The 71794-nt window shown below is 42.5% G+C and overlaps 6 protein-coding genes across 9 annotated transcripts in view; 1 reads left to right on the forward strand and 5 right to left on the reverse strand.

Moving 5' to 3' along the window:
• The window catches only part of grm6a (glutamate receptor, metabotropic 6a), a gene marked incomplete at its 5' end in the record, with an annotated part of 46123 nt that extends 46083 nt beyond the window's left edge, over positions 1–40 (reverse strand). Inside the window, one exon of the mRNA XM_083769653.1 lies at positions 1–40. This exon is cut by the window's left edge and continues 551 nt beyond it. Coding sequence (XP_083625779.1) covers positions 1–40 — 40 coding nt within the window.
• Positions 41–10417: 10377 nt separating this feature from the next.
• On the reverse strand, positions 10418–11146 carry LOC310861918 (putative phosphatase phospho2; the record flags this gene model as incomplete). The annotated part of the gene is made up of 1 exon (XM_083769654.1): positions 10418–11146. One exon carries the CDS (start codon positions 11144–11146, stop codon positions 10418–10420), a length of 729 nt encoding a protein of 242 aa, XP_083625780.1.
• A 3614-nt stretch (positions 11147–14760) lies between these two features.
• Positions 14761–21194, reverse strand: comta (catechol-O-methyltransferase a). 3 transcript variants are annotated; one of them, XM_083770115.1, is made up of 6 exons: positions 21063–21088; positions 18216–18378; positions 17279–17396; positions 16882–17075; positions 16011–16142; positions 14761–15223 (listed from the first exon to the last, which is right to left on the reverse strand). In XM_083770115.1, the coding sequence occupies exons 2-6, from the start codon at positions 18366–18368 to the stop codon at positions 15044–15046; spliced, it is 777 nt and encodes a 258-aa protein (XP_083626241.1). In that variant the 5' UTR covers positions 18369–18378; positions 21063–21088; the 3' UTR covers positions 14761–15043. The 3 variants fall into 3 exon arrangements, with proteins under 3 accessions (XP_083626241.1, XP_083626240.1, XP_083626242.1); XM_083770114.1 differs by lacking the exon at positions 21063–21088 and adding an exon at positions 18884–18968; XM_083770116.1 differs by lacking the exon at positions 18216–18378 and having other exon boundaries at positions 21063–21194.
• An 80-nt stretch (positions 21195–21274) lies between these two features.
• On the forward strand, positions 21275–40280 carry LOC310862288 (cyclin-dependent kinase 16-like). Its single transcript, XM_083770111.1, has 17 exons — positions 21275–21393; positions 23881–24021; positions 24501–24635; positions 25781–25884; positions 26238–26351; positions 27370–27426; positions 27549–27663; positions 27834–27928; positions 31076–31138; positions 31868–31991; positions 32498–32618; positions 34466–34563; positions 35787–35892; positions 36458–36500; positions 37170–37260; positions 37479–37538; positions 37682–40280. Exons 2-17 carry the CDS (start codon positions 23898–23900, stop codon positions 37708–37710), a joined length of 1479 nt encoding a protein of 492 aa, XP_083626237.1. The 5' UTR covers positions 21275–21393; positions 23881–23897; the 3' UTR covers positions 37711–40280.
• A 4244-nt stretch (positions 40281–44524) lies between these two features.
• LOC310862289 (ER membrane protein complex subunit 3) lies at positions 44525–52688 on the reverse strand. 2 transcript variants are annotated; one of them, XM_083770112.1, is made up of 9 exons: positions 52622–52688; positions 50828–51057; positions 49519–49576; positions 49263–49356; positions 48845–48949; positions 48337–48418; positions 47621–47700; positions 46939–47021; positions 44525–46065 (listed from the first exon to the last, which is right to left on the reverse strand). In XM_083770112.1, exons 2-9 carry the CDS (start codon positions 50980–50982, stop codon positions 45937–45939), a joined length of 786 nt encoding a protein of 261 aa, XP_083626238.1. In that variant the 5' UTR covers positions 50983–51057; positions 52622–52688; the 3' UTR covers positions 44525–45936. The 2 variants fall into 2 exon arrangements, with proteins under 2 accessions (XP_083626238.1, XP_083626239.1); XM_083770113.1 differs by lacking the exon at positions 52622–52688 and adding an exon at positions 52039–52058.
• A 7274-nt stretch (positions 52689–59962) lies between these two features.
• Positions 59963–71794, reverse strand: part of LOC310861919 (IQ motif and SEC7 domain-containing protein 2-like) — a gene marked incomplete at both ends in the record, with an annotated part of 118298 nt that continues 106466 nt past the window's right edge. Inside the window, 11 exons of the mRNA XM_083769655.1 lie at positions 59963–61363; positions 62105–62154; positions 64398–64613; positions 64729–64890; positions 66424–66523; positions 66782–66907; positions 67416–67555; positions 69979–70145; positions 70351–70473; positions 70613–70771; positions 71742–71794. The exon at positions 71742–71794 is cut by the window's right edge and continues 982 nt beyond it. Coding sequence (XP_083625781.1) covers positions 59963–61363; positions 62105–62154; positions 64398–64613; positions 64729–64890; positions 66424–66523; positions 66782–66907; positions 67416–67555; positions 69979–70145; positions 70351–70473; positions 70613–70771; positions 71742–71794 — 2697 coding nt within the window. The remainder of the gene's footprint in view (positions 61364–62104; positions 62155–64397; positions 64614–64728; positions 64891–66423; positions 66524–66781; positions 66908–67415; positions 67556–69978; positions 70146–70350; positions 70474–70612; positions 70772–71741) is intronic.

The following is a 71794-nucleotide window of genomic DNA, read 5'->3' on the forward strand; positions in this document are numbered from 1 at the left end:
TGTGATGATGATGGTTGATGGTGGGCAGTGATGATGTCATAATGAGAAGACAATTTCTCATTCTACTGCAGCACACCTGAGAGCAGACATCAATGAAACAGTCAATGATACAAATAATTAAAATCACGTACCAGTCATCCTAACCCTAACCCTAGCATAGGAAATGACTAATTTAACACAAAAAATGCTGGAAACGTATCCATACGCTTTATTAATATCGAACGCCGTACGCGCGAAGCGTATGTATACGTTTTATACGTTTTTTTATTGCTTACTGTACATCAACGTCCTATGCTCCAGGACACCGAGGAAAATAACAGCGATCGTCTCCAGGAAGCTCCAATATGTGATCCGGGAGTAAAAAGCCCCTCCCTCCTGAAAAGAGGTCTGTCTGTGGCGAAGACGCTCCCTCCTCCAATGCCTCCATTACACGTATGGGTCTGCACGGCAACGGCATAGACCAACGCAGATGTCAGGGCATCTAAAATGGAGTTACCCATACTCTAGTAGTAGTCTAGTGTCTGTGAATACACTCGATTCCCCCTCCCCTCCTGTTTCTACATGGTTTCTCCCGAGGAATCTTTGTGGGGGGAGTCTGATCTCTTCTGCCCGGATCGCATTGCAGTTTGAGTTCCCTGGCCCCAGGCCACACTGCGCCTTGTAATCGCCTTGCACCGCTCTCTCATTCTCGGAAAAAGATATAACGCAGTCGTGTCGATTTGCCCTCTGCCAGTATATAAACCAAGAATAATCTTCAACGATCGCCATTTCATAACGTTTTCAACACGCACACGGCACACGCCATGATCAACTAACTGCCTGGCTACGTCTTCAGTCTTCACCAGCCATCGCTATCCGTTGTGTGGATCGCCATCGCGTCTTCACTTTGTTTGTTTGGGCAAGAAGCACGATCAGCGATGGAAAAGAGCTTTATATCCACGGCAGATAAGTAATGACGTATTATCGAAGGACCGCCATGATCAACTTACTGCCTACGTCTTCGTCAGCCAATGCAGCCATCATCGCTATCCGTTGTGTGATTGTGGATGTAGGCTATATCCACGGTATCGAGAGAGACGCCCGGCTGTGATATAGGTCTTATCACTGCAATTATAATGAATAAAAAGGCTACAATCACACAACGGATAGCGATGGCTGCATTGGCTGGTGACAACGTAGCCTCGGTCCCAGGCAGTTAGTTGATCATGGCGGTCCCTCGATAATACGTCATTACTTATCTGCCGTGGATAAAACTCTTTTCCATCGCTGATCTCTGCTTCTTTGCCCAAACAAAGTGAAGATAGCGTTGTCCAACAAAGCAGCCAGTTATTTGATCATCTCTCTCTCCTGTGCTTCTTTCCTCAAACATGTCCAGACATGTCAACCTCAACCACTAAACTCACCGATCCAGTAACGCATCTCACCGTTATACTATCGTTCTGAAGGCAGATATAAAAATAAACATAAATAAATTATTGTCATATACATACTACACACTGAATGAAAGCCCTAATTGTCTACTTTTAGGAGGAAAACAAATACATAATATTGATCCCATGTACAGTTTGTCAGTAGGATATTGAATGCAGTTGTTCAGGTCCAACTATTATTCACAAAATAAGGCCTATAGCGACATGTACATATTATATACCGTATGAAACAGAAGACCCTCTGCTTTCATAAGAAAAAAACTAATACTGTAATAATAATAAAAATCACACCCCTGTGAAGTGAGCATTTCCTCATGAAGTTATCATAGCGAGTTATAAAGGTTTAAAGTCACAGAGATTGACAGGCAGATATAAACATAAATAAATTATTATCATATACATACTACACACTGAATGAAAGCCCTGAATGTCTACTTTTAGGAGGAAAACAAATATACAAATATATACAAATATAGTTTGTCAGTAATTGGCTATTGAATGCAGCTTGCGCCCACCAGAGAGGATTTCAGAAAATGCATGGACCAGAAGAACTATTATTCACAAAATAAGGCCTATAGCGAAATGTACATACTATATACCGTATGAAACAGAAGACTCTCTGCTTTCATAAGAAAAATACTTCTACTGTAATAATAATGAAAATCACACCCCTGTGAAGTGAGCAGTGCAATGTTGCGCAACATTGCACTGCTCACTTCACAGGGGTGTGATTTTCATTATTATTACAGTAGAAGTATTTTTCTTATGAAAGCAGAGAGTCTTCTGTTTCATACGGTATATAGTATGTACATTTCGCTATAGGCCTTATTTTGTGAATAATAGTTCTTCTGGTCCATGCATTTTCTGAAATCCTCTCTGGTGGGCGCAAGCTGCATTCAATAGCCAATTACTGACAAACTATACATGGGACCATGTGTATTTGTTTTCCTCCTAAAAGTAGACATTCAGGGCTTTCATTCAGTGTGTAGTATGTATATGATATTATTTGTGTTCATTTTTATATCTGTCTGTCAATGTCTGTCAACTTCAACCTTCCATATCTCTGCTGTTTTTTCAAAAGAGCAGCGTGCTGCGAAAAGCAGGTGTTAGAAAAAGGTCAATATCTCCAGAATGGAAGATGGTAGAATCATAATTTTTTTTTAAATTGAAGTGGACTAGTTTGGCTTCCTTTTGATTTATGCGGTGTGATTCTCGCTATAAGAGGCCCCTCGCTGTGGGCCCCGAAAAAGTTCAGAAGTCCCAATGTTAATCGCTCAGCACCACCAAGCCTGAGCAAATAGAAAACTCTAGCAATCAATGTGTTAAGGCCTGTGGCATTAACATCTGTGGTTATGAAGTCATTTGAGAGACTCGTTAAGGAAGAGCTCTTGTTAAAAACAGAGTGTTACCTGGACCCTATGCAATTTGCATACAGGGCTAATATAATAGAAGGGTGTCCGATGCTACTGAACCTTCTATTCGAACATCTGGAAGTTAGCAAGAAACATGCTAGGCTGCTTTTTGTTGACTTCTCATCAGCCTTCAACACCATTCAGCCACACATACTAGTTGGAAAACTAGCAAACAACGTTGGCTTAGACCCTGGTATTATTGGTTGAGTTCTGGATTTCCTCACAAATAGAATCCAGAGGGTAAGGGTGAATGGGAATCTGTTTGGTGAACTAACATTATCCACCGGTTCACCTCAAGGTTGTGTACTCTCCCCACTCTTATATATATATATATATTGTACACAAATGACTGCAGAAGTCAATATGTTTGTTAGTCTGTTGGGTGATGGTGAGGTCAGCCATGGCCCAGTTGTGGATGATTTTGTTTCTTGGTGTGAAGAGGCATGTTCATTGATTTTCGTCGATGTCCACCTGCTCCTCAGAGCACTGTTATTGATGACCAGTCAGAGTTTGTAACTAATTACAAATATCTCGGAACCATAATAGACAATATCGTCTCAAATTCGACTGCAACACTGAAATGGTGTGTAAGAAAGGCCAGCAGCGCCTCTTCTGTCTAAGGAAGTTGGCCAAATTTCAGGTCGACAAATCACTGATGATTTTATTTTATAGAACCTTTATTGAGGCTGTCCTCACCTTTGCTGCCATTTGCTGGTATGGTAACCTCGGTTATATGATGAGCAGGTATGAGTTGAGAGGGAATTCTCTTAAACTCTTACCACTAAATTGTCATTCAGAAGAGAGAAAGAATTTCTTTACACTTTTAAGATTTTTTGTATAACTATAGGGCTGGCTTGTAAGGTCATAGACTGGTAAATACGGGACTTGAAAGTGTATTATTTATAGATATGAGAAAAAGACCAAAGAGGGCGGGTCCACATGAACTTGGTTTGTTTTGAAGTGTAAAAAAAAAAAGAAAGAATACGAATGTATGTACCCGGTATGTATACTGTATATGTATGTATGTAAGTACTTGTGAATTTTAATGTATTTATGTCTGTTGTGAGTCTGGCGTAGAGGATTTCATTCTTGAAATCTTTTCAATAAATTTCAATAAACTTTCATACATTTCAATAAAAATGAATGAGAAATTCACTTCTGGTCCTAGCATCGTCATGAAACGCTCTATAATCATCATGAAAGTGACATGTGGCCATTACTGATACATAAGAGCAAACAAGAGACAGTTTTCAGGATCCCTTCCTAGACATAGTACTAGTACTATGTTTGTGTTTTAGCATCATTGTAAAAGATTAAACACTATTAATAATCCAATAGCAATAGAATCAGCATGGACAGGGGAACATAATATAAACTAGTTCACCGAGTCGATGTTTACTTTTCATAATAAACTAGAATACAGCTGCTGCCCTGCTCACAATTATTGACAGAAAGACCCAGCAAAATAATTGACCAAAAACAAAACAACATGGCATGGCCAATTAAGCTACAGTACCACCTGAAATGAGGCTTCAGCAAGTGAACTCAAGTCAAACGATTCTCAAAGACAACAAAATACTTATTTACAAAGGGACAGATCAGATGCAGGTGTCAAACGTGGTGATACTTTTTACTTACATTTTTTATCCCACAATTTTTTAACCCATTCTTCACCCCTGTGTCAATTATTAAACCTCCACACACCCTCTATCAACCTGGGGAGAGCAACAGACTTGAACTCATGCTTCCTTCATGCACGAGTGTCCAAGTTGCTCCTTTACACCTGACAGGGGGGAGTTTCCCTGGTTGGACGTAGCGCGTGGAAGGAACACATTATTCCAACCAGTTCCTTTCCCCTCCATTAGGCGCCCCACCTGACCAGGGGGAGGCAGTTTAGAGACCAGGATTACTGCATGTTTTTTGTGAGGGTACCTACTACCTACTACCTACTACCTACCCTAGGGAACACAGGGTTAGGATTCTATATACAAATAGAGAAGAGAATGGTTTGCGAGTTACGTGGATTACAGCAGGGCCTGTTCTAAGCCCACCCAAATGTGCAGAGTAGTTCCCTGATGGACTGATCGAGGGTAGCTACTGGGACGTAAATCGGGATTTGATCAACCCCAGCTAGGTCGCCTGAGTGAGGAGTATGATGTTGGTAGACCCGAAACCCTGTTGACCTCAGGATACATCACTGAGGATCCGTCCCAGGTGCATCCATGCGATGTCTTTTTAGTTATAGTTATTCTATTTATAGTGACTCATAGGAATAGACTATTTATAGTGACTCATAGGAATAGACTATGTGACAACCGGTTATAGTCTGGTGGCCACCGGAGAGACGGGTGACAGCCGGAATGTAGACGGCAACCGGGTGAGCAGTATGGGTTAGCGCCCCAGCCTGTGTCCTCCGTGAGGAGGAAGCCCAACAAACCTCTGTGAGGCCTAGGGCCATTATAATCCACCACTCCTGAATGAAGTGCCTGGTGCTGGGAGTCTGGTGCAACGCACAGGTCCTGGGCCTAGTGAGAGCAGGAGTGGACCTGGTGAGACGTAGGAGGGGCCCTGGCACGGACGATCATCTTTTAGGGAACTGTGTTGCTGTCAGACAGATTAATATATATATACTAGCACGACGATCATCTTTTAGGGAACTGTTGCTGTCGGACAAATTAATATATACTGGCTCGGACGATCATCTTTTAGGGAACTGTGTTGCTGTCGGACAGATTAATATATACTGCATAAACAATATAAAAGCATAATTATCAAAACGGACCTGGATTACAGACATACACACGTAAATACGTATGTACACACAGAGACTTGGTGCATTTATAGATTTGATTTGATCGATTGTCACATGCTTAACCCATTAAGACCGAGAAAGCATCTGTATCATCTTTGATTTTAGCCATACATATAGCACATTGGTTGCCTATACAAACAATAGCAGACATACAAGCTCATAGAGGGTCACTTCGTGCAGCGATGAGCTTGTAGATCTGCTATTCTTGAAAAATCATCACGATTTGTGCAAATCTTTGAATATACAGTATATATTAAAAACAATTTTTTTTTTAACTCAAATCTTTGTTTCTGGAGGTCCCTGGCACACAACATTTTGTGAATTTGTGGAGCCCAAGTGGTTAAACTGATTTTGATGCTATATTAAATAATTTAGCTGGGGACACCAACTACCTTAGAGATCGATTATTTTTTATCCCACAATTTTTTAATCCATTCTTCACCCCTGTGTCAATTATTAAACCTCCACACACCCTCTATCAACCTGGGGAGAGCAACGGACTTGAACTCATGCTTCCTTCATGCACGAGTGTCCAAGTTGCTCCTTTACACCTGACAGGGGGGAGTTTCCCTGGTTGGACGTAGCGTGTGGAAGGAACACAAAAATCTCAAAACTAAAATCTTTGTTTCTGGAGGTCCCTGGCACACAATATTTTGTGAATTTGTGGAGCCCAAGTGGTTAAACTGATTTTGATGCTATATTAAATAATTTAGCTGGGGACACCAACTACCTTAGACCTGAGATCGATTCTACAAATGCCTTTCTAAATCAGTAGTTCTCTCACACTTTCACACTTTCTCAGAAATGTAAAAAAAAAAAAAATTGCCCCACTTTGAGAATGACTGCCGCAGACTTTGTCGACTACAACATATAGAAAACAGAACATGGAATACAGAAAAAGAATCTCAGAGAATGCATGCAACACACTGCACAGAACACAGGACAGCATCAATAAATAACATCCTGCTACTCTCTCCTCATCTTAAACCTCCTCCTCTTCTCACAGGATCATAGTGTGTGGCGGCCGTGACTCTGATCCTTGTGCACTGAGGATCTTTTTGTACGGCCATGATCCAGGGTCTGATCCGTATATAAAAGTTGATTGAGTATTCATCTTTTAACTAAAACCATGGGTACCAATTATATTGGTATTATGTTCTCTTCTCCTGGTTTTAGGAGCCTGATCTGTTTTGGGAATTATTTGCATATTTTATTGATTACATTTAAGGCACTTCATGCATGGCTTGGTCCCTATAATACATGGTGCACTTTCCTCAGGCAGGAACCTTCTGGCTTATTCCTGACCAGTCCAGGCTAAAGACAACGGGTGACCATACATGCTTTTGCTGTCAGGGCCCTTAGACAGCTAGGATACATCACTGTTTCCTTTCAAAACCCTCCTTAAAACTGACTGATTTATAATTACTATCTCTCTCACTCTCTCTCACACGCACGCGCGCGCGCACGCACACACACACACACACACACACACACACACACACACACACACACACACACACACACACACACACACACACACACACACACACCAGAAACATTGTATTATAGAACCCTGCAAGCTTATATTTAATTTGATGATCAATTTGATCACACAAACCTTTAAAATATTTTCTAAATGCAATTTTCAGAAATCCCAATACTTCTATCGTATGTAATTGTTGACATGGTTTAGGTTAAATAAAAATATTAAGGCCATTGAATGTGTTCAGTTCATAGAAGCTCTTTGAAATAAATGCAATTTATAATACACTCATTTTGACAACATATATAGTGCAGAAGGCTAACCTACAATTAGTTACATATTCCCCTAAAGGAAACAAGCCATGCATCAATCATTCTACCAAATATTAAACCAATAATAATTAAGTATTAAAATTCAACAACATAAGTGTAGGTATAAGTGTTTAGTCTTTAGGCCTACCTATTAAAATAAATTATTTAGGCTATGCCTTACCGGGACAGACAGGACGTGACTTCTGTTCCAAACCGGTCCGGTAGGCTACATACAACTCCAAGTCTTCAACAGCACCGAATCCCAGTCCAGACGCGCGTGTGCTCAGGTTTCACTCTCGCACAGCGCGCGTGTGTGCGTGAGTGCACGTGTTTCGCACCAAACCAACCCTATAAACATTATGTTCCGAGTTGGCGACTAGACGAATCGTAGAAGCCAGGCTACTGGTATGGGTTCTTCTTGTGTTTGAGACGTTCTCCCCGACTGAAATAACCGTACCTACAGCCCCTAGGTTGAATAACAGACTCGCTCTGACTCTGATTCTACCCAGCAGAGGCTGGTTGCAAAAAGGTGAATATGAATTAAGTATTTTCTTCTTACTTCCTTTCCCCCCCTTTTCTTTTCTTTTCATAGGGAAACTTTCTGGCTTTATGTTGCTAGCAGCAGCACAGTTGATAAAGTCACAAGTGTGCATTAGCCTACAGCCCTGGCCCCTACACTACTACAACTTCAGTCAGTTGTGGTCAATCTACCCTACCTACAGTCTACCCTGTGAGAGTGTGAAGCCACAACATTCGACCGGTCACCAATTTCGTTGTAACCGCGGTAACAGTTTACCCACATTCACCTCGTTAAATCTAGCCTACTATTAACACCGCCCACGATTCTATCTCTCGCCCTCTTATGCTAATTGCAATCGTAGATTAAAATACACGCGCGCGCGTGTGCGCGCCCACACACACACACACACACACACACACACACACACACACACACACACACACACACACACACACAGAGAGGATATTAATTGTGTTGGCTTTGAGCAAGGCACTTTACGCACGGCACCACCCACCCCTGTGGTCAATGCATTCGCTGGCAGGCAGCTGGTCCAGGAATTCAACCATCTGGTCAGCAGCCTCTGTTAGCTTTAGCCTGTTCTACACCGCCACCTATCTGTGGTCAGACATACAGCAGGGACCTTTTCTGAAACCTTAGATGATGATTACTGTATATATTAGACTAGGCTTCTACATTTTTATGCTGTTTTTGATTTAAATGTTTAATTGCTCTGACTTTGCCTATTTTCAACTCTATGCAATATAGGCCTACTTATGACTAAAAATAACTGTATTCGGCCATTTACCTGCAGTATTTGGTCAGATTTCATAAAACGTCTGCATGCTCTCAGTTGTACATTGTTGTTTTATTGTCAGAAAAATAATTAATCTGTGACTTCTGTGTCTTTCAAGTGTCTCCTTCTCGCACCATCTTCTTCTCAAGCTGTCCTATCCTGTCTCTCCTACACCATCTCCCACAGCTGCATGTCCTACCATCATGTCTAAATTAATACTTTTTAAATCTGTCCAGACATAAATAACAGAGTTGGGAAGTTCAGCTCCATCAGGCTGTTAAACCTCCGGCTGATAATCCACTAATGAAGCTGACCTCATTCTGCCACAGACATAGGGAGGGACACACAATCACTTTCACCTGCATTCATCCATCTGACTGAACACAGTCCTACAGCAGTGTTTCAACCCTTTCCATGTAAAGGCCCATTATTTATTCAGCACTTGAGCCACGGACCACCATTTGATGACATTTAGCCTCTTAAGACCCAAAACTAAAGAACATTTTGTTGTCGCAGCCTCGCAGGACACGATTTTGTGCAATTCCATGCTGTATTGATGTGGCACCATTAGGAGAGATAACAGGAAAACGTTGATTATTTATTATTTATTCAGCATTTGAGCCACGGACCACCATTTGATGACATTTAGCCTCTTAGACCCAAAATTAAAGAACATTTTGTTGTCGCAGGACACGATTTTGTGTATTGTATTGACTGTATTGATGTGGCACCATTAGGAGAGATAACAGGCAAACGTTGATCAAAACAACAATTCTTCAAATTGACCCATAAGGGTCCACAAATGCGGGTCCATTTGTTTTCATGTTACACTCTCAAGAGTTAAATATCTATAAGGATCAATTTGGTTACCAACTCTCCATAATTTAGCTGGGGACCACCTGGAACCCTCTCAAGGACCACTGGTGGTCCCAGGGCCACTGGTTGAGAAGCAATATCCTCCTACACTTAATCCAGTACAACTACAGTTGCTCGCATCACTGGGGTACAGAGCCATAGAGTAAGAGTAGAGTTACGAAAACTCCGTTCATTTCATGGGGCCAGTCCAATGGCGGCCCTTCTACTCTACATAGACTTCTATTGAGAATGGGGACAACAAATAGGGACCGGAAGTAGGCAGAAATGCATTTGACTCAGCTTTAATGATCTTAAATCCCTTTATTTTAGATTGTTTTGTAGTAATCGTACAACATAAACATTACAGAGACGTTAGTTGTTACTGTATAATACTTTAAAACAGTTGGCATGTATTTCAAACTCCAGCTTGTCCCTCTCCAGGCTGCATGAACAGCGCTCGGTTTCTGCCCCCTCAATATTGTAACTCTATTAGATGGCTCTGCTGGGGTAGACCTCCCTTGGTCAGAAATGTGGTTGTGGAAACTTGTTTCTCCAACCTCATGAGCTGATACACAAGTAGGTAGACAATCACATAAGACAGTGCAAAAAACTAATTGGCACGCAGGAAAGAGAGTATCCCCACAAACAAAACAAAAACCTGTTGCAATGCAGTTACTGTACACTTTGTAAGAGTTTTTAAAATGTAAATGTGTTTGAGCGGTGCTAACCGCTCCAACACGTGGCTTTGTGTGTATGTCGTCTCGTGGGGCACAAAACGTTCGAAAGCCACTGGTCCAAGAACTACGCGCCGACACTCGCCTTCAGTTCGTGTAGAACCTCCGAGCCCCTGCTCCAGGTGACCACTTTGGCCTTTAGAGACATAACATCGTCGTCTTCGAGTTTGACCAGCAGCTTTTCCAGGGTGAAGCCCTTCCTGGGCATCACCACGTCACTTCCCCTGAGACAGAACGTCGGGCAGAGGTCATTCCCGCCGTCGCCCACGTAGAACACCTGGCGGTACTCGATGCCTCGCTCTGCCTGCTCCGACAGGTACGCCTCCAGGACCTTCCTCTTGCAGAGGTTGACGGGGCACCGGGTGCAGTCGTGCAGGTGGTGGTGCTGCATCTCCATGTAGCCACGCTCGTCAAACCTCGCTGGGTTAGTGAACACCTGGTCGATGGCCACCTGGACGCCCGCGGCCTGAAGGATCCAGTCGATGAAGATGGTGTTGGCGTCTGAGATGACGATGCAGTCGATGGTGCTTTTGTGCTCCGATATGAACATCAACAGTTCGGTCATTCCGTCGGTGAAAGGGATGGTCTCCATCACACTGCGGACGCTGGCTGGACTGATGGCCTGGTCTCCTATGTAGGTCATTACTCTGCCCATGTATGCTATCCACTGGCCTTTTTGACAAGAGTTCGTTAGTGAATCGGGGAGGGATTGATCCGGGAGACACCTAATCACCCAGGTGTCACTGTTGTCATCAACTATAGTGTAGTCAAAATCTAACACGACTAGGGTCTTCATGGTTCTTGAACACAACCCAGTGAGGCACCCGTTAACACAGTATTAATAATGTTAACTATTACAATCAATAAGTTATTTATAAATGTGCACCGGCCTACTCTGGAGTGATGCAAATTGAGTGCTCCACCCGTTCATGCAATACCTGTTGTAGACCTACTTGTCGGTACCCATTCTACACGCTGTCGGAGTAGCTGTACTAGTCACTACCATAAGACCAATCGACTAAATATGGACATCCCTTATGTCGTCAAAAATGCTGACATCATGTTGATGACGTACTGTACATGGTCATAAATGGGAGACAGACAGACCCACACAACCAGATATATTTTACATAGAATGGTGATCTATCTTACGATGGTGTATCGGCAGAAACATGACACAAAGCTCAGCCAATCTGAGAAGCTGATAGGTCATGTTGGCCAATCAGAGATGCCGATGCACCCAGACAGAAGAGTCAAATGCAGTTCAAGAGATGCACGCACATCCAAACATATTTAGACAGGTGTTGTATCACATTGGCAGCACTGGAGAGGGGAAACACCGTCAGCCAGAGCATGGGAGTCTAACCCTGGTCCGAAATGAGCTAGAACTCTGGGAGATGGATTGCTGAGGTGGAGCACAACACCTGCCATCAGTTTCAACTTTCCAGTACTTACTACTTACCACACGAGTTGAGCTGTGCTACTCATACACAGAGTTGGCGGTGCCCGGGATGAAACTAGGGATGCACCGATCCGATACTCGTATCGGAGATCGGCGCCGATCCAGGCTAAAATTCTAGATCGGGTATCGGATCGGTGGCCGATCCATTATCCGATCCGATCCGATAATTATGTGTAATTACAGTATGAAAACAACTCTACCTCCTCTGTGACACAGCAGTGTAGTATTGACAGTATAACATGTGGAATGCAGCCAGGCTAGCCTGCGCACACATTAACCTGGTCTAATTGTTGCACAGTTATTTAATAAATAATTCAGTGCATTTATATCTGTTTGTTACATTTTGTTTTACAAAGTTGGGAAAGTAATGTTTAAGTCAAGCCTTGATGTTGCCTTACACAAAATAATGATTCCAGACTCCACACAGTGAGGCATACAGCTTAATAGGTTATTACGTTTCTTTGTGGGGGGTATCGGATCGGTACTCTGTATCGGCAGATACTGGACCCCCATGTATCGAAATCGGTATCGAATGCCAAAAAGCCGGATCGGTGCATCCCTAGATGAAACCCATATCCTCGTGGTTGAAAGACAAGTGCTCTACTGACTTGTGGACACCCAGTATTTTTGAGTGGTGCAACCACTCCAAGGAACAGCAATTTCCGTGTTCACCTATGTGTTGTTCACCTATGTGTTCATGTGTTCGTTAATGAGCACCAGTATATGACTGAGTACCAGTAGGGGCGCTGTTGTGCCAGAAACAGAGAGAGGGATAGTGCTGCACTGTTGCCTGCTAATGAGAGAGAGAGAGAGAGAGAGGGGGGTGGGGGGGGAGTTGCACCACTCAGTTCACATGGGTGTGATTTTTAGTACTAGTATTATTATTTAGGTAAGCCCAGTACTCTTGAATCCAGTGCTGTACAGCTGCAATGTTAATCAGAGTAGCATGTTGCCACCTTGTGGCAGAAAAGAGAAGTTATAAAAGACCAAGAGGAACAAATAGTGATCTATTACTACATTAATATGTACAGTTCTGTATATTCATAGAAATATATAATACACCATAACAAATGAATACAAAATGTATATACATTGTTCAAGACTTCTTATTGAACAAAATGAAACTCATGAAACTGAAAAATATTTCAACCTTGAGAATAAAATAGACAAACATGAATTTGTATTTCTACCATTTGATCTTTACTCTTTTTTTGTAAGCTGTAGTAATACAAATACAATATGTAACTAATGCATTAACACTTGTAGCACAACCATATAACTAATATTGATAAGTACTGTTTGTAAAACATATAGTACTATCTGTAGCACAATGCAATAAAATTACTAAATTACCAAATGGTGGTTTAAATATATAGCCTGTATGTACAGTATACCGTAGCATACGTGAAGCAGTCTGTGGTCTATGTACTAGTGACTAGTCTGTGTAGTGTGCTGGTGCTCTAGTGACAGATGAACCACTCTGACAGCAGGATCAAACCACGTCAAAGACTAAACCACATTCAAGCTGATTGCTGTCTGAACAGATTTGACCATGTACGCATTTTAGACAGATCAGAGAAATCTCAGAGATTTAGAGTTGAAGAATGCCACGCGGCCGAAACGTCCATCTGTCTGTTTTTGCCTGCTGGGGGGAAACGAAAAATAAAACAAGAATCCTAAAAGGACACAACGTGAGTGCTGGTATTTATTCTCACAGTGTATGTCTTTCTGAACCGTGCACCCATTACACCATTACGTGGAATCAATCATTCAACTGAGTGCTTGCTCTTGCTTTCTTCTTTAATGTATATGATCAAGAAAACATTTGTTTTGCATTTAGACAATGAAAATAACACACATACATTACCCACACATGCATGCATGCATGTGTGCGCACACAGTTTGTGTTTGGTATGAATACTGACTTACTGTCTTTCATTAGAGTCCAAGGCGAAGCACGCACATCCAGCAAACTTTACACCATTTGCACAGGTGCTGGACCAGGGCCGGCTGTAGCCTGGACCACTAGGGTGGGCAGGACGAATATATGGGGGTGCATCCCGCACGCACCGCATAGCGTAATAATCCCCCGAAATGCATAGAAAACGATGCTATCATCTCAGATTATCTATCTATCTTCTCCTTTGACCAATAGTAACCCAATTTCCATCCGCACCCTGTTGGCAGTGGCGTGCACATGCAAACATTTGGAGGGGCAGGTGCTCAAGTGAAGAAAAAAAAGGGCACCTTGTGGAGCGCGTGGAACCACCGGTTGCCTTAATAGTGTGTGAGATTTATAGATTTTGGGGCATAAATAATATATTGGAAGCTTTTAATCCAGAATTGATCAATGTCACCATGGTCCACATACTGTACACTGTACAAAACAAAAATCAAATGATCAAAAAACGAACATTCAAAAGGGCACATTGCTGTCCAGGGGGCAAAAGGGCAGGTGCTCTACACACCACCCAGTGTCTTATGTGCACGCCACTTCCTGTCGGTTAACAGCACTTATGGTAAACAGTGTTCAGATGGTTTCTCTCCATAACCTTTGATTGGGTGGGCACCGCACATTTCGGTGGGGTCTGCACACCCCTGTCCCCTCCAGAACCAGCCCTGGTGGAGGTTTTATTGACTGTCTTACGTCAAACGGTGAATATCAGCGGTCAAAGGGCTTTTATTGCAGATGCAGATTGCAGATTAAAGTACAGTGTCCTTTGTCCTTTTGATAATCATGCTTTTATATCGTTTATGCAGTATATAATCTGTCCAACAGCAACACAGTTCCCTAAAAGATGATCGTCCGTGCCAACTTCATTCCATTCACTGCAATAAAAGTCTTGCTTCACTGCCGTCCTTTGACCATGCACTGATATTAACAGTTTGACGTAGGACAGTTAATAAAATGAACAATTACTTCATTACAGTAGTTTGTACACACACACAACAACACACACTCCATAATCTTTGATTGGGTGGGCAGGACGCACGTTTGGGTGGGCTATGCCCACCCTTGCCCCCCCTTAGAACCGGCCTTGTGCTGGACAACAACATTTACAATGTAAAGAAGGGAAGTCCATAATACGCACACTGCAATGACCGAAGCTCCCAGGATTCAGGAAAGTAACCACAACGTTGACAACGTTTCAACCCAACATAGGTCTTCATCAGGTCTCGTTTGTTCTCCCATCCCTCTCTCCTCTATCACTTCTCTCAATCCTTCTCCGTCTATCCCTGATAGATAGATTTCTCCAGTCCGTCGTGCACAGCTGTATATTCCAGGTGAGCTGTGTAGAAACGGCTGCTGTACTTACTGCTGTTTCTGACATACTGAAGGTAATCTGGAGTCCCTGGACAGATGACATTGTCAGCTAACAACACAGAGCCAGCAGACAGAAGACCACATGTCTGGAATGAGAGGAGATAGAAAAATATATTACTAAATACATTTTGTTGAAGCCAGATCGATGGCACTGACTAGAATTATGAACCACAAAAATCTAATTCCTATATTTATGTTTGTTGGTTGTAGTGGGTGAAACAGCTCAGAGATGCAAGAACAGTGTTTGCAAAACAGCTTGACAAAATGCTTTAGTATTTGTGGATAATACATGAGCAAATGTGTGTACGACGGTAACCAACACTAAACACATGGTATGATTATCAGCTAAGTCTGTTTAAAAACACATAAATTACTCACTGTAGTATGACAATATTGAAATTCAATTGTACACAATTCCCTGATCCAATACATGCTTTTTTTGCACCACTGCTCTAGAGTCCCTCACACTGCAGAGCTGCTTCAGTTGGTTGTCTACTGTAGCTGGTTCAAAATAATGCTGATGGATCACAGTGTGAAAACCTTTAAAAACCTTTTTTTGCCCCTTCCTTTTTGGTGTGTGGCTGTGTGCACATACATCTTATTGTGCTACATCTAAAAGCCGTCTCAACGGAGACTCCTCACCGGTCATCAAATTATTGGCTCAGGAATGTAACAAAAAAACAAAAACAAAAAAATTCAAGGCTTCATGGGGTGTGTAATTGATATAAATCTATGTGGGTGGGTGGAGTACTCGTTTAAGCTGCAAGATGGACTATAAATGTTAAAGGTTGGGTCATGGTCATTGTTAAGGTCAACCTGTGGCTCTGGGTCTGGTTTAGGGATCAGGGGTAGGAGTTATGCACAGTATAGTACCTCCAGTAGTTCCAGGTCAGGGAGGTAGCGGTCTTTCCAGTGATCCAGGAAGACAAAGTCAAATGTTTGAATACCAAACATGGCAGTCATCCTGGGGATCAGGTCACCTGATGCTCCCTCCACTAAACACACCTGACAGCAACACACAAAAAATATTTTTTAATTAGATTAGATATATATATAGAAATATAAAATATGTGATATTGTAATGGCTTCTGAAGTGCAGGTTGTTCAATTTTGCATAGGGAAATGATTCATACAGGTGTGGTGTAAAATTGTAAATTGTTTGGAAAAAATAACAGTACAGTATCCTCTGTACCTTAAATTGCCAATGTATGAGAATTTAAGTGGGTCCGGCTGGATGTGGTATGTGAATTGTGAATTACAGGTGTAGTGGGTCAACGTGCCTGCCCGGTACTGTAGTTACAGTATTTGGATTTTGGGCTTAGATAACTGATCGTAGATGTTTTTCAAGCAGGTGATGTTGATCTACTGATTTCTAAAAGAGTGTTTAAATGTAGAGGAGTTGGAGTCCCTCAGAACGTTTTGTCATCTTCACATTGACAACTTTCCTCCCCTAGCCCGTATCCCTGGATACGGCAGCTTGCCCTCCCATCCCATCCCAAGATGCAGCAGCTTGTCTGAAATATGGCATTGACATAATGCAGTGTCTACTGTATGTACAGTATATGTATGTCTATGACACACCTGGAGAGGTTTGTATTGGGCAGCTCAACTGGCCAATACAAACAATCTCAGCATCTGAAGATCGAATCTTCAAATCCCCCGGTATGAGGCTGGCCAAGCCAGGCTAGGACCTTCCAGCCATATAATAACCATAATCTTCTAAGCAACACTCCAGCCCCCTGACCTTGTCCTGCAGCCCGGCATGCTGGATGACCTGGCGTGCCACCGAGGCACACTCAGGGTCCATCTCCATGGTGATGAGCCTGGTTCCTGGCGGTAACAGCTTGGCGATGCGGACTGTAGAATATCCGCAGTATGTCCCCAGTTCTAAAGCCGTCGATGGACTGGTCTCCAGGACAACTGAATCCAAGATAGCACCTGTGGGTGTGCATGCGTGTGTGTGTGCACGCGAGAGTGAGCATCATGTTCATGTACAGCTGGCACAGAGGAACACATATAGGGTCTCCTTTATCCACAATACTGCTGCTAAACACTATCTTGCCAGTTGCCCCACAACTGTATCCCGTCAAATTCACCTGACTAAGAGGTGTACTGTGTGTGCGTGCGTGCGTTAGAGAGACCTTTTTCATCTCCTACGTTCATGGCCCATTCACGGTTTCTACAGTAGTGATCCACAGCAGAGATGACGCTGTCAGGATTTCCTTTGGTTGCATTTCTCTGCACAGCCTGAAGGATGCGCTGGAAATATAAAAAACATAATGCGACTGTCCATTATTGTCTCACTTTAACCTGAACCGACGCAGTTATTGGTGTCAACAATTACAATCATACTCGCTTACACCAGGTATAAAGTATAATAACCGATTTTCTGTGAGACATACCAATTTGAAAAATGTCCATAAATCAGAAAATAAATCTTTAAGAAGTAGTGAACATCACAGTAGTGAATAGTACAAGCTCACAATGTGGCACGAAGCGACACGTTGTGAGTGTAGCTATTTCCACTAGTATGCGTCCCGGGCAAACATCTAATCTCTCTTTTGGGTCACAGACTAAAAGGTTTTGGAACCACTGCTGTACATAATGCAAACTTGCATGAATGCATGCACAGTACACATACACGTACTGTACATAATATATGCACTCATACGGTACATAAAGCAGAGACGTGCACAGAGTGTTACAGAGGCAGGGGCTGAAATTCCATAAGAGGGCACTTTTGGAAAAAAATAGCCAATCTACAAGCTCTCAACGCGTCGCACTACGACTCGTTGAGAGCTTGTAGATCTATTTTCCAGGCGCGACCCCGCACTCATTGGCTACTTGAGATGTGGCGATGACATGGCTTTCTAAACAAATTATTTCAATGCAAAATGCTGCATTCAAGATCAGGAGAGTTCCGAAAAAAGAAAGGAGGGCATTTGCATTTCTTTCACCATAGTACATGCTGCATTCATGGTCTGGAGAGGGCAGTTTTTTTACAGACAGGTGAAAGGGCAGGGGCTGAAGCCCCCTTTGATGAATATGTGTGCACTGTGCCTGACATACAGTACATACCTGGGGTCGAGTCTTTCGGGTCAGTACATCCAGAACCCGTTCGGTGATGCCACAATGCCACAACAGAGCACATTGTGCATTGGTGTGAACCAACCATCTGAACAGCCCGTAGAACCCAACACATACAACCACCAGTATCAGTGCCACCAACATTCTGGTCCCACTGGGAGAAAGAAAACTACATTAAATAGTCTTCATAACACGCTCCTCTTTTATTTGGGAATGCTATTTTGACATTTGGTATGTGTGTGTGTTGCTAGAGCCACAGTTGAGTACAATACTGAATTATTCGGATTAAGTCTTTTTTTTCCCCTGCTGTTATTGTTGCCTCAAATGTAACAGCTGGAATAAGCCCAGATGCAATGATAGGGTGCAGCAAAAGGTGTTTATTCACCAACACCAAAGAATATTAAAGATGGCAAAAATGACAAAATCTCCTAAAACAAGAGACACGTGTGTGATATCCAGCTCTGTTCCCCAGAGGGGTTTACAACACTACACAAGATTATTTTGTGCGCACAGTACGTTCATATTATTTACTACACATCAAATTATTTGTGAGAGCAACAGTTTTCATTACTACATATAGGATTAAGTTTAGCTATACAGACACCATGTACATTTATTGCACATTACTCCATAAGATTTAGTTAGTTAGCTAGTCTTACCTTATAGCGATAAGAGAAAGGAGAGAGCTGCTTCACTGCTTTTCCTTCTCATGAAGAGCTCAACACAGCAAACATCTCTTTCTTTCTCTCCCTAGTCCCTCCCTCTAATGCTCTGTCTCACATTCTTTTGTCTCTCTCTCTCTCTCTCAATGTCCCCATTCAGGGCTCCCTCTGAGAGCCGGCAGTGCTCTGAAATGTGCTATATAAATAATAAACATGCCTTTCCTTCCACATTTATTATTATTTATTCTATTTCAGTAAATGAGAATGTTTTTGGGTGATGACATTAACGTTGGCTCATACTTGTATTTCGGAGGACTAATGTGCATCACTACACACACACACGTTTGTTTTGTTAGAAATAGAAACACTAGGTTAGTTTACATTGCTATACGTTATTTAATTAGCAGCCTAGGTGCCCGGACCACTAGGCCAGCCCGGGGGGCCAATGGTTTGTTAGGCAAGCTTGTCTTACTACACATACTGTAGGTCGGTTTACATTACTACACAGCACAGGATGTGTTACAGATAGGAAAGTTAGATAAGAAATATGTAAAGCAATTTAATAGTGTTTTACACTAGGTATGTTTACAACTTCACATGATTATGTGTTTAAGACACTAGGTGCTTGTACAACACTACACAGGATTCTTTCTCCCCACTTCTCTCTACCTCTCCCTCCCGTGCTTTTGTTTGGCCTGGCTTGGTCTGCTTTAGATACATCCCTGTTGTTGACATAGGGTTTGGAACTTTGGAATACGGTACATTTGAAGCAGTAAGGCCAGTTTAGTCTGGGTAGTTTGGTTGAGATAGGCTGTGAAAGAATGTTTATTTATGTGTGTGTGCATGTGTGCATGCATGCGTGTGTGTGTGTGTGTGTGTGTGTGTGTGTGTGTGTGTGTGTGTGTGTGTGTGTGTGTGTGTGTGTGTGTGTGTGTGTGTACATGCGTGCAATGCACAAGCCTGACATTCAGAACAGCTGTAGGCTACTGAGGCAGACCTGCCATCAAAAATATCCATCACTCACAGAGTCTCTCACACACACACACACACACACACACACACACACACACACACACACACACACACACACACACACACACACACACACACACACACACACACACACACACCCCAGCAGGGGAAGGCTTTCTCTGTCGCTGCACTTAGTGCACTATATAGCAACATTGGATGGTCTGTTCAGCAGGGAGTGGAACTAACTGGAAGGAATGGGTTCAAGGGATAGCATGTTTCTCCACACATGTTCTTCCCTCTCGGTGAAACTCCACACTGTCAGCTGAAAAGAAGCTGACAGCGTATCCTAGGAGACGCCCTCTGAAAACCATGATCCATTGATTGATTGAATACTTCAAAGATGATATTTACAGGCAGTACAATGAGTTAAAAACATGCCAATTGGATGACACAAAACGCCAGAGGCTTGTTTCCATTGTGGTCCATTAAACATTCAACACTCAAGGAACTGGACAACACAACAGAGCTACAAAAACAACTATACAACAATACTAAGGAAGGGTGTAATAGGAGCTATCCACATGGGGGGAATTGAGATAAATTTGGGAGAAATAAATAAGAATAAACTGATTTATCATGACTTTTACTTCTCCATAGGAATGAATGGAGTAATGATGGAAGGCTATTAAAGTAAACTAGATGAACCTTTTCTTCACCAGTTGTGTTATGTACACTGCACCTCGCTCATTTGCTATTACAATAATCATAAACTGTGGCTTACTATGGCAAGTTCTGGAGCTGGCAGGAAAAACGAATTACACGTTTTAAAATGTTTTCCTTTTCAGGAATAACAATAACCCAACAGCGTCATCTGGTGGCCAGAGAAGTAAAGTATCCTGTTTAGTAGTCTCCACTCTCAGAGTCCAATCCATCGGTCAACAATGACTGATGTTCCAATTATCAATTGTAACAATGACTATGGTTTCTAATTCTAACGTGTGCTGGTTCTTTATCCCCCCCGACCCTATTTTTTTAGACAAACATGCACATGCTGACAGGATTAATTTCGCGTAGGTCGTCGACGTCGTAGCCATCTTTCCCTACCCTTCCTCCCTTCGGCTTCGATAATGGTACGGTCCGTGTCCTCCCATCTGACAGCTTACAGCAGAGAGAGAGAGAGAGAGGCGAGCACTGTATTATTTACCTTCATCCACAAACGCACAACCTGCACGTCTTCTTCAACAGACTGGAGAGAGCGTATCGCAGCAGTAGAGATCTAGGCTAGGCTACAACAAGACAAGTATACAAAGCTATACCAACGAGACAACGAATCGGTTCATGCAGTAGCTGCTGCAATCCGTTCTGATCTGTTTGCACCGATGATGAGCTCCATGGGGACCGACAGACAGAGATAGACAGACAGACAGACAGACAGACAGACAGACTGACTGACTGACAGCGCGCGGTCATGGCTGAAGACTTCTGGGACTAAAAGATTACATACAACACCACGCTATAAAGACAATCCCCATCCGGTGAGTGAACTACAACAGCCTGTACAGTGCGATGGTATACGTGCGTGCCATTAATTTAATATTCCACTTCATACGCCGTAACGCCGTTATAACTGGCCATGGCATAATATCTTCTTACTGATCGATCGGCATTATATGTTGAAGCTCTGTAACGTACGTCTTGCAATGTCCAAATTAAACTGCAGATACGTGTTGTGTGTGTCCGTTGCCGACAATTAAGCCAGCAGCTGCTGGTTTAGCAGCATTTGGACTTGTATTATTTATGCCCCTTTACCTGTATGCTAGCTTATTGCTACCGGTTAACGCGTATTGTGGACACTGATTGGCTGGCAAACTATAGCTAATCCTTATTGTAGATGTATTGATTGGTTAGCTTGCCAGCTAATTGTTACAATACACTCACTATTGGCTAACTAACGAGTTAAAGTTACTGTGGACTCATGGTTGCTTGGACCCATGGTGATTCTACATAATTATACATGGATGGCATGCATTATGTATATATAATAATATATATATATAATAATATATTTTTTCATTTTGTTTGCCAGATGGTACTGAAAAGGTCAATTTATGTGATAATACCAATGATAATACATTCCTATTTCCTATTTGACGTTTCCATGAATTAGACCTACTGGTATTGGATATGAGGCGGTTTATTCTGTTGATTCGGACACACTGGACACAAGGGACAATATGCAACAACAATGGAATCTTCAGGGGTATTAATTAAGGTGAATGCTATGCAGAGTAACAATTGGAGTCAATAGAGCCAAAGAATCTCATAGGCCGAGTGTGTGGGTCAGAAAGGCTACACACAACGACACAAGTTCATTAAATTACAGACAGAATTCCAGTTAAGTTAATGCAGTAAAGTAGTGTGCTTTCCAACTTGCTTCCTGTGTCTATTTTCTCTCAACCAACAGACAGGGACGAGGGAGACAGAGAGCAACAGCTATTCCTTATAATAGCTAATTCATTTTGATGCAGCTTTTGGCTGTATCATTTCAGCAAATGATAGGCATGCTGCATGATAAAAGTTGATTTGTATACAGTTCATATACAGTAGGACTGTCACTGCTGTACAGGTTAGACTACTTATTTAATGTATATAGGCCATATTTTCAAGGAACTGTCCATGGTGCTGAATACGTCACACACTACAGCCGATGTACCACAGGGGTACACAGGGGTGAAAAACTTGTGTGCGCTCAATGATCTGTAAAGTGTTTAGAGTTCATATGGGCAATTGTGCTAACTAGTTGGGTGATTACTTGTTAAAAAAATGATCTGCCCATGCTACTGAGCAACAACAAAAAAAGCAACATATTAAGTGGGTGATGTGTACTCATTCTGCACAAATCATCCAATATCTACTGTAGATCTTGTTCTGCTCATGTACATGACCTTCACAATAGAAGTTACTTAAAACCAATCAGGGAACCCTTTGGAGTGGAAAAATATATTTTCCCCTGCTGGCTGCTGAATCTGTCTTGAGAGATTACTGAAAACTGGCATGAGACATTTAGTACAGCTGCCCCCATGTCTCAACCAACCCACTACAGTTAGATCCTTTTTTAAATTGTTGTAAATGTTCAACTTCATACTTTAGTGGGGAGCCTTATGTCACAGCCAGTTGGTGCATCAACTCTGCATCCGCATCAAATCAGACTCCTGTCATGACTCCCCTCTCTCTGCTCTTGGTTTCCCATCTCTAAATAAAGCATAAAATTCCAAAAATGTACATGTAGACAAGCACCTACTGTATGGTTGACAGAAATAGCATCACCATGACAACACCAGAGGCAGAAACTAATATAAGCACAGTAGCACAGATTTACATTTGCTTTCATTTAAAACGGCAAAGTGATATACGCCAGTGCTTCTCAAATGTGCATTTCCTTCTTCCATGATCTTTTATAGGAATAGTGTGTACTACTGTGTTGATTTCGTAGACGAAGACGAAAAATGTTCGTTGACTACCTTTTTTCACTGACAAAAACTAAATGGAAACTAAATGAAAACTAAGCTACGATGACTAAGAACAAATATACTGACAATTTCGTCAACAAATAAAAACTAGACTAAAATGTTAGGAAGGGAATAGTGGACAAGAGATCCAGTATAAGTCATTTTACACTTGTTTGCATGCTGAAAATAGCAGATCTACAAGCTTTGTGAGCTTGTAGATCGGCTATTTTCAGCAAGTGTAAAATCAGTCATTACGACGGCATCAAGGCCCACCAAAACACATTTTAGTCGACTAAATCACCTGTATATTTAGTCGACTAAAACTAAACTAACACGAACACATTCCAGGTGACAAAATTGTGACTAAAACTAATTGAAAACTATTCAAGAGACTATGACTAAAACTAAAATAGAAATTTGCTGCCAAAAACAACACTGGTGTACTCTCCATTGTACTATTATGTCTGACACAGAAATGACCAGAATGTAATCAAAGAATGATTACCTGTACAGGTGCGCTGACGCCCCCAATGGAGAGTATGAGGAAGATCAAACGCCAGCTGTCAGGCACTGCAGAGAGGGGTGGGGCAGGGGGTTGGGAGAGGACCATCAGCGAAACAGCCAAACAAGACGTAACATCACACAGCGACACCGGTAACTACATAATACACACACGCATACACATTTTTAACTCATTCACCATTGATTCATTGTTTTATTTCTTTGATTGGGTTTGCTTTTTTCTTTAAGCCAAATTCCAATACTCGAATTTCTCGCTTCCTCCGTCATCTGTCCTCCAGCATGGCGGTGTTACGGTGAAATTGGTGACCTGCCGAGATATGTGACCATCTTGTGGACTTCACAGAACTTACATGGTCTTTAAATGCTTGGCCTAACTTGGTTGAACTCTGCTAATAAACAAACTGCAATGATTTACATTCGGACACTGACGTTATGTGATGTTCACACAATTGTCAATTTTGGCAGGTCACCAATTGCACCGTAACACCGCCATGCTAGAGTGACGGAGTGTGCGTGAGCAAGACGAGTGAGCAGGAATTGGATTACTAGAATTCAGCTTTAGGATTCTTCATCCTCTCACCTTTGTCTCTCTTTTTTTCTCCTCTCTCAAGAGGTGGAGTCAGGTCAAGTCAGTGTTTTAGGTCGAGGAAGTTCTCTCCACTCGGTCCTCCAGTCATACAGTTCCTCCCTGAGGAGACCAAGACGCTTGGGAAGAAGTCTGAGCTCCTTCCTCCACCACAGACTAGGTACTACTACTATTGTATACTGTACTACTTCTATAGAGTGTCTGAGTGGGTACAGAGGCCTCCTGGGAATTGGAAGGTCAGTGGTTCAGCCCCTGTTCCACCTGGTATATGTGTTGAAGTATCCCATAGCAGTCACTTAAGTCCTAGCCTCGGGACCGCAAGGGAAAAAAAGCCTGGGTGAGCGAAGCAGGAAAAGAGGCATAGGAGTGGGAGTGAACCTTGTATTTCGCTGAGTGCAGAGGGGCGTCACTCCAAATTTGGTGACGTCAATATTCTCCGCTGCGTTCTACTGGGGAGGGGAGTTGAAGCCGGCTCATACTGTAGGTTGGTGAACCGCGCTCGTTCGTTCCACCCCTCTATGCCCAGAAAAGCTCTCTTTCAGGTTACTTAACCCCTAACAACAGCTCCATACAGACGCTGTATTGATGCTGCCCACTGCTATAGGACTTTCAAATGGATAAATTAACACTGAGGATTTTACTGTGTACTAACTAGAGCCCTATGGGGAAAAAAGCCCTCTTTTTCTTTTTTTTCAAATTACCATTTATTTTTGTATTCTTTTACCCATTTCTGCAATTACCCTGTGTGGGTTGACCAATAGTTTGCCAATGCCAGTAACTGACTGCCTGCCTGCCTGCCTTCACATGAAATGCACATGAGCGACAATCCCACTGCAAACAGCCAGTGATGTGCTGGTGTCCCATTTCCTCATTTTACGTTCTCAGCAAACACAGAAACATATTGTATGATCTCGTTATCCCACAGCCGGCGGTGCGCAGTCATTTCAGATTTTACTGGACGAAGACGTAGGCCTCTCTGATGCTGGTCTTTGTTTTTGCTGGTAGAGCTGTGATACAGTATATTGCTATAATATATTGATACTGTATCGTAGCATTATGAAGTAGCTAAAATGTGGCCTTTTCCTGTTCTTAAATCCTGGATTATAGTAAATTGACTATTTTCTGGGTTAGGGCTATGTGTTAAACACTATTTTCTCATATCTACATTATGAAAGTATAGTAATAATGAAGTATTGTTACTTGTAAACCAGTAGTCATCCCCAAAATAGCGTCACATTGTCAATATTGAGATTTTATTGAGATGTTTGATTATGTCCACTAAGTGTATTCTTTGTGTGTGTGTAGAGATTGTCCATGAAGATGTTAAAATGCGTTCTGATGGGGAGAGTGATCAGAACTCAGATGACCACAGTCCTGTTAGGCTCCGCCTCCGCAACAAGAATACTGAGGTCCGCGCACACACACACACACACACACACACACACAGAAACTGTACTAGTAAAAGTACAGTTTCTTAGGTACAATTAGGTCTTTATACTTAACTTTACTTGAGTATTTCCAATACTTTTACTTCTTCTCCACTACATCTCGGTTGCAAATACTATACTTTTACTTCACTACATTTAGTTGAAAACTTTAGTTACTAGGTCAGTTAAAATGTATGATTATATAGTGTGTGTGTGTGTGTGTGTGTGTGTGTGTGTGTGTGTGTGTGTGTGTGTGTGTGTGTGTGTGTGTGTGTGTGTGTGTGTGTTTGTGTGTGTGTGTGTGTGTGTGTGTGTGTGTGTGTTTTTCTTTTCAGGACATTAACAAGCGTCTATCATTACCAGCTGATATCAGACTCCCCGATGGCTACCTGGAGAAGTTTAACCTGAAGGAACAACCTCTTAGTAGAAGACTACGACGCGTTTCACTGGTATCTACAGTACTTTACTCTGCTGTATATCCGTTCAAATAAAATTAATCTATTCTTAAACATAAACCACGTCACCCGAAGTAAAACACTGGAACTTACATTAAACCAAGTTCAACAGACGCATGGCAAACATCAGCAACACACAGCAAACACATAGGCCTGCTGTGCATGTGTTTTAAGACAAAGGTACAATGTCCCCCTTTTTTAAACTAGCTCCTCGCCACTCGCCCTACACACTTCCACTTGGTTTGAGAATAGATATATGAATAATAGAGACGGCACTGGAGGCGAGGGGAATCCCGATGCCGTCTCTATTATTTATATATCTATGCTCAAACCAAGTGGAAGTGTGTAGGGCGAGGGCTTAGTTCCAAAAAGGGCCTGGGAATCCAGGCCTGTTTGTAGTGGGAGGAAGTGAGAGGTACCACAGGTACCCCTGAACCATTGTGGAGTGTCGTTTTGGAGCGGAGGAGAAGTGAACCTTGTAGTATGCTGTATTCTACATACGCTACTACACTATACTTATATGTATAGTGTCATTACTTTAGCAGTACTTGTCCCACACTTCAATGAGCCAATCTTGTGATGATCTGGAGAATCATCTGATACAATCTGTATTTGACCATCTCTAGCATTTAACTGTCAAAACAAAAGTCGAAACTGCCCAAGGCTGTTTTTCTAGTTCCTGTTGGCTTGTTGCATGAACTTTAATATACCCGCCTACAGCAGCCACTACCGGAGATCGAAAATCCTCCTGCCTCCCTCAAGTCAGTGGTGTGGCAACACTTTGGTTTCCCTTTCATTTAAATAAACAAAGTGTGTATTTGCATTAATAATACTGCAAAGATGACAGGACAGGAACAACATTAACAGGCATCACAAGGAAAACGATCTGAGTGCGGAAAAACATTTCTCAGCCAACTGAGAAACAAGCATTTTTTTTCTTTGTCAATGCTATAAGATAATCATACCCTTTTGTCTTTCTGCCTGTCTGTGTCTCATTGTCTGTCTTCCGCAGTCAGAGATTGGTTTTGGGAAACTGGAGACTTATGTTAAGCTGGACAAACTGGGAGAGGTATATACGACTGCTACTTCTGACTCCTTACACTGACACCTGACCTTTAAACCTTAAGAGTTTTACTTGCATAATCTTGTAGTTTTATCATTAACTCTCACTCTGTCTGTCTATCTCTCTAGGGGACTTATGCTACGGTTTATAAGGGAAAGAGTAAACTGACAGACAACCTTGTTGCTCTGAAGGAAATCAGATTGGAACATGAGGAGGGAGCACCCTGCACTGCCATCAGAGAAGGTTCTTTACTTAAGTAAAAGTATCAATACCTCAGTGTTAATAGCACTGTTGAAAGTAAAAGTCAAAATGTACCTAGGTGAAAGGGTATAAAAATATACTTAATAGGTACTAAAAGTAAAAGTACTCATTATGCAGAATGTCACATTTCACCTGTTTGTCTTTCCTTTTAGTGTCACTGCTGAAGGATTTAAAACATGCCAACATTGTCACGCTACATGACATCATCCACACAGAGAAGACTCTTACACTGGTGTTTGAATATCTGGTGAGACACACACACACACACACACACACAATGAATGTCCACAGATAAAGGCCTTAACTCCTGTCACCCAAAGAAGTATGTTGGAGATAGATATAAAATGGGGGATATAAATCCCCATATAATGGATCCCTGTCTCCCTGATGATTCATAGTCCTCCTCACTCATAGGCCCTTTTTTAAACTAAGCCCTCGTCACTCGCCCTACACACTTCCACTTGGTTTGAGCATAGATATCATCATACTATAATTGAGCGAATGTCTGAATGTCTGTCTGAATGTCTGTCTGAATGTCAGAAACACCACCTTATCTCCTCATTGCCTGCACCAATCGCTCCCACTTTTCACACAGGCATTGACCATAATAATATGGAGGTCTTAACGAAGCCATTTTTCCAATAAGATTCATAATGAATTTATTAGTGAATAAAAACCCGTTTATTTGTCCGTGGTCTATCTCCGACCGAGCCACACTATTAGCACACATCTCTCCATGCCAAAAAAAATCTGCACGCTCCCAGAATCCAGCTAGGCTACATTTTACCGACGCTACTGTCATATTTACTGTACAGATATTGTTTTTACATCACCACACGATCCCACGGGCAAAGTTGCGCTGATCTGCTCCACAGTACACCACCTCAGGCCCCTCCCCCTTTGCACAGACAGGCGATTGACGATTCAAACCACACACAGCGCAAGCACCATTGTGGCAGACAGGCAGCTGTTACACACGGCGCATAGCCTACTAAGGTTATTTAACCACTTTGCAATGCAATGTTTGAACGTCACTTCATATTATAACTTCAAACCAAACGCGGGTGACACGCCTGGTCACTGACGACGCGCGTCGCGCAGTTACAGATCTCATCTTTCCTGCACCTAATGTGAAACATTGAACAACACGGCCACGATCACAACGGAATGATTAACTATCGGGGTGGCTCTGTTGGATCACTTGATATAACTTTTAACCAAACGTGGGTGAAACAGCGTGCAGCCGCGCACGTAAAGAGTGCACGTGCGCACGCACATGGAGTGGACGGATTGATTGAGATACCAAAACAACCCTTGCTTAGCACCTCGCTAAAAGCGTGTGCGCAGGCTACTCTGAGGTAGGGCACCCACTGTCGTTATAATAGGAACCTTCTGCCCTTGCCTGGCTGGATTAGTGTGTGTGTGTGCGTGCGTGTGTGTGCAGACTACTTTCGCTGTGAGCGTGTGTGTAAACTACTTAAGCTGTGTGTGCGTATGTGTGCGCGACCACTTCTTGCAATGCAATGTTTGAACGTCACTTCATATTATAACTTCAAACCAAACGCGGGTGACACGCCTGGTCACTGACGACGCGCGTCGCGCAGTTACAGATCTCATCTTTCCTGCACCTAATGTGAAACATTGAACAGCACGGCCACGATCACAACGGAATGATTATCTATCGGGGTGGCTCTGTTGGATCAGAACATATCAATAAATTAAGCCACCACTCGACGGAAGGGAAACACACATCCCGTAAAATACAATGATAAAATACATACAGACAAATGCAATGACTAACGTTTGGCTGCCCTGTCGACACCACTTGAGTACTCAGGAACGAAACATTCCTAAATCACAAAAAACGTCTCATTCTTATCCTGATTAGATAAAGCACAAAAAACTGCAACTTGATTTGAAGCCCAAAAAGCCAACCTCCGACTTTAACACAGTAGATTATAATGCATCTATATGGGCAGCAGACGGTCAGCTGAGCGGTTATAGGGACCGTCTAAAAAGTGCAACACCGAAAGTGAAAATATTCAATAGCTTTATTTCTATGCAGAATATTACCAACTAGAAAAAGTGCCCTTCCGGGCACAGGTCTCCACCAGGTTATCCACAGATCCGTGCAGTTAGAGGTAAAAACACTTTTCGGCCAGTTATAGCGCCACCTTGAGGCTGAGTTGAAATTGTTCATGTGGCATTTCGTCCTCGGCCTAGTGGGAATGTGGGTGCACAATTTCACGGAAATCACGCGATGTGTTCATGATTTGCAGCATTTTGTTTGAAACTGAGCACTCCTGTGAACTTTGGAAGCCAATCTTAACCAATCAGGATGGAGTGTGATAAATCTGAAAGACCCGTTTCGTTGAATGGCTCTAGAGAGACTGTGTACCAATTTGCGTGATGTTTGGACAAAATCTGTAGGTGTACTGTGCAAAAACTTGTTTTGCACAAAGCGGCCTCTTGGTGGCGCTATAACAGGCCGTTCTGGAAAGTTTGGGGCAGAGGTTCATCGTTGGCATCCAGGGAGTGTGTGTGCAAAATTTGGCATCGACCGGGTTAACGGTGAAGTTTTTGCACAAAGCGGCCTCTTGGTGGCGCTATAACAGGCCGTTCTGGAAAGTTTGGGGCAGAGGTTCATCGTTGGCATCCAGGGAGTGTGTGTGCAAAATTTGGCATCGACCGGGTTAACGGTGGCCGAGATTAGCCTGTCACGGACACACGGACGGACGGACGGACGGACACACAAACGGACGGACGGAGTGCAAAACATACTCTCCCCACATGCCTTCGGCCTGGTGGAGACAACAAATATACATCACACATCAATGGTGTACTTATTATTGCACTACAGCATCTATTAGTGAATATTTTTTCCCATTGACTTGCATAGGAAAATCTACAACTATAACATTATGTCCTACAGTCCCCAACTTCCCAAGATCATCTGTAAATGATTCCCTGCCTATCAGTAATTTGATCTATTACATCGCATTACCCACACTAAATATCATTTGCTGTTCATATATTCAGAACGGGTAAGGACTAGTATAAATAGAGACGGCACCGGGATTCCCCTCGCCTCCAGTATTATTCATATATCTATGCTCAAACCAAGTGGAAGTGTGTAAGGTGAGTGTCTATCTCCCTCTTTGAGCTAGTTTCAAAGAGGGGGATAGACTATGCTCCAAGTATATGCTACTGCTAGTATATGATAATGGAAAGTGCAGGTACAAGTATCCTAACAATGGCCACAATGAATGAACAATGGGTACGAGAATTGCCTAACTAAATTGGGCAATAATAATAACCTAGACATTCATTTATTTACTTTTCTCTCTCTCTGTGTGTGTGTGTGTGTGCGTGTGCGTGTGCGTGCGTGCTTCAGGACAAGGATTTGAAGCAGTACTTGGATGACTGTGGAAACTGCATCCATGTCAACAATGTAAAGGTAAAATAACGTTTATTATTCTTCAATACAGGAACATCCTTTGTCTCTTAGTTAAAGGACCACTTCAACACCTTTCAACCTTCATATAATCTTCATATAATTGGTCCTCACTATTTTCATGATAAAATACAAAAAAGGGCTGTGGGCATGTGTATTATTGTGAGAATAATGGCTTCCATTATCACGTTGCAACTTTTCAGGAATAGAGGGTATGCGTGTGACATCATCATCAAACCAGGAAGTTATGCGGGAACGCCCACTGAGTGCCAAAAAATAACTTTCCGTCCTTGACAGCCCATACATCCAAACAGAAAAGTCCAATATGATTGCATTAAACGACGTTAAACAACATTAAACTCACTTTGCCACTCGATTTGCCCCTCACTTTATGCATGTGCATACCCTCTATACTAACTGGAGGCTTTCTACGATAGAAAGCCTCCAGTTTCTATTAGCTTGGATTCCCCATCGATGATGTTGGGTTTCTGAACTGCCCACAGCCCTCCCATGAGACACAGAAAAGATATTGTGGCATTTTATCATGAACATTAGTGAGGACCAATTATATGAAGATAGGTTGAGAAGTGGTCCTTTAAGTTTAAGTTATAGAAAAGAGAACCATAGGGTAAAGTTGTGTGAAGATATACATTATAAACCTTTTATTTTTTAAAGACTTCACTTGGAACTGAATTGGTCAATTAACATTTACTTTATTTTTCCTCTCTGCAGCTGTTTCTGTTCCAGTTACTGCGAGGTTTAAAATTTTGCCACAATCGAAAGATTCTTCACAGAGACTTAAAGCCACAAAACCTCTTGATCAATGACAAGGGAGAACTGAAACTAGCTGACTTCGGTAAACAGAGTGCATGTGAGATGGGAGATAAGAGATAATAAAGCTCACAGAACTGGAATTGATACATTTTACTGCCATACTTTTATATGAAACGCCATAACAACTAGTTTGTGCTGTAGTGAAAATTATTATGACATCTGTTTTATAATGTTTCCTAATTAACTAGAAGTAGAATTGACACATTTACTGCCATATCGTTGCCATATCAACTCCCTACTTGAATTCTAGAATGCCTATTTAGGGGCTAACATTCAGTGAAAATAGTAGATGTACAAGATCACAACTCACCAGGTTGCGAGCTTGTGCATTGGTTGTTTTCGGCTGTGTTTAATGTAGACCGAAAACGAAAACAGGAGGAGGCTAGCATAGAGCCCTGGGAATCCTGGAGTTTAAGTGGATAAGAATGATTTTATGCTGTACTATTACAACAGACAGACAGACAGTGGAAATCGATTTATATGCACATTTAGTAGGTTTCACGGTTGACTGAACGTCGTTTGTGTCAGGTTTGGCGAGAGCAAAATCCATTCCAACTAAAACGTTCTCTAACGAAGTAGTGACGTTATGGTACCGTCCCCCTGATGTGTTGCTGGGGACTACAGACTACTCTACACACATAGATATGTGGTGAGTACTATGAATTGCTGCTGCTGGCTATAGAGCGCCGAAGTCCTGACGTCACTGTCAGTAGAGGGCGTCAGTCCCCAGGTTCATGTACTTTTTATTTGCATTGTAATCTCCATAGGGGGATTTTAGATCACCTCATATAAGAACTGTGTTTGAAAAATAAACCGATCACCCCGGCCTTTTCACTCATTATGGATATGAAGCATCGACTGAAGGTGGAAATGTACAAATACCCAAAGAGTAACAAAATAAGCGTTAATTTGATTGATATTTAATGTTTCGTGGTTAGTACGAGTTGAGTCACCACCAGCTGAGCTTACGTCAACAAGGAATCTCAGGAACGCAATGTGTTGACAGCTGGGCATGACGTATATTAGCAGCGACATTGCCTTCATATGTAGTTTCAAGGCTTTTGCGGCCAATTTAATTCAATTTTCTCCAGAAACTGGCTGTATCAAATATGAATGGACATCATTAACGACGCACAGCCACTCCCCTGACAGAAAGGCCAGGGTGGTCGGTTTATTTTTAAAACACAGTTCTTATGAAGCGACCTAAAATCGCCCTATGGGGATTACAATGCAAATAAAAAATCACACACGTGTGAACTGAGTGGTGCAATTCCCCCCCCCCCCCCCCCCCTCTCTCTCTCTCTATCTCTCTCTCTCATTAGAGTCACTACCTCTCTCACTCTCTCTCATTAGAGTCACTACCCCTCTCACTGTTTCTGGCGCCCCCTACTGCTATTTTTAAGTCACATACTCATGCTCACACACACAGACACACACACAGACACACAAACACGTACGAGGACATTGCAAGCTGGTTGTAGGAGTGGTTGCACCACTCAAAAATACATGAACCTGTGTATTTACTGAAAGTGACGTCAGACTTCGGTGCTCTATACTGACATGTGTTAGCGCTACTACCATTAGTAGTAAAGACTTATTGTCTCCACCAGGCCGAAGGCATGGGGAGAGAGTATGTTTTGCACTCCGTCCGTCCGTCCGTGTGTGTGTGTGTGTGTGTGTGTGTGTGTGTGTGTGTGTGTGTGTGTGTGTGTGTCCGTCCGTTAGCAGCTAATCTCGGCCAACGTTAACCCGGTCAATGCCAAATTTTGCACACGCACTCCCTGGATGCCAACGATGAACCTCTGCCCCAAACCTTCCAGAACGGCCTGTTATAGCGCCACCAGGAGGCCGCTTTGTGCAAAACAAGTTTTTGCACAGCACACCTACAGATTTTGTCCAAACATCACGCAAATTGGTACACAGTCTCTCTAGAGCCATTCAACCAAACCGGTCTTTCAGATTTCTCACACTCCATCCTGATTGGTTAAGATTGGCTTCCAAAGTTCACAGGAGTGCTCAGTTTCAAACAAAATGCTGCAAATCATGAACACATCGCGTGATTTCCGTGAAATTGTGCACCCACATTCCCACTAGGCCGAGGACAAAATGCCACATGAACAATTTCAACTCAACCTCAAGGTGGCGCTATAACTGGCCGAAAAGTGTTTTTACCTCTAACTGCACGGATCTGTGGATAACCTGGTGGAGACCTGTGCCCAGAAGGGCACTTTTTCTAGTTTATTCATTGCACTGCCCACAACAACAACTGGCAGTAGGCTGCGGCTGGCTGCCCCAAAGATATGATTAACGAGTCGAATAGGTCGAGGACATTACTACGGTCAAAGTCAAAATCAAGAACAGATGGGTGTGTTTTCATGACATTTGGTGGGAATGATCTGTAGGGTACGATACTGTACATAAGCAAGTGAAAATGCAGAAATGCTAGGAAACATTCTGTGGTACTGTGGAAAAGCTTGTCTTGCAATGCGTCTACAGGGGCGTGGGATGTATTTTCTATGAGATGTCGACAGGCAGACCACTGTTTCCAGGATCTACAGTGGAAGAAGAACTGCACTTTATCTTCAAACTACTGGGTACAATGCGCACACACACACACACACACACACACACACACACACACACTAGGACCAATGTTTCTGACTACTTCGTTCAATGGCCGTTTCAGACAGGGAGTGACAGACGCACCTTGGTAATACATTTTCAATGAGAGGCGTGTTAGTCCGACAGCCGACAGGCTTCTTTTGTTTAAAGTGGGGAATTTGGTATAAAGTCTTTTTTTTTATTGGCCTAAAATATTGTCCGAATCCACTTGCTGACCGGCTGTCACTATTGGGCAATTATTTTATAGGGGTTTCTTGTGACCCTCCCATTAACGTCCTATGGCAGGCAAAAATGTCATACTTTCCTTATGCTTTAAGTAGCATGTGACATGTCAAACTAGGGGTTATTCGTGATTCTGAATCCATTCCAAGCATTAGTTTTGCACAAAATACACTCCTTGGGCTAAAAGCAGCCATAGCCACTTGCCCAAATGTGCCCAAAATGTGCTGACCTCATCACATTTGTCATGATGTCTATGGCAGTTCTTAGCCCAAGGAGTGTATTTTGTGCAAAACTAATGCTTGGATTCAGAATCATGAAAATCCCCTAGTTTGACATAAAGAAAAGGAAAGGATACTTAAAGAAAAGGAAAGTTTTACATTTTTGCCTGCCATAGGATGTTAAATTAATGGTAGGGTCAAAAGAAACCCCTATAAAGAAATTGCCCAATAGTGACAGACTCGGCAGTCAGCAAGTGGATTCATGAATGTATGTATATAGTTTATCATAACACAGGATAAGATGTAAGTTCCTTTGTGCAAGCACATACCTAAGAGTGTCGTCGTGATGAATGGTAGAATGTCTTGGTGATTATTTTAGGCCAATACATTTTAGGCTAATAAATACGAAAATACCAAATTTCCCACCAGTCCAGTGAGTCCACCTCGGCTGCCGGACTATGTTTATTTTGAACGTGTGTGGAGAAGTTGTGGAGCGTTGACGCAAGCGGCGATCGCGGTACCATGCAATTGCTTGTTTGTGCATGCATCCAGGGGCGACTAGTCCTGGATGGTGGTGATCACACCACGTGTCCCGCGCCCCCTCGCGAACCTGATGCAGGCGAGAACGCCTGTGCGTCACTCACTCTCCGTCTGAAACGGCCTTAAGTTGAATGAAATGTTGCTGATCTAGGATCTTATCCTTGAATTTACTGGTGTGTGTGTGTGTGTGTGTGTGTGTGCACTGGCATATGTAGGAACTCCCACAGAGGACAGCTGGTCTGGTATCCGTCGTAATGAAGAGTTTAGGTCGTTCAACTTTCCTCGCTACTGCGCAGAGAGAATGATGGACCACACACCTCGGTAAGTACACATACACACACACTTACTTAATCCTCTTCGTGTGGGACCTGTCTTGTGCTGCATGTTGTACCTCGTCCCATGTAAGGTTCATCTCCTTTAGCTCAGCTGTCACGGTTCGTCGACAGGTGGTTTTGGGTCCCTACTCACGTACGTCACACACACACGGATGGGGATGGGGAGGAGGAAGCAGAAGAAAAAAGATAATATTGTCATATTGTGTCATACTGTAACGCCAGGGCTCCACTGGGCGCGTCTGCGTCGCGTCTGCGTCGCGTCTCCCTCAGCGTCGGGAATGTTCCCTTTTAATCAATGGAGGGTGGCTCCACTGCCCGCGTTGCGTTGCGTTGTGCTGCGTTCGGTGACAAAAAAATTGCCCCGGTTCGTTTTTTGACGCACGTACGCGTCCAGTCATGTATAAAAGAATGTTGCTGACGCGCAGTTTTCAAAAGCCTGCGGTGGAGCACCTCTAGCGTGACGTTGACGCGAGCAGGACGCGACGGAGACGCAACGCGCCCAGTGGAGCCCTGGCGTAAGTGTGTTTTTGTGTGTGTGTGTGTGTGTCCAGGCTAGACAGTGAAGGTGTGGACCTCCTCTCCAAGTTACTGAAGGTATGTACCACCATCACTTCCTCACTCTACTTTCTCTTTGATTCACTCATTAAATAATCACAACCATAACGCTTAAGAAAAGGGAAGTGGAAAAAACATTTGGTTTGATTTACAAATTATCTGCATGCAATATGAATCAAGGTACTGTAAAATAAATGCAGATTCTCTCACCTGAGAGATGCATTAAGCCGTACTTTGTTATTTTTTTCTGTTCCTTTTTAAATTTAGAGTAGCCAATTATTATATGTTTTACCCATTTTTCTCAGCAATTTAGTCGTTATGCCAATTAATTCCTCCCCACACTCGTTTCTGTGTTGTCACTGCTGTTGCATCACACTGACTCACCTGCTAGTGAGGAGCCCCCGCCGGGAGGACGTAGGACCACTCCTCCCAATCCTCCCGCCCAACACTCCCTGCTGGCAGGACATGCAATGACCAATATCACCCTCCCCGCCGGCTTCAAACCTTTTCATGTCAAGGACCAACAAATTGACACTTATTAGCCCGCGGACCCCCATTTGAAAAGATATGCCAGGGACCCCCATAAGAGAAGATGTTTGGATCCCCAGCGCATGCCGCATACTATTTGGTCTTTACTTTACTAATGATTTACTAATGATTACTATGATTTTTAACTAGGCAATTGTACTTTGGTGTTTGTGTGTTCAGTTTGAAGGGAAAAAGAGATTGTCAGCAGAGGAGTCAATGAGTCATCAATACTTCAGCAACCTCGGAGATCAAATTGTAAAACTGCCTGACAGTAAGTGCGCGAGCACACACACACACACACACACACACACACACACACTTCAGAAAGTCAACTCTTCAGAAAGTTGATTCTAAAAACGCCTCCTTAATCCTGACCTAAGTTTTCTGAAATACTATTTATATAGCAGAATAATTTTCTTGTATTTGGTTGTATATTATATGCATGCATTATATTAATATAAGTATTTATTTGTGATTGTTGTGTTTTAGCGTCATCCATCTTCTGTTTGCCTAACATTCAACTGGAGAAAGAAACGCTGACAGAACCTGGTAAATATCACACACATAAAATCAATCATTACGTATGGCCCCACTAGACCCTGCCTTCTGCCTGTATTTAGTACTTTTGAAGATTCTGTGCAATTTCTGTAAACATTTGTCTAAGCTTCCCCCCTCTTCCTCTCTCTCTGTAGTCAAGAGTGTATCCAGTCTGCTCTGCTGAAAGGTTTAAGAAGATGATAAAGAAGAAAGGATGACAATGGGGAATGAAGGGATTATTCCTAATCCTTCAATAACTAAAAAGGATAAAATGTAGACATAGAAACCCTTTCATAGGGTGTGGGAAAATGCAGTTGAACTTTTACTGCAATGTATGATGCGACTTGACACATATAAATCAATCCAGATTCATCGATCAATATTTTACCTATAGATAGTTACTGTAGTCAATTCCATTGAGCGTTACTCCCCTCTCCTCAGTTCCCGGTTGGCAACAACACTTTACTTTACTTTGACAGAAATATATATTTTTCTTTGTTTTGTCTGTTGGTTCAGAGAGCTACAGTGTGTATGGGGCATGCTGGGAATCATGTTCTTCCTGGGTCCTGTGGAGCCATGTCTATTTGATGTGATCTGTGTTGATTCAGAGGTACTGTACGGCAATGGCTGGTTTAGAGTTGGGGTATGAGTGGTTTAGAATTAGGGTATGTGTGGTTTAGAGTTAGGGTATGTGTGGTTTAGAATTAGGGTATGTCTGGTTTAGAGTTAGGGTATGTCTGGTTTAGATTTAGGGTATGTTTGGTTTAGGGATACACTGTTTGGTTTCAAAATTGAGGCGTGTTTTTAGGGTATGTTGGATTTAGGGTTAGGCTGTTTGATTTATTGTTTATGTTTGGTTTACTTTAGATATGAGGTTCCTGGGACTCTTTTTAACGATGCAATAACAGCTCCTGTCTAATATAAGGCAATAAGACCTTCCAAACAAACCTGTAGGTTTTGAGATGCATTGCTCAGAGGAAAATGGGCATGATGTCACCTACCAAACACTCCACACAGGTTGTTGTTTCCACGGTTATTTTTATATTGAGCTTTGATATTACAGTTTTTGTGACGGGCCAAACACAACCATGTTCAATTCCTCTTCTAGGTGCAATTGCTCTTTAATAAAAAGCCCTGCCCACCAACCTCACCTTTTTTCAAACCATCTATTGATTTATTAGATGGATAGATAGATAATCTGTGAGGGTTCTGATGGCTTCATTCTGAAATAATAATAATAATAATAATGCATTTTGTGTTGTTTGAAAACACATATTTCTTCAGGTGGTTTTAAGTTGATTACATATTACAGAATAATTCTACGTGTTGTTGGAGAGCGTTACCTTTAGAGACATGACTCTAATTGATCAAGCTGCTGTGAATAATTATATATTTATGTACTGTAGGCCTACGTGTGCATGTGGAAATCACATTGAATTATTTAAAGAAACAAAATGTACAAGCGTTAGCTAGTATAGTTCACACAAATGACTCATCAGCTACAGTATAATTTAGCAGAAGGCCTCACTGCTAATACACGTACAAATGAATAGGCACGAGTGGATTTCATTCACTTCACAAGTCAAGTGAAAACCCAAAGATGGAAACTACTTAGTCACGGCCGACCTCTAAATCCTTGACTCCGGTCCAAACTTTCCACTTCCTGACAGTGATCTACTCTTCTCTACATTTGATGGATTCTCTTATGGGTTTAACTCTTTGAATGTAATTTTACTATAAAAACTTTATCTATTTAGTATTGTCCTGCCAGTTTTTAAATAGGTTCAGGGGTTATGTAAAAGTTGTGCATGGGTTAGGATCATGGGTCAATTTTAGGGGCCAGGGTTCAATGTCGAGGGTAATTTCAGGTCTTGTCGATGTTGTCGGAGGTAACATATTGTCCTCTTTCTCTCCATTTGCTTGAGAGGGGGAATGTCTTTGTAAACAATAACTGAATTACATTTTGACCAGATCTTGGATCATGTAATAATTTATGCATGCATGTTTATTGCTAGTCATAATACGGTTCTAAAAGTGTCTATTATTTGACAGCACTGCACAACTGCTATTACACTGGCACAGAAAATCTGTTTTCTGACTCTTTGATCTGGACGAATGCAAATCTGAACTGTCAAGTACAAAACTGTTTTGTTCTGCAACAAAGTATCAACAATAACACGCAGTACTATTCCCACCATATGTCATTATGTTGAAACTGTGCCTTTCTTAATGAGGCTATCTACTGTATGTACTGTATGAGCAGGTCCATTGTGGACATTAGTATTACCTTCAGTGTCTACAGTCTCACGATCATTCTCACATTCACATCAGTACACTTTACCATTGAATGTCTACATGACAGCAGAATGCCAACAAACACCCCAAATCAAACCCAACCCTACATTTTAATGTCAGCTCCAACCCTAACCCTTAATTGTGCCACAAAGGGTCAAAAAACTAATTTTCTCCTTTTTGAATTAAACTGAAATGTGTTCTGTTGCCATCATCCTTTTGCCACTGTTGAAATATACCAAAGTTATCTGCATTGTATTGCATGGTAGAAAGGATTCTTCTGTATCTTACTTTTAAGTGGGGTATTTTCTATGCTGTTCTTTGAATATCCTACCATCTTCCAGAAAGCACTACTGTCCATGCTTGGAATAAGAATCCAAGTACGAAAGTCGTCTTGAAAGACCATATATTATAAATGTTATAAAACAAAGTTATTTCAATGTATTGAAAACAAATACACAATAAAAGCTGTACATTTTTGATAACTTAGTTGGTTGTTTTGTCTCACTCCACTAACGAGCACATATGTTGCAGACTTGGTGTTGCCATGCCCTTCATACCATATGGCAGTTGGTCCATGACGGAATTTCTATGAAACATTCTATGTGCATGGCGGCTTCCTGGCTGGTGCCATCGGAACAACTGAATTTATACTCAATGATATTGAGATTTGAGGCCCAGCTGCCCTTAATGAGATTTTCCATGAGATATACTGTATACATGTTTTCACCACATTCCATTTGTTTGTAGTAACACTAGAGAATGGATAGGTGGCTTTACCGGTACATCAAACCTGTCGGGAATGATCAGTATGCCCATTAACTTGATTAGATTAGATTCAATTTATTGTCACTGCACATAGTATACAAATACTTTGACAATGAAATGAATAGTGGCGTCCAACCAGAGTGCAATACAGTAATGCAATAATGGAAATAAATACACTTGTTGAATGTACAGAATGTACAGTATGTACAGTAATATATAATAAAGGAAATAAATAGAAAAATAGACAATGAAGTATAAATATAAATGAGGAGTATGCATATATACACACCCACCCACACAAGCCAGCATACATAAGCCATGACATGCTAGTGTATGTATGGTGTGAGCATGAGAGTTCAGATGGGAAGGAGGAAGGGGGGACGGAAGGGGGTATCATTGTTCAGTGTCATTGAAGAGGGGCAGAGTTCAGCAGGGAGACAGCAACAGGAAAGAAGCTGTTCCTGAGCCTACTAGTGCGGGAACCAATAGACCTATAGCGCCTCCCGGATGGAAGAAGGGTAAAGAGTCTGTGGTTTGGATGAGAGGGGTCTTTCAGGATGCCTCTCGCCCTACGCAGACATCTTTGGCGCTGTAGATCCTCAATGGACGGGAGTTGGGTGGCCAATGATGTACTGGGCCGTTTTTACTACCCGTTGCAAGGCCTTCCGATCAGACACTGTGCAGCTGTTGTACCACACTGAGATGCAGTTTGTCAAGATGCTCTCAATGGTGCAGCGGTAAAAGTTCACCAGAATTCGGGGATCAAGGTGAGCCTTCCTCAGTCTCCTTAGGAAATATAGACGCTGCTGCGCCTTCTTGAACAGGGTGGAGCAGTTGAGAGCCCATGAGAGGTCCTCAGAGAGGTGAACACCCAGGAACTTGAAGCTGGACACCCGCTCCACCACCGCCCGTTGATGTGGATCGGGGTGTGGTCACAGCGGTTAGTTCTCCTATAGTCCACAATTAGCTCCTTGGTCTTCGTGGTGTTGAGAGCCAAATTATTGTCAGCGCACCACGCGGCCAGGTGCTGGACCTCCTCCCTGTAGGCCGACTCGTTATTGTTCTTAATCAGGCCTACCACCATGGTGTCATCCGCAAACTTGATGATGGTGTTGGAGCCATGCACTGGAACGCAGTCAAAGGTGAAGAGGGAGTAGAGGAGAGGACTAAGCACACAGCCCTGTGGTACGCCGGTGTTCAGTGTCAGGGTGGAGGAGGTGTGATTATCCAACCTAACAGACTGGGGTCTGTTGGTCAGAAAGTCCAAAATCCAGTTGCAGAGTGTGGTACTGATGCCAAGGTGGTGAAGTTTGATGACCAGTTTAGAGGGGATGATGGTATTGAATGTGGAGCTGAAATCAATGAACAGCATCCTTACATAGGTGTTGGTGAGTTCCAGGTGAGTGAGGGCAGTGTGAATTGCAGTGGAGATGGCATCCTCAGTTGACCTGTTGTGACGGTAGGCATACTGATGAGGGTCCAGGGTCGGGGGTAGGCAGGTTTTCAGGTGAGCCAGTACCAGCCTCTCTAGGCACGTTACGTTTCGGCTCAAACATTATCAGAGGTCAGGGTCACATCACAGTCAAAATCACAGTCACATATGTCACAGGTGGAAATTGCATATGTAAAGGGAGGTATGCACTCTACTTTCTAATTCCTACAATTCAATTATCTAATCTAGTCCTGGAGTCTCAAACTGAACCCCTGTTTGTAACTTTACCTTTTAAGACGGGAACCTATTTTAGTACAGTGTGTATATGTACAGTATGTGCGTAGCAACATAATTTGTTTGTAATCTTTGGTCATTTTTGTAATTTGGACCTGGTGAGATGTTGTTTTTGCCTATTCCTTCCACGCGCCAGATTGATCTACCTCCCAGTCCTGGTAGAGTAGTTCCAGAGCAATGGATTGTGTGACCCTGGTCTTTCCCTAATGGGACTGATCGAGGGTAGCTACTGGGACGTAAGTCGGGACTTGATCACCCCGGCTGGGTCACCTGAGTGAGGGGTATGATGTTGCGAGACCCGAAACCCTGATGACCTTGGGAAGTTGGGATACATCACTGAGGAATCGGATATGTCCCAGGTGCATCCATGCAATGTTTTCTCGTTATTGAATAAATATTTGAAGCTTTTCAGATCTTAGATCAGGATTTAGAAAGCATTTTTAGAATCGTAGTCCTAAATGGGTTAACACGCTAAAAGGGCTTGGGGCTTATTCATATAAATGTCTTTAATATTTTATCTAAGGATAAACTAGATTATAGTTAAGACTGGGCCCTAAAAACAAATGCAGATTTCTTTGTTTTGTTTATTCTGAAACCCGGTTATCCAAAGTGAATGACACATTATATATTGCTTTAGATGGACATAAAGTGTTTAGGACCTTTAGAGTTGGCTCTACTAATGGAGGAGGAAGAACATTGGATTAACTTAATTTCACTTGCTTTAAACAAAAAAGCCAGATAGCAGTCTTAACATTTTCCACAGGCCCCGAACTAATATGATTATTGGATTTGAAGAAGGGGGGATTTGAAGAAGGGGAAGAAAAGCAAATCTGGACTATTCGATATTTGTGAACTTGCCTAAATTACCAAGTTATTGATTATGTTTAATATTTAGATTAATATTCTTTCTGAGTTTTATTTCCTAAGAACAAAATCCACGACAACCAAACCTTGGACTGCTACTTTTCAACATGATCATAGAATCTGTATAGGCTACGATAATAGGACTTCAGTGGGAGAGAAGGAGATTCAGATATGTAGTAGTAGGCCTACTGTACGTGTACATGTGGGACTTACCCGTTTTACCCAGGGTAGTAGCTGAGCACAAGTGCTCATTTTCAGCAACACCCTGCACATAGAAACAGACATATGTACACATTAAAACCTGGGAGCTGACAACCAGTCTTATACTGTTGACCACTAAGCAGCTCCACTGGAGCAATTTGGGGTTCAGTACCTTGCTCAAGGTGTTGGGGGAGTGATGACCATTCACTTCCTCACACAGATTTTCTGCCGGTCCAGGGGTCTCTAACATTTAAGGCCAGTGCTGCCCCAGGCATACCTATGAATCGGGATGCATAATTTGTTGAATATTGTGCCATCCCTGATCTCAGGGTCTATTTGGAGATAAAAATCAAGAATTCCCACTCACCTACAAAGAGAGCAGTCTCATTGTGAATGTATCCTCAGAGACTGGGTAGGAGGGCAGGCACGTTGATGTAGCTGTGCAACAAAATAAGCTTCCAAAGGGACACCAACTACAAGCAGTAAAAAGTAAAATGCCAGCAGACCAAAGACCGCAATTAAAGTTAAAAGAATGTTTTTCTTTTTAAGACCGACGCAGAAACTTCCTCAAGGTGTCACAGTAACACACGGAGACCATGTCTCTCAGCAACACAACAAAAACAAAAAATAAAAAAATAAGAAAATAGAGGGGAGAGCTGTTGTCATAGAAATGTATTTATTTAAAAACTTTGGGGTGAGGAATCCAAGTAGAGTAAGAGACAGGAAGATGCAACATAAGAAACATAGTAAACCGATAAATCTCACATAGATCCTAAAACAGTAGAAAGATTTACAGTCATTGGTTTTAGAATTAATTAGTTTTAAATAATATAATTTGATGTAAATATTAAATATTGTGATACATCTTGAAACTCTTCCCATTCACACCGATGCCCGACTCCTTCTCTTATGTAGACAGTAACAGTAATAATAAGTTATAAAACAGAAAAGTTTTAGTCTCAGCCAGGTACTTACACGTATATGAAACTCAGATCATTTGCAGTGGTAGTATGGCAAGATGACCCAGCTAAAATGGTTCTGATGCGGAATCTGTGTAATACCGTCTATGGAGTTTTGGACTGGCTACCACCATCCATGGGTGAATAACTGACTCTCACATAGAACAGACAAATAAATTGGGAATCAATAACTTTGTATCATTAATCTTTAATTAAAACACATATCTGTGCTCAAAAAAGGAAAACATTTAAACCAACTGGAGTTGAAAATCCCTTTCTATTGTTCTAAGCAGTCGTTGCTTAAGAGTGCAGAAAATGGAGCTGAGGCTAGAGATAAGTAACGACATGTAATATACAGGTCTCTGGTTAGAAGAAAACCAGGGAAATTGCAATTGTGCACTTATGCAGCTAACCCCTTTCTCATGACTGTCCCTTGTATCTCAGATTAGGTTCATTTTCAAATCTTACTGACACTTGAAATAACACCAATGACCAAAGACTATAAGTCAGAGTATATACTGTTCACTGCAACTGATGAACAGATTCAACAGTGAACATAATCATTTTAACGATTTAAATTAAGGGTTGGGTGGCATCTTCAGATTAGAATTAAATAACAAATGGCATTAGTTTCACTGCATCTGGGACCTTGGCTGATCAGATCAGTTACGTAGCACAGGTGATTATAATTGTTTTGGTTAAAACAAGTTAAATAGCTCTATATATATTGTTTGTTCACTAACAGGGGTTTCCTGACTGCGGTGTGCTGTGATGTCCGTGGAACCAGCCTCAGTAAAACACATTGGCCCATATAGGGCCACCCAAGAGACACAGATCTGTCTCTCTCTTTGTACCCCACTTATGAACACTTAATTCTGTCTCTCTCTTTGTACCCCACTTATGAACACTTAATTCAAATCAACATTTTGTTGTTACAAAGGCCTCCTATAGTGACTGCATCATGAGTTAGATAAGGCCTGAAAACAATACAATTATGAAAATGGACAAATAAAGGCAATCAATATTCTCACTATATATATATATAAACTCTCATACTCTTCAAGAACACAAATAGATAGGCAGTAGTCTCATTGGCTCAATACGATTGTATTTAACAGACAGATTATGGTGAGTGTGTTTGACATTCAGTCAGGTTTATTGCCTTGAAAGGCATGATGAACTGGAGGTGGTTAGAAGAATAAATTAAGGAGGAGGCAGAAGAGTTGTTCGGTAGAACCATGAAAAATAATGTTGAAATTGTGTGCTTCAAATGGAGCCAGGCTTTGGAACACGTTGCTTTTCCCCTATGGGGGGAAATGCCATGTTTGACAACCGTCTTGAACGCTACAGTAGGTTGCTGTAACCTGTCACCCAGAAGAGGGAATACTGGCTCTTGAACAGGTTTTTAGAATCTGGTAGGCTTGAGAAAATTCTAGAATCTTTGTAACTACTAGCTGTTTTCACATTCTAGAAGTGGCTTAAAAACATAACAAAACAAAGAAAATACAAAACCAGCATTCTGGAATACATTTCGGGACTGAAAAAAAAGAAAACCCCAACTCAGAAACGCACCATTCAAGATTCCGCCTTTCCGTGTGTTCTAGAACATCTTGGACTTCACTTCTTGACTGAAGAAGCTTCCAAAGTTGAGGTCTCTGGACATGAGTTCTTCTTCCACATTCTCCAGAGCCCATTTGTGTTCCACGATCTCCAACGCCTCCCACTCACTCTGAAACACGCAGCACACGTTCTACTTCAACAAATGGAACTCCTTTACAGGTCATTAATATCTGAAATTTCTGACACCCAAGTAAAATACATGTAACTAGAAAAAGTGCCCTTCCGGGCACAGGTCTCCACCAGGTTATCCACAGATCCGTGCAGTTAGAGGTAAAAACACTTTTTGGCCAGTTATAGCGCCACCTTGAGGCTGAGTTGAAATTGTTCATGTGGCATTTCGTCCTCGGCCTAGTGGGAATGTGGGTGCACAATTTCACGGAAATCACACGATGTGTTCATGATTTGCAGCATTTTGTTTGAAACTGAGCACTCCTGTGAACTTTGGAAGCCAATCTTAACCAATCAGGATGGAGTCTGATAAATCTGAAAGACCCGTTTCGTTGAATGGCTCTAGAGAGACTGTGTACCAATTTGCGTGATGTTTGGACTGGTGGCGCTATAACAGGCCGTTCTGGAAAGTTTGGGGCAGAGGTTCATGGTTGGCATCCAGGGAGTGTGTGTGCAAAATATGGCATCGACCGGGTTAACGGTGGCTGTTTTGCACAAAGCGGCCTCCTGGTGGCGCTATAACAGGCCGTTCTGGAAAGTTTGGGGCAGAGGTTCATGGTTGGCATCCAGGGAGTGTGTGTGCAAAATATGGCATCGACCGGGTTAACGGTGGCCGAGATTAGCTGTTCACGGACACACGGACGGACGGACACACAAACGGACGGACGGAGTGCAAAACATACTCTCCCCACATGCCTTCGGCCTGGTGGAGACAATAACAGTTATTGTATTCTACTGCCTTGCTGAACACAAGTTACCTTGTTTAAGACTAATTTGTGTAAAACCTTTGTGCGTGCGAGGTGTGAGCTCTGACCTTGAAAGCCTTGTTGGGGTCAGGGGGCATGGCCATGGCAGCACCTGTCATCTGGGCCTGCATGATTTGTGACTGGTCGGCAGCTGGAACATAATAAACCCATTAAGACCTTCTACAAAATGCCTTCTAAATCAGTAGTTCTCACACTTTCAAGATAGTTAAATGGTAAAAAAAAGAGCAATACATATTTTGAAAACAATTGTTGGCTTCATATTTTCAAAATCCCATTAGTTTTGTTTTATCAAATAGCCACCTGTACACCTGTTGATGAAGGGTGTGTCATTTACTTTTGCAACCACAATTTCATTAACAGGTTGAGGTCCCATTGCTGAATCTGTACATTATGTCCAGACCAACAGTTGATACAAGTCTACACTCTGGCATTAGAAGATGATGCTTAGCCTTGCCTGCATTGAATCAGCATCTTACAGCTACCTAGTTAGTCTCAGCAGAGCACCTTGTGTGGGTTCGATTTTAGTCACAGCAAGGAAGGGTGGGATAAAATATAATTCCATTTGAGTCCATCAATGATAGAAGGCATGAAGGCTCATTTTCAATAATCACTGAAATAAATAAATCAGAAAATCACTCAAACGCAAAACTGCCCCGTCTCAGAACCCCAGTGTCAAACTAAACATTTCTTACTCTAAATCCATTCATTCTTTACATGATGTAACCATACCGTTATCCTGTCCCAGTATGAGGCTGTACATGCTCCTCAGCCCAAAGACGTTGAGGAAGTACCAGGAGGCTGAACTCACCCTGAGAACATCCACAAACATATTCATTGTGAGCTGATTGGCTGCCTAATTTTTAAGATTCAGCTACTTCAGTCTTCTGGTCTTTATCTTACAGTGAGACAATTAAACACCCTGTCGCTCAGTGTTCTCCGAGACCATTTAGGCTAAATACGTTTGTCAATAATATTGTTGCATTTTCCAAACTTTGTTTTTCTTTACAGCATGGATAATATGGGGTGATCCCTCTAGAAGAGCATGCTAGTGTGTCTGGGACTAATCTCGCAAAACACACTGGGCCAATTTGTGCCAAATGTCCAGTAGGCCAAAAAAAGTCATCCCTGAATATGTATCACATAAGAATTATACTTTATATGTTATATGTTTAATACTTTATTGGGCTTTATGCATGACTGTAGTCCTGTAATTCCCAAATGTGTTTGTCTTATTTTGATATGCCTATTTTTGGACAAGCCTGCAATGTAAACATTGTTGCACTTATTGACAGGCTGGAGCTTGGAGATTTTTGCCAACAAATTGCATTCTTGTACAGTCGTAAAATGTGTGGAGCCTTGAGCCATCTGCCAACTTTCAGAACTACATTAGGAACTCATTACATTTCATGTCGTTTAATATTTACTAATTCACTGAATGCCAATACCAGGAGGCGTCCAATGAGTACAGCTCTATCCCTCGTTGTAACATGGGTTTGAACCTCAGGGTCAAAGGAAACGGCACCTTGGCTGTAAGAGGAAGAATAACAATAATTATTCACAGCCATACACAACAGTAGTCACTAACCAATTGGGGGGGCAGAATTGCTATCGAATATGTGTTGAGTGACTGACTGACATCACTTAGCAGCTACATACTAATTCCTACATGGGTTGTGCTTATAACCACGCCCCCGGGCAAGTTAAGTTTACTGAGGTTAGGGTTAGGTTTAGGTATAGTTTTACTGAGGTTAAGGTTAGGGTTAGGTATAGTTTTACTGAGGTTAAGGTTAGGTTTAGGCTGTCAATCACAGCGAATGGCCAATCACAGCGCGTCGACTGCACAACCTGTGTAGGCTTTGGTACGTCGCCACTTAGCAGTGTTATGCTATGCCCCGCTCACCATGTCACAATGACAATTGGCTACAGCTCTGATTGACAGCAGGGGGTACTTACTGATAACAAATCCTGAGAAGGCCCAGTTGATCCATCCACCAATCACAATCATGGGAAGAACGTTGGTTAAGTTCCCTTTCATCATGTCTGTCAGCATGCTGGTGTCTGCAAGACACACATTTCAATGATTTCATCACTTTATGTTATAAACTTTTAGTTCAGTGTTCTGCAAGCAGAATACATTAGGAAACTTTGAAATATTTAACAAACTATCCCATATCTATCTAACTCCATGCAACATTGTTCTCCCTCCCAATTCTTTATACATTTTAAGATTTGTGTTGTGCAAGTATTTAACCCTTAATCCAGAGTGATTTACAGTAAGGAAGGACAACACATGGTAAATGGTAATACACCAAATGCATAGAAATAGTAATCTAGGATCATAGGTAAACCAACACACAAACACACACGTTACCTGTCATGGGATTCTTGGGTATCACCTTCCTCTTGACTGTCTTAAAGAATCCTGTCTCAGTGTCGTTGAAGTAAAACTTCCTCATGGTAAACGACTGAAACAGACCAACACAGTATTTCATGTTAATATCACTAAGAATGTCCATTGACTATCAGCGAAGACACTGATAATATACTAATATAATATTACCAGGTTCTTCTTCAGGTTCGTCTGCCTGAAACTAACATTAACACAATGAGTTCTTCCATCAGTTTACCTGTTTGGGGATGTATTTCCCATTCTCTCTGAGGATTCTGCTGCGCAGGAGAACCTGGCTAAAAGAAGGATAAGAAAACAGCACCTATCAGTAAATTAACACAAACTTTAAATATAGTCCTTTTTAAACAAACTGAACAGAGCCCTGGTTACGTGGTGTCCAAGAAGCAGACAAACAATAAAGGGACCGAGTTCACTTGAAGGGACTCCCTCTTTCATTGGTGTGTCACCCAGGTGGTTGCACCTAAACCCTAACATTTAACTCAGGTAACGCAGGTAAACAAAACTTCCGGGCAGGTGGAGTTCGCTTTCAGGTTGCCCGAACACCAGGCAAGTGCTTGTTTGAGAGGACACAACCATCTATAAACACAACGCGAGATATCCTTCTAAACACCTGAACATAAACACAACACGAGATATCGTTCTAAAACACCTGAACGTGGCCAGCGAGCCACATCTTAAAATAAGGGCACTGTTTACTTAGAATGTGCCGTTTTCACTGTTGCTGTTACACTTAAAAATATAAAATAACAAGTGTGATGTGAACCCATAGTCGATATTCATATATGTATGCATTTGGCATAGAACAAAAATGGAGGTACAGTATGACCTTTTAATTTTATCGCCCAGCCCCATAAAGTAAAAATAAATACAATTGTTAACCCATTCTGACCGGGCACCCATTTTGGTGTTGGCATCATGTTATGCTTTAGCTATTGAAAAATAGCAGATCTACAAGCTCGTATCGCGCCACTCGGTGGCGCGATACGAGCTTGTAGATCTGCTATTTTTTGAAAAATCGAAGAACTGACATTTTTAGAATCTGATCTCAGGTCAGAATGGGTTAATCAGACCAGTGTGTGTCCAGTGGAAAACCCGTATGAATCTGATCTCAGGTCAGAATGGGTTAAATTGAAGGGTAATTCAAATTTGACCTATGATTAATGATGATCGATTTACTTTTTAGGCAAGTGGGCATGACCTTTGGGCAAGTAGAACATGATCTGTACTTTCCCGATGGGCAAGTGCCTCTAAGACCCGAGTGTCCCTGTAGGCTGTAACCCCTGTAATTTCACAAACACTAACAAACCTAACCCTAACAGAAACTATGCCTAAACATTTAACTTCACAAATACTATAACAGTAACCTTAACCCTAACCTGGAACCCATCTGCAAAAAAACCTCAATCCTCATATATGTCAACACTAACTCTTTTTTTAGGTTAGCTGTCTACAGTATGTGGCAAGCACAGAGGGCTAAAATAAATACAATGTCAAAGGTCGAAGTGAACCTGAAAGGTCTCTCTCACCTGTCGGACACTTGCTCCATGTCTACCTTCTTGTCGCTGTGGAGCAGTTGGGTGACATAGTGACGGAGGACACCAACTATGAAGGTGATGAAGACAATGGGGAGCACCACCCAGAGACGAATACTGGAGTCCAACAGCAGTTCTGGACCAGACATGGTTTCACTAGTTTAAATACAGTACACACACACACACACATATACACACACAAACAACACACACACCCTGGCTTTCTATGATGAGGGGGAGAGAGGAGAGACAAGGAGGAGAAGGAGAGATGAGAGATTAACAATAACTTTGACCTTTATTTCTATAGGTCTCATACTGTGCATAAATGTATTTATTTACATAAATCTTGCATTTTGAGAACCCACACATTTTCACGCTTTGTGCACACGCTGTGCGACGTGTGCCGCACAGCGTGTAGAATGACTGTGTGTGCCCCACACACACACAATCATTCTACAGTTGTGGCCCCCGGCCTAATGTAGTTGAATACCCCTGGTCTAGACTAGTGCATGGGTCTTCAACAGGGGATGTCTAGACTTCAGACTAGTGCATTGGTCTTCAACAGGGGATGTCTAGACTCTAGACTAGTGCATTGGTCTTCAACAGGGGATGTCTAGACTTTAGACTAGTGCATTGGTCTTCAACAGGGGATGCTCACAATTATTTAAAGGTGGCTGCCAAATCTGCATGTGATAGGAACTTTTTTTTTTAACCCTAGCATCCACATTCTAACATTCACGAAAAACTAGGTCTGGACCATAGCTCTAATGCCTGGAAATACCAGAAATACACTTTTACAACAGTGAAAAAGTATTATACAGATAACTTACATAGGTTCACATTCTTTGACAGTACATAATAGCCTACATGTAAAAATGCAAACATACAGTGATGATGTGACACTGACACAATATCAAAATCAAGCACAACATATCTGACATACTGTATCAGTTGTACTGTATACTTGTTTATTTGTACATCTAATTGTTATGATGAATTGAACATGGTGGGCCCACAAAGAATCTAAGACACAGGAATGAAAAACGTAGGCCTACATAACAGGCGAAATACACCTGCCAGCTGCCACTATAGCAGCCTCTGAGATCTCATTCTCAAGTGTTGGTGCACGTCTTCTCAGTAAACTAAATTTACTTGAACTAAATATGACTCAACCACAGTGTGCTAAGAAAGACCCACCAACTTACCCACAGACGAAACTCGAAAGCTTTTGATTAAAATGACTAAGAGTTTAGAATCGACCCAAATGTCACAATAATGTAACGACCTTCTATAGTTTTAACACAACATATACACGTTGAGTTGACTCGAGGACAAGTTAAGACAACTTGGCTAGCCGGTTGAATCACCAATATCGGTGACCCTGTTGAATTATGTGACTCCAGAGGTCACCGTTTTTTACGATTTCGTAAAGTTTGCTGCCGGACCGGGGACAACTCTCAGGATATTAAATTATAGCATAATAACCACAATAACCAAATACTTGACCAATTAAGTGACCAGGCGAGTCAACATGCACAAGTCCAGAAAATAAAGTCTATAATGAGACAGCAGCGACTCTAGAGTCACAGGATCTAATGGGTAACACTTTTCAGTTTAACACCTGCTAGCCTAACTTCTCAACATTTTGAAAGCATGCACCTTATTGGCATCTGATCATGATGCCATACCAGTGATGTTCTACTGCAGTTCAATTACTGGCAAAACGTAATGTTCTATCGATTATATCGTTTTCTGGGAACAGACGGTAAAATTAAAATGATCACCTACCGGCTAGTGGCTACCACATTTATGGAGTTGGGCTTTAATAACGGAAGACACGTTCAGCTGAAAGTGCCATCGAATAATAACTTCCGGTTTCTGGAACAACACGTGACCTACTTGCGTAGATGCAGACTCGCCTGCGTAGCGCGTAGATGTATGCAAATGATGCTAAATAAGGCAAAGGAATCTCTATGAATACTAGAATAGAATACCGGTAAAAAGAGATTAATTCATGCTCATCCAAAGAAACAGACCACTGTCAGAACAACTTTCTCAATTGCAAAAATATATACTTAGCCTATTTAATATTTGGCAGATCTGCCATTTTTGGCATCCAAATGCATTATATGGTTAAGGGGCCCTAAGATAATTCAGAATAATTATTCACTAGAAAAAGTGCCCTTCTGTTCTGGGCACAGGTCTCCACCAGGAGGTTAGGAGAGTGTGTGATGTTTGGCAAAATGTTTAGGAGTAATTTAAACATGTTTGTTTGGGTTTGTGTGTGTGTGTGTGTGTGTGTGTGTGTGTGTGTGTGTGTGTGTGTGTGTGTGTGTGTGTGTGCACACCATGGTCATGGATGAATTTCTGGACATTACAGACACAAAGTTAAACTTAATAGATCACCTTTCTAAGCTAAATTAAAGTCGTTTCCTGTTATAGGCCAATTTAGCAAATAAAGATGTCTCCAGTCTTTGTGTTTATGAGGTGACAGTACTATAGGCCTACTTCATTAGACCCTAATTGGTGTGCTTGTTACGGTATGTGCAGTGGCGGAACAACATTGGGCCGGGCCGGGGGGTGAGACAGCACGACCGGGCCTCGCCGAACCTGACTCCCAACAGAAAAGGAACTCCTCCTGATTAGCCTACTAATGAGTGACAGGCATGCTGCCACTTTTGGAGCGTGGCTGAGGATGTCTGTTGGAGAGACGGTGCTTGTACAGTCCAGGCAGCGCAGTACATTCTCATCAGACATGATATTTTGCTAAAGTGTAGGCTATTATAGGCTATTATAGGCTATATAAGCCCTGTATCTGGTTAATTGAGGATGCGGGATTCGCGGGGGCCCGCTGATTTTATCAGTCGTGAGTGACTGTGTAAAAAATCGTTCATCGATCATCTGACAGCCCGGCCCCCAGGAGGTCCGGGCCGGGGTTTGACCCCCCCCCCCCCCCCCCTACCCCCCCGGTATAGCTCTGCCCCTGGGTATGTGCAATCATGTCTTCCCTCTGTATTTAGGGTTTCTTCCTAAGTTCCTGGAGGCTGAAACAAAGGCTCAAACGTGCCAATGGAAAAAAAACAGTTATACAGTATGGTGACATCACAATATCATCCCCTCCCCTAACCCTAACCCCTCCTCCTTTATCATACAACAGCTGTGGGTGCGGCTTCAGTTCAGGTCGATCACTATACCCATCACCACCCACCAGGCAAACCAGTCCACATAAAAATGACATTTTAACGAATAATGTACACTTTTTTGAGAAAAAAAACCTTCCTCTATGTAATAATAATACCTGATGATCATGTTTTAGGGTGTAAAAAAATCACGGGCCAATCAGCATGCTGCAGGGATCAATAGGTCTGGTCATACTCGGACATAGCCTATACACACCTGTTCATTGGAGTCGGTGTGCACCATTCAAAATCAGACCCGTCTGAACTGAGTGGTGTCTTGCACTGTGTGTGTGTGTGTGTGTGTGTGTGTGTGTGTGTGTGTGTGTGTGTGTGTGTGTGTATGTGTTTTGTGTTAGGCTGCGCAACAGTGAAGTGACACTTGGTGGTGAAACCCAAACATACGTTCTCTGGGGTGGAAGTGGAACACCACACATTTACGACAGGTCTGCCTGCAGCAATCACCTTGACTCAGCAAAATTCTCCATCACGAGATGATTTGTATTCATAATCTGTCAAGATTCAAGATTCTTTATTGTTACACCCCACAAGTAACATTCTTGGGCTTTCTACTTTTAGAAACAAGAAAAACCACACCTGTGTGAAGTGAGGGTCGCTCTTATCATCATACGGTAAATTGACACTATGCCTATTTGCTCAGATACTATGACGTAAAACTGTTCATTCACATTCGTCAATGTGAATTGAATGTTTGTGTAGGCGCTAATATATTAAAGTCTAACTCATGTTGATTAGGTGATGTAATGGTGATGTAAAACAAACAGTGCCAACACAAACATTACTCCATTAACAATAAAGAGACAATATGACGGAAATGACACATTATAATTTTTCCCTTAATGCGTTTACGAAACAAACATTGATTGAACTAAAGACAAACATTAAACGTGTGTGTAGGAGGGGTAGACACTAAGCCGATTAGCTCAGACACTATGACGTAAAATTCTTTTTTTGTGACAACCTAACACAATAATATTCAATGTGTTCCTTTGTCTCCATTCAGCATCACTCAGTCTGCATTGACAGAAATATTGTATTGACAATGATTCATTCACAGTAGTCACAACTTGATGACTTGTGCATCACCAAATTGTCAGACATTCCGAGAAAATGTATGTTATGTAAAATCACGTATACACCCGGCACCAAATGGGCACAGAATACTGAACTATTTATATCTGTGTGATGTGTGAGTCAAGCGCGGGTCATGACCGAAACAATAAGGTACGAATACAAGTGGTCAAAATGAGTTTTCTCAGACGGGTGGCTATAGCATCTCCCTTATAGTGAGAGACTGCTCCTTCACGAAAGGAGCCAGCGTAGCTGGTTCGGGCATCTCCCTAACGAGGTCACCTCTGCACATCCCACTGGGAGGAGACCTCCTGGCAGACCAAGGATCAGATGGGGGTATTACATCTCCAAACTGGCCTGGGAACACCTCAGGATTTCCCCAAGAGTATAAGCACCTAATGTTGTTCAGGAAAGGGAAGTCTGGAGCTCTCTGCTGAAACTGTTGCCCCCGTGACCCGACTACGGATAAGATGGAGTGACATTAGATTAAATTGTGGTCGGGAAAATAAATAAATAAATAAATACTCAATGCATTTCCAACAACATGTCTTTTTTATATATGTTAAGGGCAATAAATATTTCAACTTTTTCATCTCTGCAATTTCAAAAACAAAAAGTACAAGTGATATATCTGTATATACATGGTTAAAAGTTCTCCATACATAATTTTTAAAATAATGTCTCTGTTGACACGTCATATTTTGACACTGTACTGGTACATTTTACATGGACTATTCCAGTCTCTCTTTGCTCTACAATATAAACAGGAAGTGTAGGCTCCTTTGTCTTCATAAAGCAGATCTCAGATCAGCCCGTTTTCTCTTCTATAGGTGCATACATACATTACAGCATTTACACAGGAGCGAACAACAACTTCTTCTGACCCCAGAATGCTGCATGTCCAGTGAACAATAAAACCACCAGACATGGGTCTTTAAAGGGTTGAAAAACGGATTTGTTGTGCTCCCAAAGTGTAAAGCCAGCTTTTAAACAACAGCCCATTCCAAAGTTGAGTAGTCATATTATTATTATTATTCATAATGATGGTTATGTACATTCATGTCTTTTTTTATATAATACAGCTTCATTCAGTGCAGATAATGTTAATAATACCACATGCAAACCGATACTGGAGCGCAGACCAGGGCAATAAAAAATATAGTCTATTCAAATACTGTATAGTTCCCTTGAAATCTGAATATACCCCCATTGTGTTAGCCAGACCGTTTGAACAATTTCAGAACAAAGTGCTCAATTGGTTTGGATCAAATAATTAAAACAATGTTCATGAGTCTTTAGTTCAGTAAAATCGTAAGTGTTAATTTACCCATTTGTACAAATGTAACCTAATGGACCTGTAAGGTTAACACTCAGGATTGTACAGTGTATTTCATTCCATATCAGAGACAGAGTCACAAAGAGGCAGGGGCACTGTAACCAAGGGGAAATGGTGCGTTGCTTTTGCTATTTCTTGCTTTCTTTGTCTTTTTTCTTCATTAGCGGCGGTTAAGATGGATCAGAGGAGGCTTGTGTCTCACCTTTACAAGGGACTTTCCAAATTCTTAGGAGCGAATGGAATGTTTGGGGGTGCGTTGCATCTTTCCAGAAGTGGCTTTGTCCTGACCTCTCTGAAGTCAGGTTAGTTTTATCGTTTGGATTTAAAGTAGCTGTAGTGCCGAACTGATGTGCGTGTGTAAGTTTGGGGTTAGTGTGTTGTACTGTACCATCTCGTCCATCTGTGCATTAATGTGTGTGTATGTGTGCTTCATCGCACAAGCATACATGAGTGTATTTGCATGTTTGTGTGTGTGTGTGTGTGTGTGTGTGTGTGTGTGTGGGCCAACTTAGAGGCACTGGAAGCAGAAAGATCCCTCAAGCACCTCTGTGTGCAAAGACCACAAAACGTTATCGATAAAACATCTTTACTGACTCTGTGACTGAGATTCAGAGGCGTGTATTCGTGCATACTGTAGATGACTCTATTAAAAGTCCATATCAAAAAAATATTAGAACAACTTGTTAGTCCACAGAAAACCTTCTCGGTAGAGTAAAACACGTTACAAATTAAGAGAATTCTAGTATTTCCATTGTGCAAAGTAAACCAAATTCATATAATCACCCCATACCCAAGCACATAACAAATTAAGAATAAAGAAAAGCAAAAAAACAACGGAAAAACTATACACAGCCCAAAGAGTAGTTTATAAGGTTAGTAGAAGCAGTTGTCACAACAATATCAATATCAGGAGTATGCTTTAGTTTATCCAAGCAGGTTGAACCTCAGAGAAGGCCTGTTGATGCTCCCATCAAAAATACAGCAGACTATACAAGTAGCAGAGAGCCTACAGCAGGTCAGGAGCAATCACAGAGTCTCACAAGAAACTAAACATGTTTTGTTAGCATTCATTTAACAACCAGAGTTCAAACAGAGAGACAGAAAGAGATAACAAAACATATAATCAGCTTAACTCACTGTGAAAAAATAATAATGTAGGAAATCAACTGTTTGAAGAGAAATTATCTTCTTTCTTTTTTTTGCATTTCTGATCTCTAAGTTGGTAATAATTATGTTGCAAGGTGATGATAAAAAGCCATACGTCAATATCTTTTGTGAAATAAGCAAATACAGTTTATTCTCAGCTGATCCCATCCCTTTCTAGGGATGTAGTTCTGAACTAGTCTGCTAGGCAAGAGCCATCCCATTATTTGCACTAAATGTGTTTTTTAGGCACATGTAGCAGAGACTGGTTTTCTGTAGGTGCCATCTATGTTTATGTCTCATTGTGGTTATGTTAACCACCTTTCTTTTAAAGATATTTCAAGCCTCTATTTTATGATCAATAATATTGGAATTAGAAGATTGCAATTTTTGGGATGCTGGCTTGCACAGTCAGTTAGTGCACTAACCACATTCTCTGCAAGTATGCAAGTTTGAATACGACTACCATCATCTCACGTGTCCCCTCTCTTGTCCTCTGTTTAATGTCTCTCCACTCTCTCCTATCTACTGTAAATGAAGGAAAAATAATAAATAATATAAACCTTAATCCCCTTCAAGGCTGTTTGGCAATATCAAGTTGTTACCCCATATAGACTAGAGCAAAACTCTTACAATTATATTAAATTGCTGCATGTTGCACCCAATTGGATTCATGTTTTCCTAAATCTAACTTTGGCCTCAAGTAAAGGTTGCCATCAGTTTGTCTTGTTGCAAGTACTGTAGTTCACAGCCTATAAGGCATACAAATACAGAACTCAAAAGACTGCATTTGACTGAATTCACCCTGTTTGGCACCCTGCAGCTTAATCTTCCTCTGCAAACTACAGTATAGACAGTTAAAGAGCACATACATAGCCATGTACCAGGAAATATATACTGTAGTCAAAGTGACAAATATGGGCTCATCTTTTACTTCTACTAGACACAGAGCCATATAAGGGGAGTTATAAAGGGTGTGGTATAATCCACGTTGTTTTTTTACAAATTCTGAATACAACTTGATTATAACTATATTTCTATATCAGATTTCTACCACAGGAAACACTGATTACCCTACTAACCATTTCATTTTTTTAAAGCCTCCAAATGAATATTGCAGTGACGAGCACCCTGTAGAGTGTAGACACATGCACTATGGTGTGTCAATAGCGTACTCACTACAAGTTAAATACCCATTCCTTCAATTATAAGGACATTTTATCACAGAGTCATAGAGTCAAACTACTGGCAGTTAAATGTGATTTGAGGCTGTTTATTTGTCAATGCTTGTATTCAGAGTGGGTTAGGAAATGAGCAAATACAAGTTATTCAATAATTTGTGAATGTAGTCCTTTTTTTTAATGAATTGTCAATTCTGGATGGGCGGACTTTAAATCTGACCAAAAGACCCTGTATAATAAGACACTGACCACAGATGCATTGACACATCCAATCATCTCACTGGTCATGCATGTCTAATCTAAGACACATAAACCACACCATGTTAATGCAAACAACTTGTGAAAAATCATATTATATTTTTCTTAAAACCCTGAAATGTCCCTTTAGGGACACCGTAGATAGTGTACATACTACATACTGTATGTCCATAGCATTAGCTCAGAGAGCTAACTCCAGTGTTTCAAATTCTCAGGCACTGTTTCCCTTATCAAATGGTCCCTGAACCATTATGACCCTTTACAGTACAATGACTCACCATTCTGATTTGCACCACTAACTCATCGCTGCTCAATACAAAGGAATCCATGCTTGTTGTAGTCTCTCCTTCAACAGGTATATGGCCAAGTTAGACAGCAATAAAGAACTACAAATATGGCCGATCCTGCTGAATCAGGAAGTGAATTTTGAGTCACCTGTGAATAAGTCCTCAGAAGGACACTAGGCTGAGAGGTAACATGAGACTAGTATAACCTTTAAGGAATGGAAAGAAGACTTCAATTCTTTAGCTGGATGGTTTGAGATCCTGATGTTATGGCAGCTTTCCTTGTTGACAATAAACGGTAAAATCCTCAGTGTTAATTCATCCACTTGTAACTCAGAGAGTTTGTGCACTCCACAGTTAAATTAACAGTCAGGATTCTACAGCGTACACACCCATGTAGGGATTAAGACAGGACCCGGCCTGAGCTTGACATCCACCGCCGGTCTACTTACGAGGAAACTGGATGTGAAAGTAACACAGGCTGAGCAAGTTCCTCATTCCTCCCGCTCTTCCTCCTCTCCTCCTCGCCACACGACCATGTTGGTACACTTGCATTTGTCCACCGGCGCCTCCTCCTCTCCTCCTGTTGCCTCTCACCACTGCCCCCCGGTGGACACTGGGGTATCGAGGTAACACCGCTCTCCGACGCCGCCTCCTCCTCAGACCACCGTACTTATCCGGCTGACTGGCTTCGATTTGGCCCCGCCCCCCTGGCCGGAGCCTCCCATCACCCCTCCCGGCGGGTGCGGGGACAGCGGGGTCTGGGGCAGGGGGGGAGGTAAGGGGGAGTGGGGCGGCGGCGGCGGAATGGAGGCGAGGGGAGGAGGGTACTGGCTGACGAGACGGGCCGACGGCATCGGGAGAGGAGCGGGGCTGGAGAACACAAAGTGGGGGGAGGAGGATGAGGGTGCGGGCACGCCGGGGCTGAGCGGGGAGTGTGTGTGCACGTGCCCGTGCGAGTGCGTGTGCTGCACGGCGGGGTGGTGGTGGTGGTGGCTGTGAGAGTGTGCGTGCGGCGGCGCGTGAGCCACGGGGTGGGGCTGAGAGTGCGAGATGGTCAGCGGGAGCTTGGCGCCTGCGATCCCCGCCCCCCCGCCGCCCAGCGTCCGCACACTCCCCGCGGCGTGGGAGTGGTAGTGTGCGTGCGAGACAGGCGGGACGGGGGTGGAGGGAGGGCCGGGCGAGTGGGGGGAGAGAGGGGGTGGGCTGGTGAACCCCGTGCCCAGGCCGTAGTGGCCGTGTTGGACCCTCTGCTGCTGCTGTATCAGCTGGGTGTGGGAGGCGCCGCCGCCCGGCCCCTGCCTCCTGGGGCCGGAGACCCTGTGGGAGAGGGCGTGGTGGAGCGGGGCGGGGGCGTAGTGGTGGTACCGCTGGTGGTGGTGGTGGTAGGGCGGGGGAGGGGTGGCGTTCTGCGGCTGCTGCCCCCCCCCGGCGCCCGTCACTCCCCCCCCACCGGCTCCACCCGCTCCACTGTTGCTGTGGCAGTACTGGGCGTGCAGCGCCTGCAGCTTGGAGGAAGGCACCCCCGCCCCCGAGGCAGGGTCCGACTGGCCGGCGCCACCATGGTTGACCGAGGGAGAGGTGGGGCAGGGCGAGTGGGGGGACGCTCCGCCCACGGGGACGGGCGGAGCCGGGGCCGGGTAGTGGGGCGGAGAGACGATCATGAGCGGGCTCGGCGGCCCCCCGATCCCCCCGCCCCCTCCACCCGGTCCCGCCCCCTGCGGCGGAGGAGGCGACGACACCATCATCAGGGGACCGGGCACTTTGCCCCGCCGGCTGCCGAAGAAATTCCCCCCGCCCCCCCCTCCGTGGAGGTGGTGGAGGGGGGAGGCGGAGGGGATGGTGCAGGGGGAGGGCGAGCTGGGGGGTAACCCCCCCGGCCCACCCGGGTTGTGACAGAGCCCCGGCCCACCACCCACCCCCGTACCGGGGCTCTGAGTAGGGCGGTATGGCCGGTAGGCTGACGCTGCCAGCGGAGAGGTGGAGGTGGTGGAGTAGGGATGACCTCCACCAGCCAGGGGGCGCTGCTGGTGAGGCCTGGGGCTGCTAATGATGGAACCCTGGCAAAGAGGAAGAGAGGCCATGTTGCTCAAATACCAACGAGCAGACACACAGTATTGATGTCAATATGTTTCTTTGCTCTGGTAAAATGAATGACCTTAGACAAGAAAACCAGTTGAAAAAAAAAACTGCCTCAAGTTTGTTTGGGAGAAATGGCAATCCGTACTATAATCTATTTGTAACAGATATACTATATTCTAGTCTAGATAATAATGCAAAAAACATAGCAAGTTTGGTCATCTACTGGCCATTAGCCAAACAAATTAAATGTATTCTATCAATGGACAGTATAGGCTAACGGCAAAAAGTTACTACAAACTTACCAGCATTTTACTGGTGGCTGGAGGTAATTTACCAGTATGTGATCGGTGAACAAGTGAAAACTCTGCAAGTTAGCTGTTTAGTTGAGCAGTGGTGGTGAAATTAAAGTGAAAGTAGTCAAGCGAGATTTATGCTTAATTTAATTATAGGTGTGTGACACTGTCACAGCACACATCTAAGCATAAATCTGGCATAAAACAACATGCATGCAGACAATAACAGATGATACGGTTAGGTTTACAGGCAATCACGCAATCGTGCATGCTTATGTTATCTTCACACTCCATGCATATATAGATCTAACTTGAAACTAATGGAAAGTTGTTATTATGTATTGCACACAACAACAAAAAGTGTTTAAAAACTAAACAAAGCCACGCCATGCAGTGGTGACATCACAACCTGACGCCGTGACTTACTTCAATGGTACTGTCCAATGAGCCCACACTGTTCCTACGACCTCGCTTCCCTGTTACCCAATCAGAATGAGGCACGGTTACAAGGCCATGGAGGATAGAGAGAGAGGAAACGTCTGTGTCTTCGGCAGATGATTTTTATCTTCATTCAAAATGGTAAAATAATCATTCCAGTTTGATTCACTTAATTCATATGCCAATGTCTTAGAATTAAGCATTATTAAACATGTATAATGAATGTAATACATTATGTATTTATTTTTATATTTCTGATAAAATATAAAATTTGGTCCGTGTCCGTGTGTGTGTGTGTGTGTGTGTGTGTGTGTGTGTGTGCGTGCGTGCGTGCGTGCGTGCGTGCGTGCGTGCATGCGTGCGTGTGTTTCTTGTGTAAATATGTTAAGCTCTCAATCTTCATTTTGTATCATTCATTTTTGTTTGTATTTCTAACAAATGCTCACCACTATTATTTATTATAACTTATAAGCTAACTTAAAGGTCTACAGCCTGGACCAGTACTCTTATATGGAATTCCCATAGCTAACCATTAGAGGGAGACAAAGCACCATTTATATCATTAACATCAGTACTTTAGAATTAGATTTAGATAGCTTTACTAGTAGCTACTGTGTATTACATTTGTATTACTGCATTGTCTGTTTTGTGAGAGGACACAGTTCAAAGGTTTACTCACTGTAAAATACATAATTTAACAACAACCTTTAAACAACAGGGCTAATCAGCATCTAATAAGGTCCGGATTAATACTTTTCGGGGCCCCGGCCTTGGACACCCCATCCTCCTTGAGGTAAAAACGTGACAGTATCACTTCAAATTTAAACTAGAAGTGTACTCCTTGGAGCTCAAGGACTTTAACAGCACGTTACACGATGCATTCTCATCACCCTTGACTTTTCATTTGATGTCACAGCTGCTTATTCTAGAGCCCTCTAATTGGTTACAATGTCAGCCAATATGGACCTTGACACAGACCAGCAGGTGAGTGAGGTGCAGAGGCACAAGGCAAGCATAAGGAAAAAAAGCGTAGATTATTGGCGGGGCAAGGGTTTTTGGAAGGAAAGTCTATTATAAAACACAACAGAAATAGCCTGCCGTTGCTGGGGTTATTGTGCTGACAGTGCGCCTCAAAAGCTTATGTGTCAATCAGCATGTTCAGGTTTTAGTTCCCAGCATTGGCCAGGAATCCCCGAGATATAGGTTTATCTCTCCCACTCTCCCTCCCTCTGAGTCTTCGTGACACGTCGAGCAGCTTGTTGGGGTTCGGTACGCAGCATTGACTGGATTATCATGTGCGTGAAATAGGCTCTCTGTCACTCTCACTCCCTCTCTTCCTCTTTCCCTCTTTCATTCTCCCTCCCTTGTGGCTTAACAATGCCGATTTGTGCGGACAATGGGAATCTCCTTATGGTCATGTGAACAAAAAACACCACCACCTAACAGCACCGGTTGATTTGCACTAATATCCGGGATATTTGGGCATCACCTGGAACATGGAACGCCTCGGTAATGTAATTCACACTAGAATTACGCTAAGCTAATGTCTTAGTTACACCAGCACTGTTGTTGTGATTGTGAAGGATTATTTTTTATTTATGTTTAGAAATAGAAGTGGTAAAATGGTCACTATTTCCATTTGGCAAAAGGAGACAGACTGATAGGAGAGAAGTGCTTCAGTGAGACTGCCAAGGAAGATGGTGAGGGATGCAAGTGGCCCGGTGACAAAGTCAAAGCCAGTATTTTAAGGTGTACTGTTGAAGGTGTCCACAGCTTTTCAACACTTAAATTGTACAATTTTCTTTTTACATTATGCAATTAATATCCAAGGATCATTATCAAGGAGGCTGTGGCACAAATGGACTGTCAAGTCCAACAGGGCTGCAACATTTAACAAACAAATAGATTTAATCAATTTATTTAAAAAATCAAGTAGATTTTGTATGTAAGTGCTTCATCAAAAAAAGGATTATTTGAAAAAAGTATTGGCAGAGGAATTGCTACGAATATAATTTGATAGTTGCAGCTGAATTGTCCCACAGGCTCACAATGCATTCTGAATGCAGGCCCCAAACCAGAAGAAACTCTCTGAAACAAATAAGAATCTGTATTTAATCGGCCCTTTTATTTGAGTACTGGGAAATAATCAAGACGTTTTATTATTGTGTGTGCGTGTGCACATGCATGCGTATGTGCATACGTGTGTGTGCGTGTGTGTGTGCGCTCGCGTGCATGCGTGCGTGCACACGCATGTGTGTGTGTGTGTTTGTGTGCACAGTACCTGTCTCAGAGAGGTCTCTCAGAGAGGAGCTGAGTGCTGTGCGTTTGAGTCCGTCCACAGAGGCGTATGTGTCATCGAGGCTTGGCCCTCTCAGGGTGCCATTCATTGTCTCGCCCTTGACCCCGCCTCCATCAGAGGCAGGCCCTCCTCCTCCGGTTCCTCCTCCTCCTGATAACAAGCCAGGACGCATCACTCCTTTCTGCTTCTCCAACTCGGCTGGAGAGAGGAATGAGAGAGAGAATGAGAGAGAGAAAACACCCCCAGTTTTATACTATTACTGCCAACCCAACAAATACTGGTACTCTTACTAATAAATGGACAGTATACTTACATTCTACGCGGTATTTCTCCATCTCCTGCACCTCAGAGATGCTCTCTCTGAGGTCAGAGGTGAAGCGAGCTCTGTCCTGCAGGCTGGGGGCCGTGAACACGATGAGAACCTTCCTCTCTCCTCCTGGGTTCGATGCCGACAGTCGGATACCATGAGGATAGTCTAAAGGGGACAGGAGGATGTATTTTAATTTGGGTCACATAAAGGGTGGTCACTCCACACCCCTTTACGCTGAATTCACACCAGCAGCTGCAAGTCCGTAGTGAGAATATTTGCAGAATGCTATTAAAAAAAGGGCATGGCCAAGGTACAGTATTAGTGACATCTTTATGTGTACACGAGTTGTGCTTCAGCTCCCGGGGTTCAGAGCAGGTTCAAAGTCAGCAGATGTGCTCGGCTATAGGAAGCTCAAAGATTGGGAAGAGAAGTGCACATACTCGATGCTTAATAATAGTTTGTAAACATTTTAGACATTTTGATTGCTCAAGATTAATTTCACACCTAAAACTATTTATAACGTTAACTTACAACTAATATTCACTACTTCAATAAAGTTGTCAATTTCTGTGGTGTCGAGCCTAGTCTGCCCCTCTGCTTCAGAGCACAGTGCGCTTCTTTTTGACTGGTTTGCTTGCTCTGCCTCACGAGATGAACTTCTCAACTTTGACATTTAGCTTTCTGCCGACTCGGCCCCCCTGCCGCAGTGGGGAGACCAGCGGTCGCAGCACATCTCTCCATTTAGTGAAACATGTACAGTATCCGAATCTATCCAGCATCAATGAATCACAAAAACATGTATAATTAGAAATAATATACCTATGTCCAAACATTCACATAGATAGAGCAAGGGCTGCTGAATGAAGGCAAAAAACAACAATCATCAAACATTACTTTAATTCAAGTAATCATAAATAGTAATGTCCTCTTGGATAAAAAACTAAACAAAATGTGCACGTCTGTTCTTTAATTATATGAAAGTCCAACTGGCAATGTAGCACAGTCGAACTGTACAACTTTGAACCTAACTTAGTAAAAACACTGTTCTGGTTTCCACGCTTATGTTAATGTTACTGGACATTCACCACAACCACGATATAATGATCTTGAGTAGTTTATCCTGCTAAAAGATATATTTTTATATCCTCCCATCTCTACTCATACAGTCATGTAATGCATGCACGCACACACACACACACACACACACACACACCACACACACACACACACACACACACACACACACACACACACACACACACACACACACACACACACACACACACACACACACACACACACACACACACACACACACACACACACACACACACACACTGCTGCATCACACAGGCACGCACAACACCTACACAAACACACCATGTGTAAATGAGTGGATGAGTCAGATAGGACAATCTGTCATCAGACACTCTGCCAAGACATTCGAATGCACACATGCACGCAAAGACACACGCACAAGTCATCACACAAACTGCAAGATTAAATACCACACATTTATCTGACACTAAACTAAAACACTTATAGTAGATACCACAGACAGACAGACAGACAGACAGACAGACAGACAGACAGACAGACAGACAGACAGACAGACAGACAGACAGACAGACAGACAGACAGACAGACAGACAGACAGACAGACAGACAGACAGACAGACAGACATATTCATTACTAACGGTTGTTGCTGAAGGTGTGAGTCTGCATCTCCACCAGAGGAAAGGACTGTCTGAAACTGTAAGTGACTGAAGTCTTCTTCTTCTGAAAGATCTTCGTCACCTGATCAGGATAGACAGAGAGAGAGAGAGAGAGAGAGAGAGAGAGAATCACTTGGTCTGACCAGACTCTCAGTCAAGTAATACCTCACACATGCACACGCGCGTACACACACACACACACACACACACACACACACACACACACACACACACACACACACACACACACACACACACACACACACACACACACACACACACACACACACACACACACACACACACACACACACACACACAACCAATGTAGATGTCTTACCACAAGTAGGTCATTGAACAGAAAGACTTCTCTCTGGTGAACTCCACTCCTCTGAGCCCGGTTTGGGTCAGGAACCTCAAAAAGCTGACAGCAACACACCAGCCTCCGGTGAGCCAGAGACAAGGTCTGCAAACACCATTATACGACACAACTGAGCAATGACTGCACTTTGTCAAATCACTGCAGTGGTTGTTGTCAGTGGTGGAAAGTAAGTAAATTTACACAAGTACATTTCGAGATACTTCTGGAGTATTTCCAATTTCCAATACTTTTACTTGTACTCCTCCACTACATCTAGGATCCGAATATATTTGAAAACTTTAGTTAATTTGTAGATTACAAAACATACATTAACCACTTCATTTCGGCAATTTGAAAATAAATAATAATAATAAATCTGCTATTTTCAAAAGATCTTTATACATTTGAAAACTTGAAACAGGACATTCTGCATAATGACTACTTTCACTTTTGGTACATTTTAATGCCAATAACTTTATAGTATATTATTTTACATTTTGAATTCCGGACTTTTAACTATATTGCAGTATTGATACTTTTACTTAAGTAACAATTTTGAGTACTTTTTACACCACTGGTTGTTAATTGTCATGCATATCATGTAACTTCTTACAGGTTTCTTGCCAACGATCATCCTCTCCACAGCCTGGACCTGAGACACATGGTCATCATTGGTTCTTAACTCCCACTTTTGGATGCGTCCATAGATAGCTACCAGTAGGTCTCTGGGAATGTCCTGTCCATTATCAACACCTAGAGACACACACAGACAGATCATCACAATCAGCTTTATTGTAACATCCCAGTTTTACAACTAAAAAAGTGAGTGAATGTGCATATAATTCCCATCATGCCGTTTTTCCAAGACAAAAGAAAGGGAAGAAGAGGGTTGACGACGACAAGGAGATCAAGGCAGGACAAAAAGAACGTTTGAGCAAAGCTTCTTTGCTAGTACAAAGTACAACTAAATGTTGTTTATTTTTTTTGCACAAAAAGTAGGCCTACAACAAAAGTTTTTTTTTTACACATAGTACCTAAGATGCCATCTAAGAGTGTCTCCGTCTCTAGGTAAAGCTTGGCTCGGCTGTGGTCCGTCAATGAAATGATTCCCCCTCGTCCCCTGCCATCTGCAATCTAAAAATCTTTCTTCTCTGAATCATTTCTCAGATTAGTGGCTCATTACTAAATCGTTGCTACCTCGCGGTTAGAATATTAAAACACTTTGGATGACTTACGAAAAGACGGTAGCCAATATTAGCTCAGCCGATTTAGCTTCCGGTTCATTGGGGTGAACTTTGGGGTCTTCTAAATAAGGGGCTACAGACTGAAACCATTATAGCAGTAAATGAGTTAAGGACGTTAGTTAAGGTGCTAGAATAAAAAGATGAACACACAAAAGACAAAAGTCAGTGTGTTGTACATTAATTTCACATGCAAAGTGTCAGTGCGTGTCAACCGCATAATCATACTATAATTCTAACAATGTCTGAATGTCAGAAACACCGGCGTATCTCCTCATTGCCTGCACCAATCGCTCCCACTTTTCACACAGGCATTGACCATAATAATATGGAGGTCTTAACGGAGCCATTTTTTCAATAAGATTAGTGAATAAAAACCCGTTTATTTGTCCGTGGTCTATCTCCGACCGAGCCACACTATTAGCACACATCTCTCCATGCCAAAAAAAATCTGCACGCTCCCAGAATCCAGCTAGGCTACATTTTACCGACGCAACTGTCATATTTACTGTACAGATATTGTTTTTACATCACCCATTTATATGAAATAATAATCCAACCGCACCCAGGGAGAAGTACCCCCCGCGACCACAAGGGGGGTACTGAACAAATCACGTGTCACCAGTGTCACCAGTGAAATGCATGTTGGGACGGACACAGATTAATACTGGGACACAGTTTCCGGCGCAACATTCCCCTTTCATTCTCCAACGCACTTCCCCTTTTTCACAGTTCACATCGCCCCCAGGCAGGCATCAGACCTATGCATCAGACCCACACGAGGAAAACAACTCGGACCACCGAACACTCCACCTTAGTAACAGTAGCCTACGCATCGACACAATTACTACATACAACAAACAACATGCCACGAAGAAAACGACCATCACTTTCACTTTCTGGGAGCTGCGATACAAAGCGTAAGCGTCTCACTCGCGCTGCTGCCCCTGCCAACAACAACCAGTCCACCACTAATGCAACAGGTATATACATACATAAATGCAATTACTACACTACTAACATGACAATGACTGTTTGAGACTTTCAGTTCTATGTATGACTATGATGTACTGTTTTTCCATTTCCAGTGAACAAGTCTATATTAAAGCAATTCTTCCTCAACATACATATATATATATATATATATATATATATATATATATATATATATCACATTACCCACACTGTACATTTGGGAATACCTGTGCGACAGCTCATACTTTCTGTGCTGCATGTCAAACTGGGGTCTTTCATATTTTTCAAATGGGGGTCTGTGGGCTAATAAGTGTACATTTTACAGTCCTTGCCATGAAAACATTTCCCTACCATGCATTTATACAAATATTTTCATGTTATAGTGCTGTTTTTATTCACACAAAAAAGACACAAATATATTATAATGAAGAGCAATTAAATATATTTATGGGGGGCAATAGTCCATACAACGGGTAAGGACTATGTATATTAATACAATAAACAAGCAAAAGGGCATTGCCTGACCATGGATCACACCAAAGGACCTGCAACATGACTGAGGAACACGTTCCACTTCAAATCATATTTATCCAACTGATTATTCATCTTAAAGGATAACCTCTCCAAAGCAGCCACAATACCAAGCTATCAATGGTATACTTATGATTGTACTGCAGCATTTTCTTGCAAAAGAAACTACAGTAGCCTACTAACTTCCCAAGACCATCTGTAAACAATTCCCCGTCCCCCCTATCAGTAATGTGATCTATTACAACACATTACCCACACTGAACATCATTTGCTGTACATATATTCAGAACGGGTAAGGACTAGTCTACATAAAAGACTGACACTGGTATAATACATAGACACATAGAAACAGAGATATCATATGATCACGTTATACTATTAGTTAATGATGCGAGTGTGTGCATTCATGTCTATGTGTCTGCATCTAACCACGGAGGTTCTTGACGAAGTCCTCAATCTTCATCTTCCTCTCTGGTTTGACGTTGGGGCTGTACATGTCTGTGTTGAGAAGGATGATGGCAAACGCCAGGATGAAGATGGTGTCTGGATTCTGAAACTGCCTGATCAACACCGGATTACATACACAGTACCTCTGACTGCAGAGAGAGAGAGAGAGAGGGGAGGGAGAGGGAGAAGGTTTCTGAACTGTCCACAGCCTTCTCTGAAATACAGACCGAACAGAAATCTTATAATGAACATTAGCGAGGACCAATTATATGAAGTTTGCTGACTACAGTTTTTTAACTTGATTTGATTCCCAGCTTGCATCGGTTGGCATCCGAACCCGTCCAGGCAGTTTACCTGAAGGCTTCCACTAGCCTCTCCACCCGCTGGGCCTCTCCCTGGACTTTAATCTGAGCCTGGAACTTCCGCAGAGCATCGTCCAGATCCATCCCGGAGAAGTCCATCTCATCTAGAACACAGCTAGAGAGACAGAGAGACGGATCCTTGTTTACACATTCGTCCTAAAACGACACCCCCATACATAGACCCCTGCCCCAGACATTAAGACACCCATACACACTATAGTATTATTATGAATATGAACATGCTGTGCGCTCACTCTAGGACATCCTTGTTGAACTGCAGTCGGTTTCCCAGGAACTCTCCGATCATCTGCCTGCTGAGACCTTTCCTCTCCAGGATGAACCTGGCGATGCCGATTGGAGTGTCCGACACGAAGCCTCTCTCTATCAGGTACTGGACGCCACGCTCAGGCTTCCTGCACGCACGCACACACACGCGCACGCACGCACACACACACACACACACACACACACACACACACACACACACACACACACACACACACACACACACACACACACACACACACACACACACACACACACACACACACACACACACACACACACACACACACACACACACACACACACACACACACACACACACACACACACACACACACACACACACACACACACGTTAATAAGTACAACATGTTGTTCAGTAACTGGAGGAATTAGTAGAATAAATATTTTTAAAGTCAAGCTTATATTCTGTGTACTGTTTACATGATAACTACAACATTTTATAAGGTCATTCATTCTTTCTCTCTCATGTCCGTATATGCCCCAGCTAGGGGATGGTATTTGCTAGGTCCGTATATATACGGACGGGTTGGACGCCAATGTATACTCCGTGTATACAATGGTTGAGCCCCACAGCATCTTTTTACATTGATCCGGTTGCTATGCAACGCCTCCGTCACCATCAGCTATGGGACGTTAAATCTGAGGAGGATTTTCAAAACTCCATAAGTCAGAATCCAGGAGAGCTGTCATTCGTCATTGGTGGATCTTCAGCCATCCAAAGTTTGCATGTCATTTGTGACTTTGTACCGCGTCGCTCCCGACATGTAAACGTTTCTGGCGAGAGGTAAACAGTGTGCGCTAATGATAGCAAAGTGTGTGTTGAGTGTTTGTATGGGGCTGGCGGACATTGCAGCCTTGTTTTCCTCGCTCTCTTTCTCCCATTTATTGTTCAGGCCTAATACATACTCGAAATTGCTATTTTGGGGCCCATGTGAATTGTGAATACCTTCATTGTCAACAGCTGTTTCTTTCTCATACCGTGGGAAGAAGGTGCAATTATGCACAATATACAGTACACACACACACACACACACACACACACACACACACACACGCACACACTCTCTCTCTTACTTGTTAAACAGGTTGAGTCCTATGCGGTACTGTCTCCTCTGAGAGACATCATC

This window comes from Protomyctophum parallelum (genome assembly GCF_964188405.1).
Source record: "Protomyctophum parallelum genome assembly, chromosome: 7".
NCBI lineage: Eukaryota > Metazoa > Chordata > Actinopteri > Myctophiformes > Myctophidae > Protomyctophum > Protomyctophum parallelum.

What these genes read in the sequence shown, in the direction of transcription:
- comta (XM_083770115.1), bottom strand. Translation starts at nt 18,368, where the DNA reads ATGTTGGTGGCACTGATACTGGTGGTTGTATGTGTTGGGTTCTACGGG. An exon ending in CCCGAAAGACTCGACCCCAG is followed by an intron (nt 17,397 to 18,215) that starts GTATGTACTGTA and finishes TTATATTTCCAG; the next exon opens with CGCATCCTTCAGGCTGTGCA. An exon ending in CTGACCTGGAACTACTGGAG is followed by an intron (nt 15,224 to 16,010) that starts GTACTATACTGT and finishes CTCTCATTCCAG; the next exon opens with ACATGTGGTCTTCTGTCTGC.
- LOC310862288 (XM_083770111.1), top strand. Translation starts at nt 23,898, where the DNA reads ATGGAGAGTATGAGGAAGATCAAACGCCAGCTGTCAGGCACTGCAGAG. An exon ending in CTTCCTCCACCACAGACTAG is followed by an intron (nt 24,636 to 25,780) that starts GTACTACTACTA and finishes GTGTGTGTGTAG; the next exon opens with AGATTGTCCATGAAGATGTT. An exon ending in ACTGAAACTAGCTGACTTCG is followed by an intron (nt 31,992 to 32,497) that starts GTAAACAGAGTG and finishes CGTTTGTGTCAG; the next exon opens with GTTTGGCGAGAGCAAAATCC.
- LOC310862289 (XM_083770112.1), bottom strand. Translation starts at nt 50,982, where the DNA reads ATGTCTGGTCCAGAACTGCTGTTGGACTCCAGTATTCGTCTCTGGGTG. An exon ending in ATGGAGCAAGTGTCCGACAG is followed by an intron (nt 49,577 to 50,827) that starts GTGAGAGAGACC and finishes TCCTTCTTTTAG; the next exon opens with CCAGGTTCTCCTGCGCAGCA. An exon ending in TACTCATTGGACGCCTCCTG is followed by an intron (nt 47,701 to 48,336) that starts GTATTGGCATTC and finishes GGATGTTCTCAG; the next exon opens with GGTGAGTTCAGCCTCCTGGT.